Source organism: Jaculus jaculus, chromosome 2, assembly GCF_020740685.1.
Source record: "Jaculus jaculus isolate mJacJac1 chromosome 2, mJacJac1.mat.Y.cur, whole genome shotgun sequence".
Taxonomy (NCBI): Eukaryota; Metazoa; Chordata; class Mammalia; order Rodentia; family Dipodidae; genus Jaculus; species Jaculus jaculus.
The window spans coordinates 163,502,018-163,574,106 of record NC_059103.1 but is presented as its reverse complement, the minus strand read 5'-3'; the positions used below and the strand labels follow the sequence as shown (position 1 = coordinate 163,574,106).

General features: G+C 38.5%; 2 pseudogenes; both read right to left on the bottom strand.

The window, feature by feature from the left end:
* Nucleotides 1-18,653: 18,653 nt before the first annotated feature.
* Nucleotides 18,654-44,967, bottom strand: LOC101609168 (annotated as a pseudogene).
* Nucleotides 44,968-70,687: 25,720 nt separating this feature from the next.
* LOC123458701 lies at nt 70,688-70,965 on the bottom strand (annotated as a pseudogene).
* Between the last annotated feature and the right edge of the window lie 1,124 nt (nt 70,966-72,089).

The following is a 72,089-nucleotide window of genomic DNA, read 5'->3' as shown; positions in this document are numbered from 1 at the left end:
TCCTTCTCCAGGGCCCTTTTAACAAGATGGTGCCCCCATACTTTATTGAGGGTTCTATCTTTTAGTCTGTTACCCAAGAGGATGCGTTCTATGGTACCAATTCATTTTTGATTTAGTTTTGTGTGCAGCTCTCTCACCCTCCCATTTCCCTCCCCACAAACACTTCCATCCTTATTATCTGTCCCTCAAGTTGCCTGTCAGGAATGCCTGCAACTCAAGCTGTTCCATGTTCCAGAGGGAGAACATGTGGCATTTGTCCTGTGCTTGTGTGACTTTGTTTAGTATGATCTGCTATAAGTCTGTCCAATTCTTATTTATTTTTTAAGTCTGTCTCAAGAATGGTAACTGTTACAAGTCATTACTAGACTCTGAAAATAGATAAAAGCATTTATGGATCTGCATGTAGGGAATGCTTCGAACATAAGTGCCAGGCTCATTCATGGTCAATATACTGGCAATGCCTTGTAAACCTCATAGTGTCTAGATGCACTGTGAGAAATGGTCAACAGAGGTACCATGGTAATTATTCAAGGAGTCTATAGAAGTTTCTTTTTGACTCCTATTTGGGTTTCTAAGCTCCTCACAAACACAAAAGCCATAAATTGTTAAGTTAAAGAGGCTTTCTGGACCTCACATCTGCTTATGAATAACCCCAAACCCTAAGCTAAGCAAATCTATTTAACAAAATGTAATTATAAATATGAGCTTTTATTATTCAAATGACTTTTTCATATGCAGGGAAAACCACCTTGCAAAGCGTATTAAGAATTATGAAACAAAAATCTTTGTTCACAGCAACGACAGATGTCTTAAAGAAAAACAGAGCAAAACAATAATAAAATACCCAGCTTCACGCAAAGGCAGCTTTGTATACTAGACGAAGAATAGACATTTGACCTCTTAGCCATTGTGACATTTGGAAGGGAGTAAATGACTGAAAGCTTGCTGCTTTTGATTAATTTTGATTAATAAACTCCTCCCTTGAGTTGATCTGGGAGGCCCCTTCTGACGTGCTTCCACTGAGACCCTGTGGCGGCTACTCTGCCAGTCAGTCTTCTTCCCCTCCTGCCGCCCACCATCACCATATAAAAGTAATTCTAACTTCCAAGTTCTTTCATACTACTTTGATCTTAAGGGCATTCTTAGTAATGCTGAATTCTCTTCTGTAGCTTCTAATTAGTTTAGTTGCCTTCATTTAAATTTGTCTCTTCAGAGATGGGACTGAAAAAAGGAGATTAAAGAGTAAATCTGCATCAAAGTGTGCCTATACTCATAATAAATTTAACCAAGAAGACTGGTGGCTTCTTTAGGAGCCATGTAACAGGCTGACAGTCAAGATGAGGGCTAGAAAGACAGGGTTTCTTGTTTTTGTCTTTATAGCAGTTTGTTAAGTGGAAAAAGACATGGACACTCAGTAAAGTTCATCTCCTTCTTGTAGTAGCTGGTGATCTTGGGGGTAAGGTCCTAGTCTCTTAACTGTGGACATTTCATGAGTCTTGTGACCAACTGGAATGGATGTATGGCAAAATATAATACCAGTAGCCTACCATTTCTGAATAAATTCCAATAGTGTAATACACAGGCATCTTGTACCCAGCACCCCAAGGCACTGTGGTCTAGGAATGAACTGACATTTCCCAAGATCAGCAACTTAGCAGCAGAGAAACAAGCCAAAGGACCAGCATCACCTCCCAAGAGACAAAGAGGCCTTGGCTGCGCGAGGACAGCATGAGAATATGAAGAAAGCGAAGGACAGCGGAGCCAAACAGCCTCTCCTGTGGCTGGGGGTCCTGAGAGTCCAAACCCACCAGGGGAAGACTGTGCGTGTGACTTAGCTTACACTATTGGAGACTGGTGTCACTTTTGATTAAGCATTCTGATTCTAGAAGAAAAATAGCCCTTTCTTTTTAAAATGATACAGGAGGCTGGGCATGGCGGGCCTTCAATTTGCTACTCAGAAGGCTGAGGAGGAGGACTGCCCTTGAGTTCTTGACCAGCCTGGGCTTGTCTCAAGCTCAATCAACTAACCTCCCATGCTCCCCTCCCAAATAACCAAAACCAAAGCAAATCAAGAAAAGAACACTAGCTTACTGATGGACAGGTGGTTTTGTTTGGTCTGTGTGCCAAGGCCTTGTCCTTGCCCAACATGGGATCTCTCACTAAGCCACAGTCTAGCCCAGAAAGTAGGGTTAATACTGAGATTGCACTGGATAAAGACAAAATAGTGCAATGAGCCCCAGAGGTAATGTACTAGATACAAATCTCTAAGTTATCAATCACCTCATCAAGAAAGTTGAGGCCCTCAGCCCTGAGACATCTGTACTCTAGAGCTTTCACGTCTAGAGCAGTGTCAGGTGAGATCAACAGCGATCTCTTCCAAGAACTGAGACTTTGAATTCACAGGAATTTTGAATAGAAATTAAATTCTATCCAGAAACAGAGAGGCGAAAAATGAGTCTTGTGTAAATCATGTGGAGCTATACCTGGCATTTTGTAAATGGTGGCTATGAAAGAAGCTGAACAGTGGATCTGTTCTTGTTATCTTCAGGATATCAATTGGTAAATTTCAGCAACTGGGATCAAAGACATAAATAATAAGACAAAGCTCTATGTGAAGTTTTATGTAAGGAAGTTAGAAAAACAGAGCTGAATTAGGAGGGGGAAAGGATAAGAAATTAGGAGGTATGAAACAGGCAGGATCAGGTCATGATGGGTCCTACATGTTCTACTAAGAAAATTAGATTTGATCCAAATATACTAAGATTCCAAAGAAGTTATACAATTTTATTTATATTTTACAAGGGTTACTTTTGCCAGGTGTGGTGGTGCATGCCTGTAATACCAGCACTTGGGAGGTAAAGGTACAAGGAACAGGAGTTCAAGATTATCTTCCACTACCTACTGAGTTCAAGGCTGGTCTGGACTACGCAAGACTCTGTCTCATAGAAACAAACAACCAAGCTCCTTTGGTGTGTGTATTATGGAGAGGCAGAAACAGCATGAGGAAAACCAGTGAGGTGGTTGCTATAATGGAAGGGGTATAGTATTGGAAGTCAGTGATGGGTCTTAGGTCTTAGGTAAGCTTTCTGTACTTTTCTTTTTAAGAAACATGAAAGATAATGACTCACTGCAAGGTTGTTATAAGGATGAACTAAGTGGATGGAAATGTTCAGTGAACTATAAGATAAACACATCCATGTTCTTATCACGAGTCTAAATCTGTTCATCACCACAAGGTGATGCTACCTGCTTCACATTTTTCTGATGCCCAAGCACAGAAGTTTTGGTTTGATATTCCAAATTGCCTGACAATTTTCCTAGTGTAATTACCAATGTCAGTAAGGTATTGCAGTATTGTGGTGAAAAGTGTATAAAATGGGAGTGGACTGCTTATTTCCATTTTTGGCACTGCTTGCTTAATGTGCTTTTCTCTTCTCATCCTGCTGGTTTCCTTGTGTAAAATGGGAAGGATATTTGGAGTACTTCTACTATAACAGTTTTGAAGAAGCTAATAAATTAGTACATATGGCAGAGTTAGAATAGAATTTAACTCAGGGTAAGCACTGAGTGGATAAAGATCATTGTCAATAGGAAGGGTCTGACTGGATGCAGATGTTAGCACTGAGCTCAACCACTCAAGACTGGGCCCATGGCATGCAGAGACACAGTCTGTGTTTGGTGCTTACAGTCTCACAGAGGTGAGAGGTACAGAAATAGTCTGATACATTTCAGTGTAGTAATTGACACAATAAACATGAAAAGACAGAACCATGGATAATAGAAACCTCATGCTACTAACTTTTGGTTGTATGTTCTATTTCCTACCAATCTCCTTTTATGTTCATGCCCAATTTAATACTCTTGTATCTTTAGTTTGTTAAAACTAGCTAATTTGTCTGGTAGTTAAGATACTACTTAAATATGTGGTTCTGAGAAATGAGCCTTGGAGTAGAAAAAGGACTGCTCAACCCATTTTATTTCTTGCACATACTTCCCTCTAGTTTGTGGTCCAGTAAACATTTATAGTTACAGCACGCTGAATAAGCTTGCTTCAGCTTTAAGGAATCCAGTGCACTCTAGCATTTGATATGAAAGCACTAGTGACGCTGTATGGAGTAATAAGCACAGTGTCAACTTGATCCCTGGGAAACAATCTTTAAGAACTTTGTTCTGGCCATGGACTTTTAAATTTTGTATTCAACTTTTAATATACTCTATGAAATAATTTAAGCGTGTATTGTGGAAGAAGAAATGTTCTTGCCTTGAAAATGTTGTCCTATTTTACAGAAGGCAAAGAATAAATAGAAATGTAGAGTGAGACCATGGGCCATGGTGAGGAAAGGGCTGAGAGTGCTGAAGACATTTAGAGAAAGTTCTGAGTGTGCACCTTGGAGGGTGTTTAAGAAAGTTAAATATGCAGTAATATGCTTTTGTATAGAAAGTATTATTACTTGAAAACCATGAGTGTTGGCTGGTAATTCTGGGGTCCAGCACTGGAATCTAACCCACAGTGAGCTGTTGGTCAGGGAGACATGAGGTCCCCAAAATATGCAGGCCATTCCAAAATACTTGGTTACCTGCAAAAGCTCAAAGGTTAGCTCCTTTTTGAAGACACCACAGACTGCAGCCACAGGACATCTAGTGATCATACTGGAACTGAGAGAGAATCCAGTTCTCTCTTGGCTAGCCTTCATAGTGCTAGGAAGTGCTATGAGAGTGGCTAGAGAATAACAATTGTCAACTGATTAAGCAGAAGATCCTGCCAGATACAAAATCAACTAGCTGAGCAAGAAGTACACACTTGTGCAATAGTGGCACACAGCTGATATAGGTAACCACCTGATCATGGGTTGGACATAAGACCTGCTCAGTGGGGAAGAACTTGTTTCTGGCTCTGAAAATCAAGCCATATCCCCTAGGACAAGAAACCACCAGGCTCCAGAGAGGTCTTCCACTGCTCTTTAACTAAGGAGAGTAGACATACATATCAATAAGTCTCTAATGACTATGCTTTACCTTCTTTAATTCAAACTACACTCACTTTTGGTTGGAGAATCTGTTCAGTTTTACAGATAGAGGATAAAATAGGGGAGAACAATGATACATCAGTATATCAAGAAGAGAGAGCTGAAGCAGGGCATGGCGGCACATGTCTTTAATATCAACACTCTAGAGGCAGAGGTAGGAGGATTGCCATGAGTTCAAGGCCATTGTGAGACTACATAATGAATTCCAGGTCAGCTTGAGCTAGAGTGAAACCCTACCTCAACCCTTCCCTCCCCACCAAAAAAATAAATATAACACATAATAATAATAATAATGATAATGATAATAATAATAATAAACATAACAAAATAGAGTTGCTTGTTAGCCAGGAGATAGATCAATTCCATATTATCTGCCCAGGCCAAGAAGTCATTACAGGGGAGGCAGTGACAAAAATACTGCTCTCAAGGCTAGCCTGAAAGCACATTCCACGGAAATGGGGACAGACATTGTGATCATTTAAACCTCATCCAATCAGAGATCCAGAGTCTACAGAGAAAGAAACACTAAATCAGATCTCTATCTTGCCTATCAAGTCTCAGGTCAGGGAGCATCACAAAAGAGGGATAGACAGATTTTAAGAGCTTTGTAGTGGGTGGGAATATACTAACCATGTTTATCCCAACCCTTCAGAAACTAACTGAGGCCTCTTAGACTCCAAAATGAATGCTAAAATTCCCATCGAAGATCATCAGCAAAATAGGGGTGGTGGAGAAGGGGTCCATGTGTGCAGTATTTTCATAAAAAAGAAAGTCAAATATTTTGATAAAGAGAAATTTTAATATCTTATATCTATATGATATCTAATCAAAAACATCACTGATCTTGATAAGTCTTAATATTGAGGTGAGATAGAAAGACAGGGAACATAATTGGGACATGGGGAAGGAAAGGAGGCTTCACTTTGGAGTTCAGTTGAAGCCTTTTGCCATTTGAGAACCAAAGATTCCAATTCAATTGGCATTTGTTGTGAAAGTTGCCACCACAGAGACATTCTGTTTATACAGAAATATTTTCAAGTAAGAGTTATTAAATATCAGCAATCCAGACTTAAAGCATATATATATATACTCTAGTATAGCCTCATTCCTTTCAGGAATATTTTATAGGAGACTCTCACAAACAAAATTATTTACTTTTTTGGGCTGGAGAGATGGCTTAGTGGTTAAGCACTTGCCTGTGAAGCCTAAGGACCCCAGTTCGAGGCTCGGTTCCCCAGGTCCCATGTTAGCCAGATGCATAAGGGGGCACACACGCCTGGAGTTCGTTTGCAGAGGCTGGAAGCCCTGGCGTGCCCATTCTCTCTCTCTCCCTCTATCTGTCTTTCTCTCTGTGTCTGTTGCTCTCAAATAAATAAATAAATAAATAAATAAAAATTAAAAAACAATTATTTACTTTTTTTAAGTGAACATTTTTTTTTTCTTTTTTCTTTCTGGTTTTTCGAGGTAGGGTCTCACTCTGGCTCAGGCTGACCTGGAATTCACTATGTAGTCTCAGGGTGGCCTTGAACTCACGGTGATCCTCCTACCTCTGCCTCCTGAGTGCTGGGATTAAAGGCATGCGCCACCACGCCTGGCTTTTAAGTGAACATTTTTAAGTAAAGATCATTTCTGTGATCTAGAGTTTTACCTTATTAAATGTAATCCTGTCCTATGTACCTCAGGGGCTATCCTGCGATCTCATTTAAATTTCTTAGCATCCTTTTGAAGATAAGGGCTTCCAAGCTCACTAAAATCCCATATACGGTTGTCATGAAGACAATAGAATGTGACTCCTTACAGAACTCTGTATACATATGTGGGTATTTCCTTTTTGTTTCCTGAGTATTACTCCTATCATTGTTCTTAAAATGTTTAAAAACATGTTTAAAATGTCTATTAATCATCTTGAATCTGTTAAATACAAACAAACTTTTAATAAAAAAAACATCTATCTCATCCTAGTTCAATTTGTGAAGGGGAGTCAGGTAGCTTTGTTAGGCGGTTAGGGTGACTGGGCCCCTGAAAATATCCTTGAAGTCTCCACTTTGCTAGAGATCAAAGTAAAATCTAGCTTCTTATCTCTCCTTTAGATCTGTCTTTCCACAAATAACCTGGGCCCCTCCTGAGAGGGTGGTCTTCTTTCCTAGGAATTAATTAAATGTTGTGGTTGGTCAAACTCAGCCATCAGAACTTGGTGTAATGCCTGGCTTTTTCCTGAGATAGCCCCTAGCCCAGAATAATCAGCTGTTTTACTGGCTCACCAGAGTGTGAAAGTAGGGCATTACTTTACCAGGGCAGAGCAACCTTTCTTGGTGCCCTGTTCATCACTTGTGAACCTCTAGGTTCTGGTGAGTGTCCCTCTTGTCTCAACCCAGGTGGGCTGACATGAGGGGAGAACTACTCGATTCCTATTGCCACATGGCCCCTCCACCCTCTCCTACCCTCCACATGGCAGGAGCTTTTTGTAATTTTTTTTTCCCCTCTATAATTCACTTCTTTATGGCTTTTTCAGGCCTACCATGTGGGCTTTCAGACCATGTGTGTGTATTTTTCATCCATTGGTCCTGTACTTCCGTCAATAAATATAATAATTTAATAATTATCCTTCTCAGTCTAGGGCTTGGAGCTCAAGGACTCTATTCTTGAACTCCCAAAACCCATTTCACCTGAAATTACTGTCTTCATCAAAAACAAGAATTCATCTTTATCTGAGTGGAGGACCTTAAAGAGTTGGGAAACTCTCAGCAATGTGGGATAGCATCTGGGACCCAACTGAGATGAATGAATAATCTTTAAAAAAATTTTTTTACACAACAAATATATGCAATTGTTATTTGTCAATTTTAAATGAATGAATAATAAAATGCAAAAAATAAAATATACAAGTATAAAAAATAATAGCTGGGTGTGGTGGCACATGCCTTTACTCTCAGCACTTCGGAGGCAGAGGTAGAATAATCTTGACACTATAACCCATGTCTTTTCCATGCAGCTACTTGTCTTCTCCTTGTAGAGGGGCAATTTCCATTGGTACGAAGACTCTGAGCTCTAGTACTTTGGTGCTTGGAATCTTAAATATGAGCTATCCTGAATCTATGTCATCTAGTGCAAATTAGATAAGCCTCCTTAATCATTTCTCTGGTTTTCAAATTCAAAATGAGGAAAGTATTATTTTTGACCTCATGGATTTCCTGAAAAGCATGTGATATTAATGCATACTGTGATCATTTGAAGATAAAATGCCTCCCAAAATAGGCTCTTGTGTTTGAATACTTAATATCCAGCTCAGTGCTGTTCTGAAAGGTTATGGAATGAGGAATCACATCACTGCCAGGTGGGCCTCACGTCCTCTTGATCTCTGCTTCCTGTGTGTTTGTGTGTGAGGTGACTTGACAGATGTGACACTGGTTTCCTGCTCTGACAATGCTTTTATTCTGCCATGGTGGACTCTACCCTCAGGAACTGTAAGCTGAATGAAAACAATTTCTTTCCATAAGGTGTTTTTGGCTGAGTATTTTGTTTCAGCAATACGAAAGTAACTGATAACCATATAAAGAATTTAGCACTCAAAAATGGTGCTTCTTTTAGTCTTCTTTTAATATGAAAAGTATTAAGATAGATTTCTCTTTTCTTGTAAATTTTTTGTTCATTTTTATTTATTTATTTGAGAGCAAAAGACAGAGAGAGAAAGAGAGAGAGAGAGAGGGAGAGAATGGGCACACCAGGGCCTCCAGCCACTGCAAACGAACTCCAGACACGTGCGCCACCTTGTGCTAAGGTGGGTCCTGGGGAATTGAGCCTTAATCCGGGATCCTTAGGCTTCACAGGCAAGTGCTTAAACACTAAGCCATTGCTCCAGCCCAGGTTTCTCCTTAATAAACAACTTATGCAGCATTTAATCCTTATGGTACAACCTTCTTCCTTATAAATAAACTGTGTCATTGAAATCAATTATACCTGGAACATTTTTTATAGATTACAATGCAAATATAGAGAAATTCTCCAACTGTTACTTCCTCTGATTTTCAAGGATTCAGTATTTCAGGTCTTTTGTACACACTCAACAAAAGCCTAGTGTTTCTTGATGAGTGTGTTGCTGGCATATTTAGCACAGGATTAGGTAAGAGTTGTGGTCAGATCAATCCAAATGTTTTTTATATTTAAGGTCTCCACTCAATGGAAATAGATGGCAATTTTCCTAAATACCACCAAGGTACAACTGTCAGAGAAGTTAGTGTATTCCAAGATTTATGCACTGAGCATTTAGTCAAGCCAGAGATTCAGTGATGAAGATTTGCCATCCTATTGCACCATACTTTCCTTCTAAATGTGGTCCCTGAATGTCTTTTTCCCTTCATAAATTCCCGTGAAAACAAAGCCTGGGGGTAAAGGGGTGGTGGAGAGTTGGGAGTATGGGAGAAAGGCAGGTTAGATTCCTTATGGATCTTAGGCACTCTGATCTAATATGTAATTATACTTTTTCCAGGAAAATTTTTATCTCATCCATTACTATGCTTAGGTTTCTTTGCTGAGCTAACCAAGGACCTCACACTTTGACTACTCAACCCCATGTACTTATTAAACTGAAAAGGTGTAAAGCTTCTTTTTGTCTGTATTTGAATTAGCTACTGTTATCTGCTGTCATCATTTCCTCGTCGTTGGGGTCTCCAACTATTCTTTTTCTGACTTTGTCTTTTATGGGTTTCATGGCTATTTGTTCAATTTAATCTTTAGTTCATGGTCTATGCTAAGATTTGATTCATGAGTACACTTTTCTTTTTCCCCTCTGATTTCATTCTATGATATTTCTGCCTCCGGATGTTATTACTTTGATATTTCCTACCTCATTTATTCCAATGGTTCCAATAAGACATATGGTACCTCCTCTGTTCCCTGTAATCATTTTAGTTAGATACTATGCTTAAATATTTAGTATTCATTGATTTTTCACTTGTACAATCACCGTTTAGTTAAGACCATAATGTCAAGTATCTTGTATAACATTCCCATTCTTCTTTTTCCCCATCATGCTTCTTTGCTCATGCATGGAGTTTTGCTAGAAATTTCCCTAGAGTGACTTTACAATATGGCCTTATTTCTATTTCCTTTTTCTAAAGATCTTTGTTTCAGTGCTTGTTGCAGATAGCTTTATGTTTTTGAAATTTTATCAGGGGAATTGGGGCTCTGGGGTGCTCTCTGGAACCACAAGGTCTGAGTTTGTATCTGCAGACTAACCAAAGAATTGGCAATTCCAGATTCAAGAGAATGATTTTTAAAATATCACATTTTATTCAGATTTTACAGAGGAGTGGAGAAAGGGGAAGGCTGGGAAGTAAGGGGTGATAAAGTGGAGAGAAGAGAAATATACCACACATCCTGTGGACCATAAAAGCCCATGTGGGTCAGGTGTAGCTGGGGAGCCCATGTGATCAGATATGGAGCTTAGAAAAAATATGTGCATTGGAGAAGGATCAAAAGTGAAAATAGTAATAAAAGAAGAAAAATGTGCCAGGGTGGTAAAGCACTCTTACCCATCTGAAAATTGGAAAATGTTGTTGCCAGCTCAGGAGAGAGGAAAAATGGGCCCCTCTCTCCATAGATCCAGAGTGATACAGGATATGTGTCATCCCACATAGGCACACCTACACCAGATGTCCCAGCGGATCAGTCTAGGCTTAGAGGAGAAATCTATCCATACTTGGGCAGGATGCTGCCCACTTGAGAGATATGTAATTGAGTGTAATGGATAAACACTAAATCCCAGGATTAGCGATAGTAGGGCAAGTGAGATAGGTATGGCATCCTAAGGCCCATCCCTTTAAGGGCTGCCTTTGTCCTGCCTAATTAATCTAACTGCCTATTTTGGCACTCCACCCTCCCGGCCCACAAGATGAACCTCCAAACCAGACACAGTTTATAGGAGGAATGAAATTTATTTTAGGCTTACAGATCTGGGGAAATTCCAAAGACTTGGCAAACAAGTGTCTTGTAACCACTGAGCCATCTCTCCAGTCCTAATTTTGAATCTTGTATCTCTCAGTTTCATATCTTTAGCCAAGTACATTGGTCCACTACAAATTTAACCTTGAACAAACTTTGGGCATGGGCAGTAAACACAGTCCACCCTTGTGCATGCAGCCCAGTTTCAACAAAGTTTTCTGAAGTCTTCCCCTTGGAATGTTCATAAGCAAAGCCTCCACATACAATTCTTTCTGTAGTTATCATTTTCAAACTCTCACAAAAATAACCTATAAATCCTAGGCCACCACTCTGAAAGGTATTTCCAGTTGTAAGTATCAAGTCCATGCCCATTCCTCTGTAACAAAAGTTCCAAAAAGACCAAAATCAGATTCATCCTGCATCAACACCCCGCTCTCAGTAGCAATTTCTGTCATAATCAGCTTCACATTGTTGGGACACAGTTTATAGGAGGAATGGAATTTATTTTAGGCTTACAGATCCAGGGGAAGTTCCATAATGGCAAAAGAAGTTGTCCCCCTTTATCAAATCCATGCAGAGGCCACCACCAGCACCACCAAAATCAAGCACATACCAGGAACTCCAGGCAGAGTTCAAGCACTCTGCATACCTCACGCTGGAATTTAGATCCTTCCCCCAACACACCTTACAGTTGAAGGCTAGGATCTGCCCACAGTGACACCTCCTCCAGCCAGAGGGCTAGAAATCAAAGTTATAAGCATAAAAACTCCTGAATCTATCGGGGATCATCCATTTAAACTACCACAGTGCTTAATACTTTTTTCCCCTTTCCCCCTGCTTATCTTAACGACTGCTTTTATCATTTTCTTTCCTTTATTTATTTATTTATTTGTTTGACAGAGAAAGAGGGAGAGAGCGAGCCAGAGCCTCCAGCCACTGCAAACAAACTCCAGACTCACGCACCCCCTTGTGTATCTGGCTAACATGGGTCCTGGGGAATTGAACCTGGGTCCTTTGGCTTTGTAGGCAAATGCTTTAACCACTAAACCATCCCTCTAGCCCTTTCCTTTGTTTTCTTTTTTTAAAAACCCCTAATGAACACAGTTCTGATTCTTTCTTCAATCTTCTGATTAAGAAGATATACTTGCAAGGAGAGAGACAGAAAGGTAATGGGCATGCCAGGGCCTCCAGCCACTGTAAGCAAACTCCAGATGCAGGCACCAGTCTGTGAATCTGGCTTTATGTGGGCACTCATGAATCAAACTCAAGTCATTAGGCTTTACAGGCAAGTGCCTTACCTAAAAAGCAATCTCTCCAGCCCAATCTTCTTTTTCATAAAATAAATAGTGGACAGAGTATCAGGTAGGTAGTCAAACAACTGACTTGAGGTCACTAAGGATGGACCCCCACTTCTATATCAGCTTGGATCCTACCTTCTATTTCCTTGCAATACCCTAATTTGTAATAAAGGGAAAAATATCACAATCATTCATCCTTCTAATTTGAAATAGCATGTAGAAGCAGGGAGGAAGTCTCAATTGCTCCTCTCTAAAACTTAAAATAGAGTGAGAAAGAGAGTAGGGTGTAGGTAGCCGAGCTTTGTTGAACCCATTAAGGGAACATTATTTCCTTCATAGCTACTTTATAGATTTTTTAAAATTCTTTCTTTTAAATCTTTTAACCTACTCAGTCATATGACTTTTGTGCAAAGGAATATGACCTGTGTGGAACTCTGAGCATTCTAAACTGCCCAAAATATAATATCACAAAAACACTGATGCCCTCCTCTCTTAATTGTTAATCCAAATGGGCCTGTCAATCACCTGGACAGGATGCCATCCCTTCAGAAAGCCATCCCAGAAACATAGAATACCTGAAGGTATGTCAAGAAGATGTGGTGGGGAATAAGTGTCCTCTTCACGAGCTATGTACTCACAGACTCCAGAAGCCCTTCTTCAATGCAGTTGCTGGTGGATGCTCACTGCTGAGGCTGCCTTTGTGCACGCTCTCACTCAGAAAATGTAGTTCCGTCTCTCTTTCTAGCTCCCTATCAGATTATCAGCCCAAATACTAACCCTACTTTTCCTGAAACTGGGCATTTTTACTCTTTCTCTGAAGACACTTTCACCCCCATGCAGCTGCTTACAAACTTACCCTGCTGAGCAAGCCTGCCTTTCCAACCTCTATCTCAGAAACGTTGACTTTCTCTCTTTTTAACCATTTCTTCCTGGCATCTACCAAGATTTCCAGCTTGCCTACTCTGACTTTTTTGTTTGTTTTTCTCTTGTATGTCAAAATTTTTCTTATGCTTATTCTTAATTTTGTTTTAAAATAATTATTTTCCTTTAATGTGATATATGCATACTTCTGTCTATGAATCATGTAAGGGTGAATGCATGTGTCTTGAATTCAGGAAGTTCATATAGGAATGAGTTTTGATATTCAAAGTTTGTTCTGTGGGCCAGCAGCATGGAGATCACCGGGTCCTTGTTACAAATGCAACCAACTAAGGCCCACACAGCCAGATCTGCTTTTACTTAATTACTTGATTAATTATATGCTCTCATATGAACTCAAGGCCTTGTAGACACTGGGCAAGCATCCCTACTCAATTTTTAAAAATTATATTTATTTAGTTTATATGTGTGTTTTGTGTTTAAATGTGTTTGCACATTCATACATGTGTGTATGCATATGTGTACACATATATGTAGAGGCAAGGCGATAACCTCAGGACTTGTTCCTCAGAAACTGTCTATCTCTTTTATTGAGATATGGTTTCTCATTGGTCTGAAGCTCAGTGATTAGGTGAGACTCGCTGGCTAATGTGCTTCAGGTTTCTGCCTGTCTCTACCTCCCCATAGCTGGGATTATAGGAGTACACTGCTGTGTCTGACTTTTTTGTTTGTTTGTTTTAGAGATACGGTTTCACTCTAGCTCAGGCTGACCTGGAATTCACTATGTAATCTCAAAGTGTCCTTGAACTCGTGGCAATTCTCCTAACTCTGCCTCCTTTGCTGGAATTAAAGGCATGTGCCACCATACCTGGCTTGTGTTTGACATCTTAATGTGGGTTCTGGAGATTAAACACAGGTTCTTATGCTTGTGAGACAAGCGCTACTGCCTGAGCTATCTTGCCAGCCCAGAATCTGCATTTTTATGACATGCATGCACATTTAAATTAGAAACTACTGGTTAGAGGACAGTATCTTTAAAATTCAGATCAAGCTCACTTGTAGCACTATTTTGACTTCTTTTTAAAATTTTTTTTGTTTATTTTTATTTATTTATTTAAGAGCTAGAGAGAGAGAGAGAGAGAGAGAATGAATGGGCATGCCAGGTTTTCCAGCCACTGCAAACAAACTCCAGACACATGCACCCTCTTGTGCATCTGGCTAACGTGGAACTTGGAGAATCGAGCCTTGAACCAGGGTCCTTAGGCTTCACAGTCAAGTACTTAACTACTAAACCATCTGTCCAGACAGACTGACTTCTTAAAAAGTTTTGTATGTATGTGTTATTTTTACTTATTTATTTTACAGAGAATATGAGCATACCAGGGTTTGTTGCCACTGGAAATAAACTACAGATGCATGTCCTACTTTGTGCATTTGGTTTTACATGGGTTTTTGGGAATTGAACCCAGGCAGGCAGACTTTTATAAGCAAGCATCTTTAAACAATGAGCAATCTCCCCAGCCCCTAGAGAGTCTTTTGCTAGATTATTTTACTTCTTTGAATTTCTATTTGCTTACTTATCACATGTGAGCAATAATCCCTAGCCTTTAAAGTTATTGAAGATTTGAAGATGACGGGAATCAATTGAGCACTTGAGTCTGTGGTGGTCAACAGACAGTAATAATTCTTGTGGATTTTAAAGGAGCAGAAATGGAATAATATTTCATTTTTCTGTGCATTATAAATTGTTCATCAGAAGGAGAATATACCTGGATCAAATATTACCTTTCTTTCTTCCCTCCCTTCCCCTCCCTCCTCCCTCCTTCCCTTCCTCCTACTTCCCTCCTATCCTTCCTTCCTTTCTTCCAAACAACAAAATGCAAATGTTAGAACTGTGTAATCAAGGCTGGAGAGATGGCTCAGCAAGGCACTTGCCTGTGAAGCCTATGGACCCATGTTCTACTTTCCAGATCCCACATTAACCAGATGCAGAAAGGTAAGGCAAGTGCAAGGTCACACATGCCCACTACATGGCACAAGCATCTGGAGTTCCATTTCAGTGGATGAGGACCTGGTGTGCCATTCTCCCCCCCTCTCTGAAATTTAAAAAAAAAATTAATTAAAAAAACAAAGAACTGTGCAATCAGACCCAAAAGATGGATTACTTGCTAAAGTTTTGGTAACACTGTAGGAGGTTCTCTTTAGTAACAAGAAAGGGATTGAAATTTGGTTTGAGAACCCAAATGACAAGCTTGAGCAAGTCACAAAATTTTCTAGGTTCTTAATTTTCTCATCTTCAAAATGTGGGAAATAATATTTTACTCATAAGGTTGTCTTGAGAATGAAATAAAAAATAATGTGATTATTTATGCATTCTTCCTAAGCTGGGCTAGACAGGCAGAGTGGGGGTGTGGGAAGAGACAACTGCATCATGGCTGGAGGCTGGTGCAATCACAAAGTTGCCTTACAGCAAGACTTGAGGCAACCACTGTGACAAGAAAAATCAGGCCATTCACACCCAGGCAGGGTCAACATGGCCTACTGATATGACAGCTAACTGTCCTCTGCTTCCTTACCATGGCATCACAGCCATGCAAAACCATCTGCTGCTCTCATATGCCTAACATATTACCAATCTTAAAGACCCTTGTAACAACAATAAAGAAAGTACTTAGAGATTTCTAATCCACTGGGAACTTTCTGCCTTTCCTCTCCTTTCATTTCATTGAAGTTTGCTTATAAAACTAGTTATTCATAATCCCAGGTGTGTAAGTCTCTGGAGGAAACTTCACTCAACCTTTGACTATGTACCTGAGCTCTGTAATATAATTCTCCCAAGCCCCTACTTGGTTGAGCTGTATATTTCTCAGATGGTAACAAGAACTTGGAAACACTGGGTAGTAGGCCTCAATCCGGTCAGTCTGAGGTTGTGCCTTCCTTCCCTTTGCTAGTAACACTTTCATCTATGCACTCATTTCAGAATCATTAACCATGGATGGGACCTTTGAAAGAAGACATAATCCTACCAAGTATCTCACTCTCTTAGAAAATGATGTGTAGGCTTTATCTCCTGATAATTGTAGAGCATATCAAAATGTCAAACATGGTGCTAAAAACACTGTCTTTTGGCTGAGGTAACTTGTCCAGGATATTCACTTAGGAAGTGGCAGATACACAATATAATAAACCCTATCAGCATAAGTTGTAGAACAATCCTTATGCAAACATTAGCTCTTATAACCAAGACAGAAGTGCACACCAAGATCTTGATCGGTCTCTTAGAGACCCCTCTTTCTCCCCTTACTCTAGTTTTACTTTGCATCTTTTTCTAAGAAATTAATTCCTTCTGATGTGTTCTGTTTCTCTTGTACATATGCCTCCCAGCTGGATCTGGGACTGAAAAGTTACCTGTAGAAGGCTGCAATTCACTCTCCTTCCATTTCTGTAAGCAAACAAAAAGCTGACATGAAATCTCATACACCTTTTAACTCTCCAGCAGGCATGTGGTCTCTGCTGTCTCTCTGCTGTGGTTGAATTGATTTTCTGTGCCATTTCCCCCTTAAATTTTAAGGAGCATGTATCTTCATGAAAAGAACAAAAGGAGAAAAAACAAGTTGTAAATTATCACAGGAGAAACCCCTGCTAAAAGCAATAAGTTTGCTGACAGATGGCAGAAGCATTTGAGAAGTGAGTACCATATTTACAAAGTCTAACCCATTTAGGAAGCCAAAAAAGTGTTATCTAATTCTATCCCCTGTGTATGTGTGTGTTCTGGAATAAACAGATGCCTAATGAGGAATGTGTCTCGTGTGGCTTTGGGGGAACCTGGATAAATGTAGGTTCTGACTCAGGGTTTGATTTTGACAAATATCAGTATGCAGGGTTGAATCTACGGTAAATAGAGTCATCAGAGCAAACACAACGATAAAATGCTGTCAAAGCAACAACATTAATTTTTAAAACAACACACTCTGGATTATTATATCACATAAATTTGCCTTTTAATGTTTTTCTATTATTAATGCAGTTTTACAACTTGCAAACTACTAAAAAGGACACGTGCCCCATCACTGTTAGGAAATCTGGATTTGTGCCTGGCTGGTACAGCTAATTAGGATGTTATCAAGCTTTTGAAACTGTGAGGAAACAGTTCATGAAGATGCCCTGTTGTTTATAGTCTGTAAAACATGCCCTTTGCCCTGGTTTCCTTCCTCCAAACGTCCCAGTTTTCTAAGATAAAGAAATATTGAGACTGTCAGATGAAGACATATCACGATACAGTCTCGGCCACAAAGTATAAACAAAGCCGGGGGTACCATCTATATGATAGGAACTTGGAGTAGACTCAGATTCCAAGTGAGTGCATATCCCAGGATTTCTAGAAAGTAGACTTACTGGCTGTTATTTAATGCCACTGAAGTTCCTTCACATGAAACACTGAGAGATTGATGACTAGCCTTGGGTCACCATGGTCATCATTTACTCACTAAGTGGTAAAAATCCAAGGACTTCTTAGCCTCCCCTTTTTCATTTTTCTTGTTTAAAAGCATGAAAGCATATTTGCTAACTAACTAATTTTAGACAAAATTAAACTTCAAAATAAGAATTTGTGCTGAAGATAAACACATCATAATGATGAAAGGTTCATTTTCTAAGAACAAGTTAATCAGTCCTAAGAGTGCACATATCTCTGGCTAGTGACTGACTGGTATGTGATGCAACATGCCAGCTAGGCTGTGCCCTCTGCCAGGGCAGGACAAGCTCAATAGTAGTGTTCCAGAAATTGTAAAGGATAAAGCTGAAGCTATCCAGACAGAAAGAAAGGAGGTACAGAGGACAGGGCAGGATGGGAAATTATATGCCAAAGGAGGGAAGAATTAAGTTGTTTCTCTGTCCCATGTCTGCTGAAGAGGACAGTGAGAGAGTGCCATTGCCAGGTCTTTCAGCTCACACAAGAGGTATAAACTGCAAAAAGTGACAAAAGAAAATCTGTGGGATGCTTTCTAGTAAACAATGCTCAGTGCCCTAGCAGGTCAGATAAGTGCTGATTTTACTGATGTAGAGTCTGAATGCCATTTTAAAGCCGAAGTTACAACCTGGGTTGGGTTGGCTTCCTCAAGTAGGCAGAGCTAATCGAGGGAAACTAGTTAGGGATTCACTTGTCCAGGTGGGAGCCAGAGCATTTTCTTTTTCTCTAAAATTCAAAAGATTCTAGTTTATGTGAAGGTCCCAGAGATGATTCTTGAGACTTTTGGGTGGGACCAACCACAATTTAAGATTTACTAGAACTTTGTTTTTTCCCCCAGCACTTTGCTGATCTATGCTGCACTAATTGGCAAGCTACTACTTAACCATTCTGTACTTGATATTTTTTCTTCCACTTTCTTCAGATTTCTTGCTCCACTAAAATGACAAATATGAGCAAGACAAAAGAGCGAAAATTGGAGATGTGACTGCATTTAAGGTGGAAATTCTCAAAGTCCACTGCTGATTATGTCTGAGGGGGTGATCAAATGGTTTTGGCTTTGCCCAAGGGCTCTGTCTCAGGTTCGTTTTTCATTTTTACATACGCTGTTTTCTCTGCTGCTGTCCTTTCAAGGGTGTTTTGTCTTTGTGTTTTGCATTCAGGGCCTAGTCCTTGTCACTAGCGGACTTGTCCTCCTGGTCTTCATCACTGCTGGCGCCCAATTTATCCATATCCTCAGAATCACTTAGCTCACTTTCATCTACCTCATCATGTCCCACAAATTCTCTTTTTCCCACATTCCCTTCATCTTCTTCCTTGTCTTTTTCATCCTCCTCTGAAGAGTCACTCTCTGCCTCCAGTTGCTCCAGAACCTTGTCATAGGCCTGGATGGGGATGTTGTAGATATCACCATACGTATCCTGTTTCAGTCTCTCCAGCAACTCCTTCTCAATAGCGATGTCCAGCTGAGCAGCTATCAGTGCTTTTTCAAAACTCTCCTTTTTCTCCCTTCTTTCTACCTTCTGTCACTTTAGTGTAAGCTTTCTCATTCGAATTAGGTACTGTATGATTGTGGTAAATCTCTGTTTGCACTTGTGTCTATTGAAGTGGAGTCAGTAAATTAAATTTTCATCTATTTGTTCCAGTGCTTTATCATAGTTTTTACTAAATTGTCCCCATTCCCAGAGATGCCTAGTTATTCATCAAAGAGACCTGTAAGTTCTCCCAAAACAAACAAGAGAGACTTCTGTCAAAGCACTATATTACCCACTAGAAATTAATGGTAAGACCCTACTGCTGAAGACACCATAAATTGTTGGTATGGACCATGGAAAGAGACCAGGTTGGAATCTGGAAGAGAGACAGTCCCCAGACTGGTAGCTCATATAGTGCTGGAGAGTGCTATATGAGTTACTGGGGGAAAGTGGCCAACATCTGTCTGAGCAACTCAAAGTCTAAGCTACTCAGAAGCAGACAACCTGACATGGATTCATTGGATGAATGGATAAGCAAGATGTGGTATATCTGCAAAATAGAATTCTACTCAGCAGTAAGAAAAAAAAATGACAATAAAATTTGGAAAAAAAAATGGTTGAATTTGGGACAGATCATTTTAAGTGAACTCACATAATCACAGAAAGACAACCATCACATGATCTCACTCATCTGAAGTTCCTAATCTGGAACAGCCTGAGATGTTGACATACCTGGTTGGAATCTGGAAGAAAGCAGGGCAAGATTAGCCCATCTAGTGCTGGAAGGTGCTATTATGATCTATGGAGTGAAAGTGACCAACATATGTCTGAGAAACTCAAAGCCTAAGGAACTCAGAAGCAAACAACTTGAGGTGATGCTCACATAAATACAATAGTGGCACACCAACTGCTCTTGGATTGGCTAACAGGTCTGCTCAGTGGAAAGGAAACACTATCTGGGAATGGAAAACAAGTCAAAATCAAATCCATATAATGATTCTGCTTGCCATTGACAAACTCCTACTAATCTTGACATATAAGAGGGTCTACACCCTTTAATTTCTCTCTAAATTAATAATGGCTATACTATTTAATCAGTGCTAACTTCACTCTCCTTGGAGAATCTGCTTCTGTTTATCAGATGGGAATGGAACCTGAGGAGATAAACAATTCTATGCACTCCACCCAGGCCCCTACTAAAACCACAGAGGAATTGGGGAAATGAGCAAGAGTGCTGCTTTTTTTAAAATTTATTTATTTATTTATTTGTTTGAGAGTGACAGACACAGAGAGAAAGACAGATAGAGGGAGAGAGAGAGAATGGACACGCCAGGGCTTCCAGCCTCTGCTAACGAACTCCAGACGCGTGCGCCCCCTTGTGCATCTGGCTAACGTGGGACTTGGGGAACCCAGCCTCGAACTGGAGTCCTTAGGCTTCACAGGCAAGCGCTTAACCGCTAAGCCATCTCTCCAGCCCAAGAGTGCTGCTTTTTAGTGAATCTGATATCAGCACAAGGGTGAAGGAGATAGACATTGAGAGCACACAACACCTTCCAAACCAGAGATCCAGAGAGGAACCTAAGAGCCCATCATTGGAATAGACTTAAAATGCACTCAACATGGCTCAGGGAATTTTGTGGAAGAGGGGTAGAAAGATTGTTAGAGCCACAAGTTTGGACATTATTCATGGAGACATTGCCTCTCGTCAATAATTGACTTCTGGCCCCACAATGCATAACTCACAATCCCCATGGGGTTGACCTGCATCTCCAACAAGGAGGGCCTCTTTGGAAATGTGGCAGGGATGAGGGAAAGGATGGTACCAACATGTGTTGTTTACATACTAAGTGTGTTCATATCTAATAAATTAAAAAGGAAAAAAATATTATTCAACATATATTTTCTTAGGTTAAGGATATTTTATCATATAAACACAAAAACATTTTCATAGCAAATTGACATTGATAGAAAAGTCTTATCTAATATATATATTATATATATCTAATATTGGATATCTAATATACAATATCTTTTAGCTCACTCTCCTCTTTCTCCTAGGCCCAAATTATAATAGCCTGAAGGATCACCTTGCTGTTTATTTTCCAGGTAGCTTCATCTTACTTTCATCCTCTTCATGTTTTCATGTTGATTGTGCTTTTGAATAAACTACACTACCTATTGGATGGCTTCAAATCTGGGTTAGTCTAGGAAAATCAGTATGATATTTTGAAATATGATCACTGAAATATAGCAATGAAAAACATCTCACTTCTATGTTTTATACTGAATTATTAACTCCTTATGGTCATGATGATCATCATGGTGGATTTTATCTAGTTTTAGTTTCTTATAAAGTTAGAGGTATAGTAGAGGCATGTGCTCAGTGTGATACTGTGTCCTGAGCAATAACATCAGTCAAATGTTTCAGAGAGGTGGTGATGGCAAGGAATTGGAAGAGCCTAGATCTTGGGGGCTGAATACATTATTAATTTGCCAGGTGAATTCATGAGGACTGCCTTTTGTTATTGCCTAAACACTCTCCAAAATACCACTGAGGTTGGGACAAGGTTTATTTAGCTCATCAGTGGCATTGACAAAAGCAGAAGCAAATTTCGTTTCCAAAGTCCCATGATGAGCTTCTGTTATAACCTGAGGACTGCAGAGGAAAGCTCAATATATCACTGAGATTTCACTTTCTACTTTCTTGGAAAGATGGAAAAATAAAGACAGTAGATATTCCTTTGCCTTTATGTTGTAAAATAAAATTCATTTCCATTCCCAAATCATACATGTGTGTGCATGATCATATATACATGCATTTACCATCCTCGATATATATAGTGTCCTAAATACTTATGGAATGGTAGAGTATTTTTATTATGATACTATTTGCCAAAATACACTGGAAATATTGCATTTTTGAATACTTCCTATGCATTTATCCCTTTGAAAGTATAGGCTTGTTTGTGATAAGGTTCCTTTGGAGTAAATATTAAGACATGCAGAGAAATTACCCAGACCTTTTAAAAGCAAAATTTGATACTGCTTCTGTCATTCTAAGAAAGTTTTAGCTTGAAAGTTTTCATTTATCTTTTTCCTTACAGAAAATAATTGCATAATACTCTTTGTATTTTTTCAACATTGACAGATGGTTAGTGAACAGCCTGGGAGGAGGAGAGGTGACCTGACTCCCTTCTGCAGTGTTAGAAAAGATATCAAAGCAAGAGGCAGACACTCTCTGTGCCAGAGACTTTGTTTTTTTTTTTTTTTTCTCACTTATCTCTTTCAAACTGGTCACAAATTGCTTTATTGAATTATACTGTGTCATTTTACAATATAATAAAGTCATTCCTTTTTATATTCTCATTGAAAAAGTGCCTTAGCATGTGAAAAAGAAAGATTTTCTCAGTTCACCTGAGGTTGGGAGTAATTGGTAAAGAAAATTGTTCAGAAATCTGTCATGTCATAATAACAATATATGGAAACAGTGTATATCAATTTGCTACTCTAAATGAAAAGCAAAAGGAAACCATCCAATGAATAATTTTTTTTTTCTGTGTACTGCAGGGAAATTTTTGATTACTCCACTCTGCATCCGAAGTACACTAGAATTATAGTGCTTTGCATGATGTCACACAAGCTATTTGTTGATTAAATAATATATTAAGAACATTCTGTATTGTTAATGGGAATTCTTCATCCACCTTTCCTTCTTGTTTAGCATATTATGGAACCAGTTAGACCAGCAGCTTCTAAGGTAAAAGTTCTAAGTCATCATATTTTCACATACTTCATAAAAATAGAAAAGTCATCTAACATTAAAATTTTCTTCTGTATAATAGAGGTGACAGAATATGAAGCTACACAATTCAGGCACTTGTGTTCTCAAATATCTCACATATCAAAAAGAGAAGGGAGGGCTGGAGAGATTACTCAGTGGCTAAGGAACTGGCCTGCAAAGCTTAACAACCAGGGTTGGATTCCCCACTACCCAGGTAAAGTCAGATGCACAGATTGGCGCATGTGTTTGTAGTTCATTTTCAGTGGCTGAAGGCCTTGGATAGCTTTGATCTCAGCACTCAAGAGGTTGAAGTGGGAAGATTGCTGTGAGTTCAAGGCCAGCCTAGGACTACATATTGAATTCCAGGTTAGCATGGGCTAGAGTGAAACCCTACCTTGAAAAACCAGTAAAAAAGATGGGAAAAATGGACAATAGCAATAAATGACAACTGGAACTAGACAGAGTATAGAAATTAAAATGAGAGATTTGGTTCTCATTTGATTTCTAACTGTGGGCCAGTAATTTTTACCATCATTATTTAGTAAAAAGTACATGTAGTATATTGGACTAAACTGTCAAAATCCTAGTAATTGGGCTGGAGAGATGGCTTAGCGGTTAAGTGCTTGCCTGTGAAGCCTAAGGACCCCAGTTCGAGGCTCGGTTCCCCAGGTCCCACGTTAGCCAGATGCACAAGGGGGCACACGCGTCTGGAGTTTGTTAGCAGAGGCTGGAAGCCCTGGCGCGGCCATTCTCTCTCTCTCCCTCTGTCTTTCTCTCTATGTCTGTCTCTCTCAAACAAATAAATAAAAAATTAAAAAAAAATCCTAGTAATTATTATTCTGATTTATTGGCACCAAGCTTTACACAAAATAAGTATATGTTTAAATCAAGGTAATATTATGTGGCATTCCATTGGTGATGTGTTCTGGCATCCAGAATGTATTTACTTCCATAGTGTATGGACAAAAAACATTAATTTTCATATACATTAATTTTCTCAAAATTTATTATAACACACACACACATGACTACAATCAACAATCAAAATCACATCAATGCTGGGTTACTTTAAACTCTGGTGGCTTCAAGGCCCTTCAGGCCCTCATCCCTGACCAGGAAACACACTTAACTGCTGAGCCATATCTCCAGCCTTCTTTTCTTTTCAGAGAAAATTCCTTGGGCTGGAGAGTTGGCTTAGTGTTTAAGCATTTGCCTGTGAAACCCAAGGACCCCCATTCAAGGCTCAATTCCCCGGTACCCATGTAAGCCAGATGCACAAGTTGGTGCATGCATCTGGAGTTTGTGTGCAGTGGCTGGAGGCCCTGATGTGCCCATTTTCTCTCTTTCTCTGCTTCTTTCTCTGTCTGTCACTCTCAAATAAACAAATAAAAATTAAAAGCCCCCCCCCAAAAAATCCTCATGACACTCTTATTCTCCCTACTAAGAAGACTGATGTAGAAAGCCTCAAGTCTCTGAAGAAGAACTTTATCTATCAAATCAGCTTTCTTCCAGTAAATCTTTCTTTCATTCTTCCCACTAGGTTAGGAGAGATGATCTATGTGCTGTATTAGTTACTTTCATGTGGCTGTGATCATATGTATAAAAGAAATAAGGGGAGAGATGTTTTATGTTGACTCTTGGCTTCAGTACATCATGGTGGGTAAGGTCTGGCCAAGCAGCTCAGTCCATGGAGGCACATGCAGACACTGTTCATATCAAAGTAGACCTGGAGGCAGACAGAGTGGCAGGAACTCTTGGCTAGATATAATGTGCCAAAATATGCCCTTTGGACCCTGTTTCTGCCATCCAGATCCAATTTCTTGAATGCTCTAAACATGCCCAAAATAGTGCTGTCGGCTCAAAGCATCAGTTTGGGAGGAATTTTAGCCCCAAACCAAATAGACACCATGGGCATTGTATTATCTTTCTCAATTTAATTGTGTTGATCAAAGCTATTTCTATTACATCTTGAAGCGAAGGAAGCAGAAACTGTTCTTGGGAACAAACCCAACTCTTCCAGTTTTACCCTCCAGTTTTCTTTGTGGTCAATGTCCTTGGTGAGAGGAAGGAGATAGGTGTTCACTTAGTTCATTCTTGCCACAAGTGAAATGACTGCCTCTACTAGTTAACAAACTGCACAATGTATCCTGAGCTCTATAAGACAATAAGAGATTTATGCCAATGTGTATATAGAAATTCCATTTGGGACCAAGACTGCCATATTCTAAGAAAAAGGTGTGCCATAGCTATTCACCAACATCTCAAATAGCACCTTAGCGATCCCATGAAAATCTCCAACTTTGTTAGAGATTGGTAATTCTTATGTTAATTCTAGGTATTCCAGCCTTTCTTTTCTTAACCATTTTTTTTTTTTTTTTGGTTTACTAGTTACGTGCATACTCAGTGTGCAAGCAGCACATGTTGGTACCATCCTTACTCTCATCCCTGTCCTTCTTCCTCTGAAGGGACTCTCCTCACTGGAGATGCCAGTTACCCCCATGGGGATTGTGGGTTGTGCATCATGGGGGTAGCCATCAGTTATGGGGAAAAGGCAATGTCTTTGTGCATAATGTCCCAACTTGTGGTTCTTACAATCTTTCTACCTCCTCTTCTGAGAATTTCCCTGAGCCATGTTTCTTGTCACCTCCTACTTACTCTTGACCCCTTCCTCCTCCTCCTCTTATGTGAGGTCCAGTAATGACATAAACTTCCATGACCCCTTGCATGTGAAATGAACCTGCTTTGGTATAAATTACTCCGTATATTTTATCAAACCTGATTCTTTAAGTTGTGCTCTGCTGTAACTTGCCAGAATGCAGATTAAAGAAGTCACTTCAAGCCAGCTGTGGAGGCACACACTTTAATCCCAACATTCAGGAGGCAGAGGTAGGATGATTGTCATGAGTTTGAGGCTACCTTGATATTTCACAGTGAATTCCAGGTCAGCATTAAAAAAAAAAAAAAAGAAAAGAAAAGAAAAAAAAATCACTTTGGTCTGAACTCACATGTAAAACTAGTTTCTCTTGTGGAAATGTGCACTTATGAGCTCCACATAAGACACACACCCACACAGAATTATAAACTCTTCTAGAAATGTGACAATTCCCTGTAGGGACTTTTGTGGCTTTGAGCCTCCGAATAATTATTATGATGGAACCTGAGAATCTTCACCTCACCTCCATAGGTCCTGGCTAAATACAAATCCAAATCTCTTCTCCCATTCCTGACACAACGTTCCTCAACAGTGTCTTTGGTTTGGGGAGCACGCAGTGTCAGACAGCCTGACTGCTTGCCTGGGGCAGAGGGGCACGGTTAGCCTGGTGCTCACAGGAAGCTTCACACTCCTTCAGTGCAGCTGTAGTATCACTTTGTCCCCATTCCTACCATTCTTTCCCTGCCTCTTGCATCAGCTATTTAACAGGTGTCCCTGAACCCACCACCGTCCCCACTCCGATGTTTTCACACCTCATAGCATGAATGAATTTTTCAGATGCAAAGTTTATCATTATCTTGTCCAAACATTTTAAATGTTTTCCATTATTTTTTAGGAAAAAGACCAAAATCTATAATGTGGCCTTTAAAGAGTGCTCATGCAATTTCCTCAGAGGACTGGGATGTATTTAAGGGTGAAACGGTGGGTAGGTGTGCTGTTTCTAATAACCTGGGATAGCCATACAACTATGGCTGTGTTAGACATATGTGGGTAAAAGCCATGATATTTGAAGCCTATGCATCTGCTGGTCTTTACCCCTGGCTCTGGCCTCATGTCTCAGCTGACCCACGCATTCTTCCTGCCATCATTCACAATAGTCTTTCTCACATTTTCAGATCTGCCAGAAGCAGATTTCCCTCTGTCTGAATTGTTCTTACATCTATTCTAGACTCCTTTTTCTCCATTCATAAATAATTATTTTTAAGTGCAATGTCATTGTAATGTTATGTCTCAGCTCACGGTCATGTTCTCAATGAACTTCACCCCTTCTGATTTAGCCAGTTCTCCTGTTCTGCATGTCCCCCAACCCCACCAGGGTGGTGACTTATGACAATGTACTTTTAATCTATGAAGTTTAAATTATTTTCTGATCATTTCACCTGATTGGTTTTGCCCTACTAGACCAGCAACAGAAGGCACAGTACGGTTTTATGTCTTCACCTAAAAAGTACCTGACATGTGGTAGTACCTGCCAGTCAACAGCTGCTGACTATATTGATTTATGCTACTGTTATTCTCATGAAGACATAAAGCATATACACGGTGACAATGATCAACATAGCTGTGTGTGTGTGTGTGTGTGTGTGTGTGTGTGTGTGATTTTTAAAGTATGTTTTATATTCAGCTTTTAAAAATACTCAATTCAAAATGCCTTAAATGCTTAACTTATTTTTCATGCAACCATTTAAACTTTTTCTTTTGGAAGATAAATGGATGAAAATAAATATTTTGATCTTTATACGATGAGGTGACCAGCATGAGGATTAAAACTCATGGTTCAATGACAGAACTCCACATTCATGAAATGAATAGTCTATAGCGTATCCAATATTTTAATTCCAAACACATTCACAATCAATAATGATCATTACAGTCTAGTCAATTGTTCAGTGATCCATGTTGATCACGATGACAGCTGAAATTCATTGACTGGGTATGTCTTACATAGACAAACTTGTCACTGGGAGAAGCAATTTTAGGGAAGTAAGCCAAGGTTTGGGACAACTTATGAAATAACAGTCATATTTTACATCAGTCCTTAGATGGTTTTACACCTTCAGGCATTCCTTTAATTCAAATGCCATTCTTATGACATAGAATTTTTCCAGTGACTTTTGAAGCCTGGGCCAGAAAGTAAGATCCATCTCAAAAACAAACAAACAAACAAAAAAAAACAACTTATTTATTTCAATTTTGTAGCTTGATATAAGTTAAATCATTATATAGACATACTCGTTTTTTTTTGAAAAATACTATGTTGTAAGATTCACTTTATGCAATTATTCATAGTTTTCATCTGTACATGCTCTTTTACTATAAGAATACTTCAAATTTATTTTAACATCATGAATGAAAAATTGAGCTGGTTCTTAATTTTTGGCCGTGAATGAATATTGCTTTGATCAAAAATTTTAAACATTTCATGTCCATGTTTTGAACATGTTGTGATGTATTTGCAATAGTTGTTCTAGAAGTTTGTTTTACCTGAAGGGATGTGCATTATAACATTTACTGAATAATGCCCAATGCTGCAATGTCATTTCCTCTATATGCACATCCTCTAAGTTATATTTCTTGAACCATTAGTCTGCATTGTTGATAACATATACTGTTGTCTGTGTTACTAATACTGCCAGTCTGCTTGCTGGGGAATGAAATCTCATCGTGGTGGTGGGTAGCTTGAATATATGTCCCTCATCGAACCAGGTGTTTTATAAAAGCTTGTAAATGGGCCTTCAGCTGCCTGGTGGAGGAGGTGTCATTGGAGACAGATCCTGAGGTCCAGCCCCAAGGTGTGTTTGGGGGAGGAACTGATTTCCAGACCAAAATTATGTAGAGCAGTCTGAGCTCTGGGGTGGGGGGCATCCTACTCACTGCTGTTTCCTCTTGTTGCTTTTGGTTTTTATGGGGTGTTTGGCTGTTTCTCTGTGCTTGGATGTATGGAAGTAGCTTCTTCCTCCATTGAGGGAACTTAATCCCAGATCTCTAAGCTTGAGATAAACCGTGTCCTCCTATGAACTGTGTCTGGGTTGGATGTTCATTCCAGCAATGTGAAGCCATCTACAAAGTGGATATAACTTATATTCTCATGATAAGGTGGGGAGTCTATTAAAACATAAATGCCCAGTCTGATTTTCCTTTCTTACAACATAATTTTTTAATGGAAATTTGTTGAAATGAAAATCTGAATTAAAAAGTGTTAAGAATACTTATTTTCTTGGGGAGCTTTGAAAAACAATATTAATTTAGAATAATTATTTATAATATCTAGCTGCTAGTCTTTTTCAGGGTAAAAACATCAGAATAACTTCTGTTCACTTGTAGCAGGTATTTTCATTCTTGTTATGGTTAACAAAAGTTTATTTGTTTATTTATTTATTGTTGTCATACTTGAATGCTTTTATTGAAAAGTTCCATAATTGTAACCAATATCCCATGGCAACTCCCTCCCACCCCTTACTTTCCCTTTGAAACTTCACTCTCCATCATATCCCCTCCCCTTCTCAATTAGTCTCTCTTTTATTTTGGTGTCATGATCTTTTCCTCCTATTATGATGGTCTTGTGTAGGTAGTGTCAGGCACTGTGAGGTCATGGATATTCAGGCCATTTTTTGTATGGAGGAGCATATTGTAAGGAGTCCTACCCTTTCTTTAGCTCTAACATATTTTGGCCACCTCTTCAACAATGGACCCTGAGCCTTGGAAGGTGTGATAGAGATATTTCAGTGCTGTGTACTCCTCTGTCTCTTTTTGTCAGCACTATGGTGGCTTCTGAGTCATCCCAAGGTCACTGCCATCTGAAAAGTGAAGATTCTCTAACCAAAAGTGAGAGTAACATTAATATATGGGTATGAACATTAAGAGAAATGCTTACTGTGCAGTTTGGTGAGCATAGTACATACATTTAGTCAGACATCAGCAGATGTTACACCCCTATGGCTCATGACTACCCCTGTTGTAGGTTTTCAGTATCAGGCATGTGTTCCCTCCCATGCAGAGGGCCTCCACTCAAATTAGAGGGCAGTTGGTTTGCCCTATAACAAATGTGCCACTACTGCACCCATTGACTCATTTGGCTTGGCTGGCCAAATATAAGATTGCAGTGTCTACTGTTAAGTATCATCATTGGTGAATCCTCTCCCATTGAATTGCATGTATGGCTTTTTCCAGCTTTCTGTCAGCTGGTCTGCATGGAGGAGGTTTTCAGGTCAGCTCCAGCAGGATTCCTCAGTGACCTTACAGCCCAAGCCTACTGGGAAACCAAGGGCCTTGGCAATGGCCTGTAATGTTTTGGGGCATCAGCGACCTTCCTGGCCAACAACTCACTGGAAGGTATCCCATCCCTGGCAAGAAGTTTATTTTTTTACAATCTACTTTATATTTTATAACAAATTAATTACTGAATTCCTATGATCATAAAACATTTTTCTCTATATCTCATTGAATGGCCATCTCTAAAGTACAACTGATCTTAACTTTGTTATTATCCTAGTTATAAATTCAACTTTGTATTTTTTTATTGACTTTTGAGTCATCTTTTCCTTGATTTGCCTCTTAGGGTCTATGTGTAACATTTTCTCTGGGTACAGTGGCTTATACCGGTAATCTCAGCACCAGAGAGGCTGAGGCACAAAGGACTGATACATTTCTGAGGCAAGCATGGGGTACAGAATGCATTTCAGGCTATCTTTGGCTATATAATCATACCGTGTTTCAAAACAATATTAAAAATAATATTTTTTCATATTTAAGAATTATTCCTGTGCTTATTTTATTTATGTGCAATATTTGGTAATCTTAACAAATACCATGCTATACTAATTCCTGTTGTTTTATAACAATTATTAAGGCTAGAGACATAGTTCTGTTTGTAGAGTGCTTCCTTAGAAGGCATAAAACCTGGACTTAATTTTCAGGGCTACATAAAACATTGTGCTACATACCTGTAATCCCTGAAATCATGAAATGAGGGCAGGAGGTTCAGAAGTTCAAGATCATCCTTGTAGTTACATAATGATTTTAAGGCCAGCCTGGGAAACATGTGGTTCTATATCAAAAATAGCTAATATTGAGGCTGGAGAGATGGCTTAGTGACTAAGGCACTTGCCTGAAAAGCCAAAGGACTCAGGTGTGGTTCCCCAGAGCCCATGTAAGCCAGATGCATAAGGGGTTGCATGAGTCTGGAGACCCTGGCATGCCCATTCTCCCCTGCCCCTGCCGTGTCCTTCTCTCTCTCTCTCTCAAATAAACAGAAAATAAAAATAAATAGCTAATATTAAGCTATGCTGTTTTTAAAATTTTTAACTACAAACTTTGGAATTATTTTGACACTTGTGGTTTTATTGCAATGCTTTAAGTCTATATATCAATTTCATTCTCTGCCCATTAGTATGACATGCTCTTAATTCAGTTAGTTTTAAAAATGTCTTTCAATATAATTTGTATAATTTCCTATACAGTGGGCTTTTATAAATTGGTAGGCATTATTTTTCAAATATCTGCCTGACATAAAATATAATACAAAAAAGTATTTTCTTTCTTGAGCTGGACAGATTGCTCAGCAGTTAAGGTGCTTGTCCATAAAGCTCAATGATCCAAGTTCAATTCCCCTGAACCCACATAGACCCAGATGCACAGAGTGGAACATGTGTCTGGAGTTTTTGCACCTGTTAGAGGCCCTGGTGTGTGTCTTCTCTCTCTCCCTCTCTCTTTCTGCCAGGTGTGGTGGTGCAAGCCTTTAATCTTAGTGCTCGGAAGGCCGAGGGCAGAGGATCTCTGTGAGTGTGAGGATAACCCAAGACTCCATAGTAAATTCCAGGTCAGCATGGGCCAGAGCAAGACCCTAGCTCAAATCCCACCCCCCAAATGACATGTAGTTTCTTTTTTTAGTTTAAAAGTTAAGCATTAATACTGATTATTCATTGACTAAATATACATATTTTATCATTAGTATACTTAAATTAACATAAAATATTTTTTATGCTTTATACAATGTATTGATTTTATAATTCTCTCTCTCTCTCTCTCTCTCTCTGTGCATGTGTGTGTGTGTATGTGTGAAATGTGGTATGGTATGGTGGTGGTGGTGGTGTGTGTGTGTGGTGTATGGCCATGCACTGATGTGACTGCAGGTCCATGAGGGCAGTGAACATCGGCTGTCTTTCCTCTTGCTAATTCAGGTATTTCTTTGGGACAGAGCTTCTTTCCGAATGCGCAGCTGCAGTTTTCAGGATCTTCAGTAATTCTCCAGTCTGATCCCCACAGGGCTTGGTCTATAGGCATGTATGGCCATACTTGAATGTTTATGTGTGTCCTGGGGAATAAAACTCAGATTGTGTCAGGCCCTCTTGCTTGAGGTAAGCACTCTTACTTGCTGAGCCATTTCCTCAGCCCAATTTTATGATTTTTTAATTTGAACATCCATTCTCTATTGTTCTAGTTTCTGTCATCATATTTTCTTTATGTTAATTGCATTTATTTGAAAGTATTATAAATAATGCACCCAGCCAGTGCTTATTTAGATTTACTCAAATATTTCCACACACATTTTCATGTCATACTTGGTTGTATCTTGTCATTTGAGTTGACATCACGTCCTTAAGTGAGGCTTATCTTGAATACTGACTCTTGATCCCAATTTTGCCAGCAGCACTAGGAATACAGGCTCATCTTTTCGCTTTCTTGAAGTAGTACCAAACTCTTAATCTCTTTCTCCTTCCAAACACATGATGATTAAGTGTGCAAACATGAGAATCAGACATCCTGGCTTGGAACTCTGGCCTTGCCATCTATTTATTAGAAATTGTAGGCTAGATATTTTCTTTAAACCTTGGCTTTCTCATTGATCATTTGAAGATAGTAGGAGTACCCAGATGAAGGGATTATTGCCAGGAGTTAATTAGCTAATGTGCATCATGCACTTAGCATTGGGTCTGCAGTCTGCTTTAAAAGAGTGGATATTGTTATTATTATTGTCATCATTATTACCTTCCACTTATCTTGAGGTCAACTTACTTTCTCTTTCTTCCTAGTTTATATAGACCACAGCATCATGCATTTTGAGTCTTGTCTTTCCACTTTGCTTTCTTTCACTCTCTATTCCACCTGCTACAGTCCAAAGCAGATGATGGCAAAGTGCCCAGATACTTTTATGATCTCCAAGAGTGCTCTCAAAAACTTTCACACAAATTAAAGAATGGCAGTAACTTGATCCAAATGAGAGAGAAAGGCTTGTGTTTTCACATAGTAGAACTAAAGCCATAAACCTTCTATGTTACCTAGTGTTAAATAAAATGTATCTGATGAGACTAGTGAGAAAATCACATAGGGAATCGGCAACCACAGTAGTTACAATTGACTGTCCATGGTGCCTGAGAAGGTAGTTATGTGCAACTGCTGGTAGAGGTGTGTGTCAGCTATTTCCCGTGCTGCTTAATCTGCCGGTATCAGGCTGTGAAACTGCTTTTCGTTATGAAGTTTCACAGCTAAACAAAAAGAACTTGGGGGGTTGTAATCCTAATTTACATGTTGTTTCTCTTTGTAACAACACCATGGAATCTGATTATTGATATCTACTCATAGATACAGATTATATATACACACACACACAAAAGAGACCAACTGTCATCTAAAATGGATACAATAAAGATAAAGGAACACAGAACAAATTTATATAGTTTTGTCACAAAGGAAGTGCTCTAAAAGTAGTAGAGGACTGGAGAGATGGGTCAGTGGTTTAGGCCCTTGCTTGCAGAGCCTAAAGGTCCAGGTTTGATTCTTCAGTACTCACATAAAACCAAGTTTACGGAGTGGCACAGGAATCTAGAGTTCACTTGAAATGACAGAAGGCTCTGGAACTCACCTTCTTATTTTCTCTGCTTGCAAATAAATAAAAAAAAAAAAAAGAAAAGAGAGGTGAAACTTCTTTTTTAAATGGAGTAGATTCTTGTCAGGGATTATAGAGTATTGACCTGAAAGTAAAGTATGGACTGAGAATGGACAAGATATTACTTCATCGCTCCTTGGAATATTCCATCACCCATCTCTTTCAGAAGTGGGCAATGGCCTCAAGCCATTGAAAATATCCTAATATGTCTCTTTTAATATTTGTGCAAATATGTGTGTGTGTGTGTGTGTGGCGTGTGAGGTATGTGTGTGTGTGTTGTGTATGTGTTTGTGTGTATTTGTGTGTGTGGTGTGTGTGTACAGATGAGTGTGTGTGGTGTGTGTGTGTGTGTGTGTGTGTGTGTGTTGGGGGATTTGGGAGTGCATGTGTCATCACATGCATGTGGAGGTTGCAGGACAACCTTGGTATTAGTCTTCTTGTTTGAGGCTGTGTCTCTTATTAGCTGGCTAGCCCTTGAGTGACTAGGGATTAGCTAGGGATTCTCCTGTCTCTTACTCTTATTTCACCACAGTCACTGTCACAGCGAGATGACTTCTGGATTTATATGAATTCTGTGGGGATCTGAACTCAGGTTGTCATGCTTGCATACCAAGCACTTTTGGGCTATGTCCCCAGCCCTAATGTGGTTTTATGCCATGCTGAGGACTAGGTTTCCTACTGTATTCAAGAAACCATTTCCAAGTCACATGCTGTGGTAATTAAAGCTATGTTGGCGACACCTCTGTAAGTGATTACAGATTGCTGCTGTGGTTTGTACAAAGCTTATTGGATAAGTGTCTGTAGGAACGGGAAAGGCGTTAGTCTTTTAGTGATCAATAGGATAATAAATTGTGCTTTGTTCTTAACTTGGATCAATGTTTACGTTTAGAATAAATGCTAGCCAACTTCATGCTCCTCCAACTTGGGACTTGCAGTGACATAACATGCTTACTGTCTTCATTGACTACAAACGCCCTGCTTTCTCTGCTAAAAAGTGTCACATGGTTGGCAGCTCATGAGACTCAAATGTCAAGAAGAAAGGCAGAAGATTTGGGGACAAACATACAACTGGAGGAAATTTTTCAGTAGTCATCAAGTAGTATGTGAACCCCGAATAGAGTTAGATCTCCAAATGAAAATATCCTCTTCAATCTGTGACAACATTCTGTTTGTTTTTGTTTCAAGATGCTGAGGGTAATAGAATTTTTTTTTTTTTTTTTTTTTTAGGAATTGCCTTTTTATCACATGTTCACTAACTTATGAAATGCTAGGTCTAACAGCCTATTACTTAAGAGTCAGTACAGATGTTTTAATTTCACCAACTTAGCTGTTTTCTATTCAGCTCTTTTATGCACCAAACATGAATTAGATTCTAAAACAGCTGATGTGGGGCCATCCATCATTAGCAAGGAATGCAAAGGAAGGGAAGAAAGTCAGAGTTTTCTTTTCTTTAAAAAAAAAAAAAAAACAGAGTTGGTTCTTTTGAGAGAGACAGCTTGTGAAAGATAAAGATTCAGCCACAGGAATGAGAATACCAAAAAGGAAAGGCTATTGTAAGGCCTTTTAGCTTTTCCTCACCACTGAGCCCTTCTGGAAATACAAGGGCACTATTTTACACTCTTCATCCACATCCAAGCGAGCGGCTTGTAAGCAGAACTCATCTCCATTTTCTCCTTTCCCGCATTGAGTACATTCTGTCCAAAGTCAGTTGCATGTGGAGGTCATAGTCAGTAAATCCTTTGAAATTATGAGTGTTAAAAACCAGCCCCTCCCAGTGTGACTAGACAGGAGAGTGCCATGGAGGTCCACAAAGCATCTCACAAGTACGTGGATGGTTCCTACTGTTTTCCAATGCTCTGCTGGCATCTTGAATCTGAATGAGTGTTTCCAAGTCAGAGAGGAAGTCATGTAATTTCCTCACAAATGCTGTAAGTAATATGTCTTTTTCGGTAACCTCCCATACTACTGGGTGTGTTGATGTGTGGATGTAGATAAATTGTGCACAGGGTACTCTGGGTTGCATTTACATGCCTTGTTATTCCTACATAAATATGCCCAGCCTGGCTCTTGTTAATTGATATTTAGAGTGATGGTGATTAAAGTAAATACAGGAGTATAAATAGGAATGCTTTAAAAATAATAGTGTAATCATTACTAATTCATTCATATTTATTGTGGTCTTAATTCTAATGAAACTTCTTGATATTAATGTGAGTGTTAAAGTCCTCAGATTGCATTTTCACTGAGTCAGTATTAATTAACTGAATGGTTATTATTACCTGTATAATGGGCCTGGAAGAGATATTATTTTGATGCTTATAAAAATCAATAGCAATGCTTTAGTAGTGAAAGCTTGTTCTTATCCTTTAATGTTGATTATTGGTGCCTCATAATTAATGTGTCCTTATTGTGCAATAATAGAGTTTATTGATTACAAGCTCATGACCTGTAAGATATTCTTGCACAACCTCATTACTCAACAAGTAAATGCCGAATCCTGTTAAAGTAGGCATCATTTAGATAAAAATGCTTATTTTTCTCATTCTTTGACATAGGCAACCTATATATAGTTTATATAAAATGTCCTCAATCAGATTATTAGAATAATGATCATAATTTCTATGAAGTAATATGTATGTTTGAAATGTACAAATTGCCTATTGTATATTGTAAATAAGGTAAGATATAATCAGTATAATAATAAGGCATAAATCATTGATACAATATTTGTTAATATTCAAATACTTTTCATAGACATTTCCCTGTGCTACTTATTGTTAGTTTCAACATCACTTTTAGTAAAAAGGAATTTATTTATTTGATCTCAGTGAAGAAAATACTTTAGAAGCTGGGTATGGTATCACATGTCCAGGCTGAGGTAGAAGGATGGCAAGTTTGAGGCAAGCCTGACCTATATAATGGGACATTGCTACAAACAAACAAACAAACAAACATAAAACCAAAAGATATAAAATAATTTAGAAATCTTTTTTTGGAGGTTGAATTCCAACTCTGCCATTCTTACCAGTGTAACTTCAGTCTATTTTGAACCAAAGTTATTTACAAAAGAATAATGAACACATCTACCTTACAGGTTCATGAAAAACAAGGTACTCACAACCAGGCATGTCCAAAGCTCCATTTGTGTCAAGTACTACAATTATTATAAATATCCAGGTGATGGTAAATGAAGCTGGAATACGATCTATTCAAAATTAAAAGGCATTTAGGGAAATAGAAGGGACATGACTGCAGGATACTACAGAAGGAGCTTAGTACCAGAAAGGCTGACAGTGGGAATAGCCACATGCAAGCAGCTCACATGTGCACAGTACAAAACCAGCTGCAGAGAAAAGATGGTACTGTGTATGAAGGAGTTTAAACAATGGTAAGGAAGGAAAGACACCTTGAAACGAAGGAAGATTTCAGACACAAGTCTGGAATACCAAGAAACTTGACATCACAAATGACATTGTGAAGAATTGGAGCCAAACTTTCTAAACAGTAGTGCCAAACTGGGAAATAATACAACCCAACATCTGATTTTACTGACAAATTGACTTATTTCATGAATTCACATGAAACATTGATGTCAAAAGGTAATAATTCTTTGAATGATATCTTTAGATTTGTGTTTTGCTTAAAATAAGATTAAGATGACTTGTAAAATGTGTAGAATACATAATTTTAATGACTATTGTAGAATAAAAAATTATAATATATTTGTTTTATACCCATGTGGACTCTACATTACCAAAAGAAGTATTTTTTTTTAAATACTAGAGATTAGATTTTACTTAAATAGAAATAACAAATGAGATTTACAACCCAGAATGTGATTTATTTTTGCTAAAACAGAAAAAAATTAGGTTTTTGATAATGACTTAATAACTACAAAATGCATTTACTCTCATTAGTTGTAATACTATTGCTTTTCATTAGAACATGAATTAAAATTTATGATATTTTAATGAATTTAACCTTAATGCATTAGAACTGGTAAATACCTTCAGAAATTATACTCATGATATGCATAGTGGCCAAACAATGAAATTTCTATCATAGGGTAAATTGAAATACTATTAATAATCAAATACAAAGAATTAAATGTAGAATTGGGAAACTTCAAATGCAGAGTAAAGTGGTGAAAATACAGATCATGTTTTCTTCAGCTACAACATTGATCAATCAGAGATGGATGGAGATATCCCAGATGAAGCATTGCCAACATCTATTATATGTCTTTGAAATATGGTATAAGATACAGATAATCTGCTGAGCTCTCATGTAAAAGCAAAAGTTCTCATTGCTTTTGTCTTCCCTTTTCTGTCTTTCATTGCCTTTCTCCCTCATTCCCTTTTTCCTCTTGCTCCCATTTTCATCTTTTGTTCTTGGTTGGGAGAAAGCAAACTCTTATTCATTAGTCATTTTCTCTCTGTGTCTCTCTCTGTCTCTCTGTTCACCCCCACATACACATGCATACACACACACACACACACACACACACACACACACACACACACACACACACATTCTAATGGATTTGAATATCCTATGTAATGGTCTGTTAGAGTGTCAATGAAAAAAGTAAGTCTCTCAACTGATGAGTGGATAATGAAAATGTGGCACATTTACACAATGGAGTTCTACTCAGTGGTAAAGAAAAATGAAGTTATGAAATTTGCAGGAAAATGGATGGATCTGGAAAGGATTATATTAAGTGAGTTAACCCAGGCCCAGAAAGCCATATGTTGCAAGTTATTTCTCATATGTGGATCCTAGCTACAAATGATTGGACTTCTGTGTGCGTAGGAAGAAAGCTCAGTAGCAGAGGCCAGTAAGCTAAAAAGGAAATATAAAAGAAATAGAAAGGAAGGGAGGAGGGTACTTAATAGGATGATAATGTATATATGTAAGTAGAAGAACAGATTAATGGGGGTTAAAAGGCTTAAGGGAGGTCAAGGGAATAGACTGAGTAAAGGAAAGGTGGAGTGAGGGCTAATCAAAATCTAAGAGGATATAAATAAGACATATGGAAACCCGCATTTTTGGACAATGGAATACACAGGAATCATAGATTATTACTAGAAAATTTTCAGTACCAGGGATGGGATACCATCCAGTGAGTTGTGGGCCAGGGAGGTCCCTGATGCCACTAAAACATTACAGGCCATTGCTGAGGCCCTTGGTTTCCCACCAGGAATAGATGGTTAGACCCTATTGCTGAAGGCTCCACATACTTGGGATGCAAGGTCACTGAGAAATACTGCTGGAGCTGAGCTGAAAACCTCCTCCCTGTAGACCAGCTGACAGAAAGCTGGAAAAAGCCATTCTACATGCAGTTAATGAGAGAGAGAGAAATCACCAAAGAATCTGCTCAAAAGTGGACACTGAAATAGTGGCACATGTGATATGGGGGAAACCAACCACCCTATAATTTGACTGGAGGCCCACTCCATGGGAGGGAATACATCCCTGATACTGAAAACCTGCAACAGGGGTACTATGAGTCCTAGAGGTGTAACATCTGCTAGTGTCTGGCTAAATGTGTATACTAAGCTCGCCAAACTGCCCAGCAAGCATTTCTCTTAATGTGCATACCCATATATTAATGCTACTCTCACTTTTGGTTACGGAACCTTCTCTTTTCAGATGGAAGTGACCTCAGGATGACTCAGAAGGCACCGTGGTGCTAAGAAGTGACAGAAGAGTGTTCAGCACTGAAATATCTCTACCAAGCCTTCCATGGCTCAGGCTCTAATACAGAAGTGGTGGCAGAAATAACGTAAGAGCCAAAGGAAGGGTAGAACTCCTTAGAACATGCTTCTCCAGACACTAAATGGACTGGATATCCATGACCTCACAGTGCCTGACATTACCTACACAAGCCCATCATAATAGGAATAAAAGATCATGACATTAAAAAAAAAGAGAGACTGATTGAGAGGGGGAAGGGATATGATGGAGAGTGGAGTTTCAAAGGGGAAAGGGGGGGAGAGAGGGAATTACCATGGGCTATTGTTTACAGTCATGGGAGTTGTCAATAAAAAATTAAATTAAATTAAATTTAAAAAAGAATGGTTACATAAGCAAAAAAAGGTAAAGAAAAGTAAGTCATGAACTACTAATAGGAAGCAGAAAGTAGGAAAGGAGGAGGAAAATTTGAAAAGAAACATGTGAAAGAGGTATAATTAAGCTGGAGAGAAAATAATCCAGATAAAGAACAGCAGTAAGTAATATGGAATATTGTGGTAACTTCCAAAGTTGTTTGATGAAATTAAAAACCTATTTCAGAGTTTTCTGATAAAAATTAGATAAGTTCTATAACTTGTATTGTTTTCTCAACCATTCTTTATGATGTTTTCCTATTCAGAATAGTCCAGGAAGTCATTCCTGATGCTAACAGCACCCAGAACACTATTCAACTCATTTTTTTTTGGGGGGGGGGGTTCAAGGTAGGGTCTCACTCTAGCCCATGCTGACCTGGAATTCACTATGGAGTCTCAGGGTGGCCTTAAACTCACTGTGATTCTCCTACCGCTGGGTCCTGAGTGCTAGGATTAAAGGCATGTTCCACCACACCCTGCTTCAACTCATTATTTACATGGGGAAAAACCCTTGAGCATCATGAAGTTTCTAACCAGCATAGCCCCTTGCAGTGTGTCTATACATCTTAGCTAGTAATAGTACTAAAAACAGCTTCCCGAGGCAGAGGACAAAAGAACACAAAAATAGATCCTTACAATTATTAAAAGCAAGTGGTGACATCTTTACATTGTCCAGTAAATCCAAGTGGCTAAAATAATTCTGGTTTCACTCTATATCCTGAATTGTTAATCATCCTTTCATTGTTATGAAATCAGTTCTACTTTTTTCTTTTGAGCTTAACACTGATCTTTTGAGTTCAGGCAAGTCCAAGTTGAGACCCTAAATGTACATGTAATCAAAAATCTATTGTTATTTAAAAATAATTTTCACAGGGATATCTGATTCAGTAATTATCTGCATTAAATTTTGGATCAGATATCTGCTTCTTGGGTTGGGTGGGTATTTGATGTGTTAGGAGCATGGATATTGATATTGATAAATAAAATATGGTCTGGTGAAGTTACATAGGACAACATTCAGGCATTTATGTGAGCAACACTCTTCACTCTCAGCAACAATGACCATGGACTTTGTGACATTCCTTGTGCTTTACCTGTCCAAGCTCATGGTTAGATGACAGTCTACCCTAAAAGTGTAAAAATTTTGTGAATTAAATTGTCATAATAATTCTTAAAGCCATGTTTGTTTTCAGTTACCTTGGTTCTCAGGTTTTACTAAGTTTTCTTTTTTATTTTCCAATGTACTTGCCAAACATGTCAAACATTCAATATCTTTTTCTTCCTACTTATTATCTATCTATCTATCTATCTATCTATCTATCTATCTATCTATCTATATTCTATCTATCTATCATCAACCATCTATCTACTATTATTCAATCATTTCAGAGTAATTTATTATATACTCTCAGCCTTAATTTATTTTGTTTTACTCTGCATAAAATAAGTTTAATTTTATTCCTTTGCATTTTGTAGTGGGGTGGGGTGAGTGTTCCTTTTTTAATTAATTTTTTTTTATTAGTTTTCTATTCAGCAAATACAGGCAGTTTGGTACCCTTATTAGGCTCATCCATGACCTACCCCCTCCCCCTTAGCCCCTCCTTGTTGAGGTATATGGGTCATGCCTTGTGGAGTTAGCCCACAGTTATTGGTATGATAAATGTCTCTGCATATACTGACCCAACATGTGGCTCTGACATTCTTTCCACCCCCTCTTCCGCAAAATTTCCCTGAGCCATGTTGGGTTCATTTTTGGTCTGCTTCAGTGATGAGGTGTTGGGGGCCTCTGGGGCTCTGGCTCTCTGATTTGGTAGGAGTTGATTTTTCTCTGTGTTGGTCTCCTTCCTCCTTGTGCTGGTATCCGGTTCATCAGGAAAACAGCACCCTTGCTTGTTTTGCTAATTTTCCTTAGCCATGAGTGTGGTAGTTTGATTATGATAAGGTAAATGTATGGCCCCACAGGCTCACAGGCTCAGCCCCTCACAGGCAGATTCCTTCTGTGGAGGAGTGTGTCACTGGGGACAGTTCTTAGTTCCAGCACAAAGGTACAGTGAGAGGTCTGAGCTCCCAGGTCAAGGTTGCTGCTTGTTGGCTTCTGCATGTTGCCATTGTTCCTCTGAATGTATGGAAGTAAGTAACCTCTTCCACCGCCTATAGTTTCCCCTGGATTTTGTAAGTTGAAATAAACTCCTTCCTCCCATAAACTGTGTTTGGTTGGATGGTCATCCTAGCAATGAGAAGCTGACTAAAACATATGAGTCATTATGCATATTCTGTTGTCCAACACCCACCCACCACATGACAAGCAGATAGTCACAGTGTTAGAATGCCTTCTCAATTTGCATTACAATTGCACATTTTTGGTGGGTGTGTGCATACACTCACGTGCATGTGCACATGAATGCATGGTATGTACATATGGGTGTGCAGCTATGTGTTCTCTGTGTACATGCATGGAGAGGCCAGAGGAAGATGGCATTGTCTTCCTTTATCATCATTCCATCTTGTTTCCCTGAGAAGTCTTTCACAGAACCCACAGCTAGACTAGTGAGCCCCATCTATAGTATTTTCTTTTCCTTCTTCAGTTCTGTAGCTATATCCATGAACCTCCATGCCTAGCTTCTTTATGTAAGTGCTGAGGACTGAACTCAGACTCGGAAGCTTGTATAGCAAGAACTCCTACCTGATGAGCCATCCCCAAAGCTCCACAAGGGAGCTTTTATAATATGCTATAGGTAGAAAAGAGATAGTATCACTGTTTTTATATTTTATTAACCAGGTATAGCAATTATCTACATTGGAAACAGAATATCTGAGTAGATTGACAGTTTGTAACTTGCTCATATTACTGCTCATAAAGATCTGACATGTGGATCTAGTTCACTGTTTCCACCATGATTACCCAGCTATTGCTGTCACCTGGCCCTGTTTTTTTATTTCTGGAAGCACACCATGAATGAACGTTAACTGTAGTTGCTTAGACTTCATAAACAAACTACTTACTGGTGAATTTTTTGTGTAAATGGATGGGTTTCTGTTTGGAAGAGTTGGAGTTACTGTAACCAACAAAATCTGCAATATATATTTACCTGTAACACATCACTTCTTGCTTTGTGAATTGTTATTTGTCTCTTCTTACCAAATAACCAGCACGTTAGAAAGAGCATGTATGCAATAGAAGTCAATTGATTACTCCATAGGCATATCAATTGGCTCTTAATTTATTTCTTTATATTTATATAATATTTATTATTATTATTTTTTAGTTGTCATGAGGAGATTTAGCTATTTTTCATTCTGGCATTTAAATTTTTTTTTTAATTTAATTTTTATTTATTTATTTGAGAGCGACAGACACAGAGAGAAAGACAGATAGAGGGAGAGAGAGGGAATGGGCGTGCCAGGGCTTCCAGCCTCTGCAAATGAACTCCAGACGCGTGCGCCCCCTTGTGCATCTGGCTAACGTGGGACCTGGGGAACCGAGCCTCGAACCGGGGTCCTTAGGCTTCACAGGCAAGTGCTTAACTGCTAAGCTATCTCTCCAGCCCCATTCTGGCATTTTTAAACACAGTTTGTTGATTCCCATTCTCCCCTCCCATTTCCAACATCCATCTCCTCTCCACTACCTTCCATACTATCTTCTCCTCTTCTGTTTATATGTTGCATGAGTCCTTTGCCAGTCTATCACCCTTCATCTAGTTCAACTGTCTATATTTGCTTTTGGATATGGTTCTAGTTTTACAGGCTTTATCCACATCTGTACCCTATATATACGTAGATATTATAGGCTATTGTTTTATATATTATGTAAATACAGGATGGTGGAGATATAGAATTGCAAGTAAGGAAGCACCAGAAGCCTGAGTAACTCTAACTGCTAACCCAGTGGTTTACTTACCTGCCGCCCAACTCAAGGTGAGTGGTCCTACTGCCAGGTGCCTGCTGGTCCAAAAGCAAGCAACACTGCAATGGCTCCCACATCCAATCAGTCACCAAGAGCTGATTAATTCTTTGTTGGACCATATGCAACCATCAGGGATAAAGTGGTATCAGGCTACTAAATCTTTTATATAAGTATTCCATAGTGCTCGATTCAAAGACCGAGGAAGGCACAACAATGACACAACTTCCTAATGCTTGACATAGAAGCCTGTAGCCAAAAATCCATTGGAGTCTGAGAGGAAATACTTGTAGTTACAGAATTAGTTTCTCTTTCACTTTAAAAAATTTCATTTATTTATTTGAGGGGAGAGAAAGAGAAAGGAAGAGAGAGGGAAGGAGGGAGGGAGAGAGAGAGAGAGAGAGAGAGAGAATGAGCTCACCAGGGTCTCTAGCTACTGCAAACAACCTCCAGATGCATGTGCCACCTTGTGCATCTGGCTTTATATGGGTACTCCGGAAACAAACCTAGGTCATTAGGCTCTGTAGGCAAGCAGCTTAACCATGGAGACATCTCTCCAGCCCTCTCCTTCTCTTTTTCAAGGCACACTTCAACCTATTTGTTAAACATAACCAGTGTCCAATGGCACTTTATTCCTTGAAATAGAAACACGTAATTGCATAGTATCATAAAAGGTGCTGTTGGTATCTGGTGTGGAGACACAGAGTGTACACAATTATAAAACACTATATATGCTCACAGGTGCCTAGTCATGGAATTTCTTTTTCTCTGGCTATTCAGAGGTTATAACATTGAACACAAAGTGTATTTAAAGTGGTGAAGAGAGAAATAGAGGGAAAAAAAGAGACAGAAAGAGAGGGGAGAGAGAATGAATCAGGAGGAAACAAAGACTATACAACAATCTCTGTGCTTCTGTGTGTGCTATCGTTTAGCTTGAAGCACTCCTCTCTGACACCTTAAGTTGTTGCTTAGGAAAAAGTCATTCATTTCTCTTTCTCTTCCTGACCACACTTTCTCTTCCTTCTCTTAGATCTTCCTTTCAATCAGGTCTTGCTCCAGGTGAGATCATGTCTCAAACCTAGTCACCCACGGCATTCCATTCTTTGTTGTCAATAATTTATTTGGAGAAAAGCATGGGATTTCCTTTTAGGTAAAAGGGGTTTACTTCTGGAACTTATGTTGAAATCATTGGAAATTAAATATTCTTATTAAAGTATTAAATATGATAAGAAGTTGATTTGTTAAGAATGCCAAAGATTCTTTAAGAGCAATAACATAAATCACCATTAGGAGTTGGAGTAACATATATGTGGATCCAGCCATGGCCAAAACCTCACTTTGCTTGTACCTGTGAAATCATTAAATTATGTTAATTCCTTGAATTAAGTGACCCAATTTAAATTCATGTTTTATAAACCCACTGGCAAACAAAATCATTCTCATGTGTATCATATTTCTTACCTCAGCTCAAGCTTCATTTCTTCAATGAAACCCATTCTGACAAAACCTTCAGCATAAACAATAATTTTCCTTGCCTTTATCTCAGCTGGACTGGTTCGTAGCTATGAAGTGGTATCCATCCATCTTACTATAAGATTTTGCATTCACAGATGTCATGATTGTGTTAACATTTGTGTTTTCTCTAACAATGATGATGTTGGTGAGGATAATAAGACCTAAAGAGGTGTCAAATATTGGTTTGATTGTTGCTACCCAGCTTTTCCTATACTTGGAAATGAACAAGCAGAAGTGTAGCTACCTCTGCTTACATGAGCAGAGGGAGCAGATCACTGTTGATGGACATTTGAATCTGAATGGGTAGGGCAGGGGAGGGGCATCGGAAAAGCCGACCATTGCTTCATCCACAAGGTGATGTCTGAGAATGGCATTGGGACTCTACAAGCACTGAAGAGGACATTAGGATCAGGGTCAAAGGCAAATAAGAGAAACATGTGAATTTATAAGTGTAAATTTCCTGTAAGTTAAGGATGAATTAACATAATAAAAATCCAATAACACGTGTTTTGGAGGAAAATGTTATCTTTGGTTGAAGTAAAATGGAGTTATAGGAGGATTCCTAAAAATAGAAGATTATACAGATAGGATCTCTGGGGAATCAATCAGGAATGGGTCAAACCAGCTATCTTATGACATGGGTGAAGGTGAAAAAGCACCTGTTTTTGTGTAATGGAAGAAAGGAAAATTTGGAAAACAAAGCAGAAGGAGAGAATCTAGATTCCATTCCAGAGGGCCTTGGCCAGGGAGTGGTTGTCTTCTCTGTGTGAGTGAGTACAGTTGCAGAGGGTTAGGACTACAACTTAAGACAAAGACAGAGCCTCAGGGGGAAAAAAAATACAGTGTACTTTCAGTAACATAACTTTAAGAGGAGGGGTGAGGGAGGAGGGAGAGACAGAAAAGCTGCATGTGACATCTATACTGGAAGAAGGGGCAGTGCCATGAAATTCCTCTCTTCTGAGCATTAAACCAGGAAAATGTGAAGAAGTCAGTTTATATTAAAAAAAATATTGAAGTGTACTGGAAAGATGGCTCAGTGGTTAAAGGTTCTTGATTATAAAACCTGATGGCTTTGGTTTGATTCTCCAGTATCCACATAAAGCCAGATACACAAAGTGGTACGTGTGCCTTGAGTTTGTTTGCAGTGGCAAGAAAGATGCAGCAGTGCCCATAATCACTTTTCTCTCTCTCTCTGTCTCTCTCTCTCTCTTTATTACAAAACTAAATAAAATATTTCTTTTACTTAAAAAAAAAAAACATGTTGTAGAATTGGTGGTTAAGTGCAGCAAGAGTCAACAGTCCTTCCCTATACAGTGTTTTCTGAGAAACAAATGCCAGTGTTGTGGATCTATACTCTGAGAACTGGCCTATTCATAAGAGTCCTTCTGGATACAGTGAAGAACTTCAAGTCAGTACCATGCAGTGTTCCACAAAGTGGAAACCTGGTCTAAGCCATAAACTGAATTGGATCACATAGGTAAAGGCCTAGTAGCTATACTCATGCAAGGGACTAAACTGAGGCAGGCCCAGCTCCCATGCCACACAGGAACTGCAAACAGACTCTGACCTTCCTTGTTATCATTCCTTCATTTTTATGTTCATCTAACACCTAATCTCAATTGAGTGGCCCAGCATTGTCCTGTCCTGTTCTTCTTCTCTGTCCCCCTTTTTGAAACAAACAGCACAGATTACAGTTGGAAGTCTCCATGCCTCAGCCTCTGGAGCATTGAGATTGTTTTGGGTTATTTGAGTTCTTACCTCTTTTTCTTTAATTCTGCCTTTAACTGGAGCTGTCATATATCTCCCTTATTGTATTATCCTTTCTTCTATTTACTTTTCCCTCTTCCATTTTCCTGTTTTTAAATTTTTTTTCCTGTTGCTCTGATGCTAATGTGAGTTTTGCTTTATGTACTTCTTTTTGTTGCTACACTTAATGGCTAACATCTTAGCACATACCACATTGTCCTTTTCCTCTTACTCTGCCTGAGTTATCAGAGCCAAAGAGGTTGTTGTTGTTAATTGGCTAGTACCGTACTTTCAAGTTGGGCATACTCATTCCTTGTGGCTGTGTCTGTAGGTCGTGTTCTACACTAGGATTACAGCTCAGCTGATTATTGATCTGGGTACTCTGAACTCGTGGACTAAAGGTTTAGCTACTGAGTTAACCACCCCTCCAGTACTGTAGGGTGCAATTATATTTCAACTTGCAAACAATTTCCTCTAAAATAAGAATAGGTAATTTAAGAAATAAGACAAAATCAAAGCAACCACTTAAATCCTGACACATAAATCTCAGTGAAGAAACACATGAAATAAGAAAGATCCAGGTAACATGACTCCTTCAAAAACTGCTACATCCATAGTAATGGACTCAGTGAAAGAGAGTTAGAAGAAATCCCAGACTTAAGACAAAAAAAAAAAAAGTGATTTTAAGAGTATTCAATGAAATCAGAGGATCTGAACAAACTCTTGAAGGAATTCAAAGAGAATACATAGCTGCATGAATAAGGAGGTCTGTGTCAGAGAAAGGAATTCAACAAAGATAATAAGAATTCTGAGAAAACATCAAATTGAAATTTTGGAAAGAAAAAGCTCAGTAAGTCAAATAAAGACTTGGTTGAAAGCCTCACAACAGAATGGACCACGGGGATGTCAAACTTTCTCAAAGACAAGAATAGATGAGTTACAGCATTCAGATGATGACAAAGGTAAAACAATGAAAAAATATAGCCAGAACTATGGTGGTTTGAATATAAAATGTTCCCTAGAGCCTCAGATGTTAGTCCACCTACTTCTATAAATATTTTGATTTCCTTCTTGATTTCCTCATTGACCCATTCATCATTTAGTAGTGTATTGTTTAGTTTCCATGATTTTGTGTATGCTCTATAGCCTTTCTTGCTACTGATTTGTAGTTTAACTCCATTGTGGTCAGACAGAATGCAAGGAGTTATTATAATTTTCCTTTATTTGTTAAGATTTGCTTTGTGTCCAATATATGGTCTACATTAGAGAATGTTCCATGTGCTGCTGAAAAGAATGTATATGCTGCGGCATTTGGATGGAATGTCCTGTAGGTATCTGTTAGGTCCAGTCCTTCTATGATCTCATTTAGTCCAGATGCCTCTCTGTTTATTTTTTCCTGGGATGACCTATAAATTGATGAGAGTGGGGTGTTAAAGTCAACCACCACCACTGTGTTTGGTGTTATCTGTGACCATAGTTCTAATAGTGTTTGTTTGATGAAATTGGGAGCCCCCATGTTAGGTACATATATGTTTAGGATTGTAATGTCCTCCTGTTGGAGTGTGCCCTTAATCAATATAAAGTGACCTCCTTTATCTTTCTTGACCAATGTTGGACTGAAGTCTACCTTGTCAGATATTAGGATAGCACCCCCTGCTAGTTTTCTAGGCCCATTTGATTGAAACACCATTTTCCAACCTTTCACCCTAAGATAATGTCCATCCTTTGTAGAAAGGTGAGTTTCTTGGACACAACAAATTGTAGGATCCTTCTTTTTAACCTAGTCTACAAACCTATATCTTTTGGTTGGGGCATTGAGGCCTTTGATATTAAGAGATATTATTGAAAGGTGTGTATTTATGTTTGCCATTTATTTATTTATTTTTTTTTGGTTCCAGTTCTACCTTTGCTCTCTTGTGTTAACTAGTATTTGAGTATTGCTTGTTTTTTCTAGGTTCTGGATCTCTTCTATTTCTCCACTGCTGTTTCGATTTCCTATACACCTCACTTTTTAGTAAAAGTGTGTATTTTGCTGAGTTTTTTCGGTCTCCCCTCCCCCGCAGGCTGCTTTGGTGTGGTCCCTAAGCCGCCATCTTACCCAGAAGTCTAGTCCACCCACTTCATCCCTAGTTGTTGGAGCCTTTAGATGGTGAAGCCTTGATGGAGTAGGTGTGTCACTGGGGGTGGGGGGGGCAGACCTTAAGGGTTATCCCTCACTACTGCTGAAGTAATTAAAATGTGGGCAAACTGCCTTTGGTACCATGTTTTCCCCACCATGGTGAAGTTTCCTGTCAAAAGTGTAAGCTGAAATTATTCTTTTCCTCCCCTAGGCTTCTTCTGGCTGGGTGTTTTGCTCTGGCAACAAGAACGTAATTGCTACAAGAACCAATCTGATTTCTGAGACACACCACAAACAGACCAAGTTGGCGAACTGTCTGCACAGAAATGAAGAAAGCAAGATAAAAGCAAAGAAAATATTTTTAAAAATTCACAGCATAAAACTCCCCAAGTATAGGAGGAAAGATGGTTAGTCAGGTCAAGAAAACAGAGTAACAACAAACCAGAGCAGAAAACAACTGCCCCACATCATATGGTCATCGTGACACCAAGCACACAGAACAATAAATACTGGAAGTTCCAAGAGAGAAGAGCCAACAAACACATAATGACAAACTCATCAGATAAAGAGTAGATATCATAACAGAAACCCACAAAGAGGTGAGGTTATGGAGCAATAGATTTCAAGCCCTGAGAGGCAATGACTGCCAACCCAGGTCACTATTTTCAAGAAAGTTATGTTTCATGATTGTAAAAGAAGGAAAAATCCTTTCCTCGATAAACACAAACTATAGGAATTCATGACCATAAATCTGTATTATACTAATTATACTTGATAGAACATTATGTACCAACAAGAAAGGTGAACACATTCATGAGTTTCCAGGAAAGAATAAATTGCACTAAAACATTAAATAAACAAATGGAGATTAGGAAAGTAGCAACTATTATAAAAACAATAGAAAGACAAGAATTATTATTTGCCTTTCAATAGTAATTTTTAAAGAGAATTGTCTCAGTTCTCCAATCAAAAGACACAGACTAGCAGGTTATTTTAAAATACAGCAACCATGCTTTATGGCTTAGAAGAAATGAACCTCAATGGCAAAAGCAAACTTAGCCTTCTGATGAAAGGGAAAGAAGCAAAATTCTCAGCAAAGGTGCCATAAAATCAAGCGTGTGTGGTATCTGACAAAATAGACTTCAAACCAAAACTTGTTTGAAAAGATATAGTAGTCACTTCATATGGATTAAGGAAAAATCCATAAGCAGTATATTACAATTCTGAATAAATATTCATGAATATTAGCACACTTAATTTTATATATAACAAAACATTACTAGAGGTAAAGCACAAATTGGCTTCAATGCAATAATAATGATTTCAATACTCTACTCTTCACAATAGTCAGGACATCCACCTAAAAGATCAATAAGGAAACATAAGACATTATAGATCAAAGGGATAGCAGTCATCTACAGAATATTCCACTTAAACAATTCAACGCACACACACATGCACACATATACATATTAACATAGGTTGCTGGAAAAAAATATATATATTATATATGTATATATTATATATATATTATTATAAATATATATATATTCCAGCAACCTATGTTATTTTTGTTAAAATAGAGCACATTTTAGGACACAGAACAAGTATTAGCAACTACATGAAGATAGGTATTATTCCTTGTATTCTATCAGATAACAATAAAGTAAACCTAGAAATCAACAGCAAGAGAAACTACAGAACACAAAGCAACAGATGGAGATTGAAAAACACACTATTAAGTAGTGAATGGTCACTGAAAAAAATCTGGAGGGAAATTAAAAATAATTGCTAGAATTGAGTGAAAATGAAACACAACATACCAGAATCTGTGGGCTGCAAGGGAAATGATTCTAAGGAGAAAGTCAATAGATACAAATGTTTACCTTAAAAAATTCAGATAAATCTTTATACAAATGACAATGATACATGTCAAAGTGTGTGAAAAATAAGAACAGGTCAAACTCAAATCTATAGAATCAGAGAAATAATAAACAAAAAGGAGGGTTACAGTCATCATGGTCTTAACCAATGTGATTGACTCATTGGTACAAGAGCAGAGACTTTCTCTTGTTGTCTTGCTTTAGCCAGTGTCAGGCCTTTTGAAATCCCCAAGTGGAAATCAAGCACCAGTGTAATTTGTGTTGCATATAACTCATCATCGCTTATGGTGGAGGTACTTTCTAGTCTCCCTCAGGCAAGTGCTTCTAGTCTCAAAGCAGTTCTCTTAGCTCTGGGTTGGCTGGGGTAAAGGACTTTGCTATAAAAATCATCATGTTCACAACTGGTGGCTCTTTGCCCTTGGCTTTGACTGGAGGTGCATGATGAGGGTGATGGCTAGTGATTATTTGATGTGGCTTCTGCCAGTGTCCAGTAAATCCAACATGAGGCTACTGAGTACTTCTGTTTGGAATATAGAAGTACTTTTCCTAGGTACATCAACTTTCTTGCCTAAGCTACACTTGCAACATCAGAAGGAAAAAAAAAAAATCTACTATTGTGTATCCTACATGCCATCACTGTGAGAAGAGTCACAACAACGTGGAGATATTATATGGGAAGCCTCCAAGCCACTTGAATTTTAAGCAAGCAGTATCTGCTTTTATCTATTCCCCAGGAACCGTAAAATTTGTGGGTCTTTTCATTTAAAAGTCCCAGTGCATTTTCTTCTAAAGTGAAGAATGAAATACCAAATTATTCACCTCTCCACTATCACATTAGAATGCACGACACAATTCTTTAATTACCATCTCCATCTAATTCTCTAAGAAGTTTGTCCTAATTGCATTGTTGATATGCACGGATGCAAAATAAGATGCCTGCTGTTTCCTTCTTAGCAAATGCCTGTTTCTAACATGTACCTAACTACTCTCTTGCTAGAGAGGATGGGGTGGTCCACCACACCTCTGAAGTGGCCTCTCACAGATGATTCTGGTTAAACTTAAACCCAAGGAGCACCTCACTCCCCACTCCTAACTCCCCTCAACACATGCCCACATAACAGAAAAGAAATGCCTTACAAATAAGGAAATGAACAGCAGCAAATTCCCGGTAGACAGGCAAAGGGAACTGCGAATTGGACATTTGTGGAGAAGCATCGCCAGAAGGTATGTGAAACAAACAACCCCCAGCTGCTGTGCTTTGCTTTTGTAAAAAGATCTTAAGGTTGTTTCATAAACACAGGTGTGAGAAAGAAGAGAGGGAAGGGGAGAAGGAAAAAAGGGGGGAGGGAGGATGATATATAGAAACTACAAAATAGCATGGTTAATTTTTTTAAGGATGCAAAATAGCTGCTTGGGTATTTTATAGGGCATCTGCCTCAATCTTGATAGCTGTGCTAGTGAAATGTTTGAAGGGCACACTCTAGCTTTGATAGGTATAGATGTATGTTGAAGACTTAGTGGAGTTTGAAGATTGATTACAATGCATTTTTTCTTTTTTTTTTTTCCATTTATTTTGTGTGGGAGGTAGGAATAAGCCAAATGGACGATTTATAATTTGTAAAATTACCTCTCCTTAAAAATCACACTTGTATTCCCATAAGAAATAAGTAAGAGTAAATATTTTTCCATAGGAGTTATACAACTACACACATATACTTATTTACTTTATGTTTTATTTCACTTGGTACATTTTGTCCCTCTGCAAAATAATTCTGTTATTGAACACTGGGTACAAATGTGTTATGTAGTCACAACACTTGAAAATCTTCTCTTTTCCAATTGTTACATGGACTTGGAACTTAATTTCACAACCTGGATAAGGTGAGTAGAAGAATGGAGGTTTTGTTTTGTAAATCAGAAGTCAGATGTAAATTGAAGAGATTATCATAATTAGAGTTTCCTCTGCCTTTTGGTGGTGACACCCACACTTCTGCTTTATACTGCCCCGTTATTTATTTCATCATGTGAACAGTTCTCCTCAAATGCTTTAAATATTGGGATTGGAAATTGACATGTTGTCTATGTGAAATTTGCTCATCCTGAAGAATATTTTTATTGCCTTTGGAGGTAGAGCTTCACAATGACAAAGTAACATATAGTTGGCCCTCAATATCCATGCTGGTAAAGTAACACATAGTCAGCCCTTGCTATCCATGCTGGTTATTTATCACAGATTCAATAATTTTTGGATTGAATATACTATTTTTAAAATTGCTGGGATTGGTGAAATGGCTCAGCAAGTAACAGCACTTGCCTCATATACATGAGGGCCTGAGAGGATGTGAGAGAGTCTGAGTTTGATCCCAGGAACCCACATGAATAGCTGGGCACAGCCACGTGTATCTGTAACCTCAGTCTTGTGGTGAATGAATCAGAAGACCTACAAGGATCACTGGTGGGTAGCCCCAGAGTCAGTGAGTCCCACTTCAAGGAAATAAGTTGAAGAGCAAAAGAGGCAGTCACTCCACATCAACTCTGGCCTGGACACTTCCATATGGGGCACATTACATCTGCACACACATGTGTATACCTCCCACACACCACACCACATGTCATACCATACCACACATTCTATGCATGCACAAAAAATGCATCTCTGCCTAATGTACAGACTTCATTCACATCATTAACTTTTAAACAGTATAGAAATAGAACTTCTTACATTGTATGTGATATTACAAATAATACCAGATAATTCACAGCATATTGGAGGATATATGGGTTTATATGAATACTATGACATTTTATGTAAGGGACATGAGCATCCGGTATCTATGAGGGCTCTGGAACGAGTATTGATAGGTTATTGAGGACAACTCTCCTGGCTCCATCTTTTTTTTTTGATTAATTAGTTTTGTATTCAGCAAATACAGAAAGTTTGGTACCATTATCAGGCTCATCCGTGACCTGCCCCCTCCCCATGGACCCTCCTTCTTGAGGTATTGGGTCATGCATTGTGGAGTTAGCCCACAGTTACGGGTAAGATAAATGTGTCTGCATATCATGACCCAACATGTGGCTCTGACATTCTTTCCGCCCCCTCTCCCACAAAATTTCCCTGTCCTGGCTCCATCTTTAACCTGCTTCTGGCAGACATTTGCATTTCCATATTTTAGTTTATTCAACACCTATCCCACCATCTATAACAGCATCCTGGTTTTTCTTTTATGGAAGCACTTACTTTAGAATTGGGAGATAAAATTCAGGACTCCTACCAAATTTGGATTTCAGAGAAACAGCAAATGACATGTTAATGTAACTCTGTCTCAAGTATTGCAAAGGTCATCCTTATACTAACACATCATTGTTCATCTGACTCAAATTTAACTGAGCAACTTATATTTTTAGGTATTGAGCCCATCATTACTTTGATGGGAGGCTGGAGCACTTTGTAGCCTAGTCATCACTAACTCATTATTCTCTTGCTTCTGCTTCCTTAGTTCTACAGTAGAACTGTGATCTATCAAGTTCAGTCACGAATCTGGCAATTTTGTGATTAATGCCCGGTTGACCTTACATATACATAGAACTCAGATAGTCCAATTAGGTTAAAAATTTCTCACACCCTCCAATGTTCTAGAAATAAAGCCTCCATCTCCACTTCTATTTAACTTTTAAAGGTTTTTTTTTTTTTAATACTACGGTCTTCCCACTGTCTGTAATGATGAAAGAGTTCCCAGACATGACTAAGCTCTGTCCCATAAGGTCCCTGACAAGCAGCAGTGACCATGTTTCTTCCCACTATGTCCCCATCCAGCCTTCTCCCCTCGGATGGCTTTCTCTCCTGTATCATTTTCTAAATCTTAAATGTTACACATTCTTTAGCTCTATACCTGTTCTTGGTTACTAAAACACTTATTAATGTCTTGTTCATTTATGCTACTTTGTAACTGCTTAATGGTCATATACTATATGCACAAGCCACAATGAAAGTCTCTCTTGAAAGTCAAGATGTTTGAAAGCTGGTAGATCTGAAAAGATGAATATTCAATGTGGCTGACTTCTGATATCAGTAATGGGGGGCTAGGGAATTCATTCTAATGCTTTAGGTAAGAATCACTTGGAAGCTGAACAAAATCTTTTAAATCTAGTTTTAACTACCAGACAACTTGCTACTTATGCAATCATGGGATATCTGAAACTCATAGAGAACTTAAAGTAAAAGTAAATTGAGAATTGAAAATTCTATATACAAAATCACAGTTTTGGAACTGGGGACCACTCCATGGCAGAGTGCTTACCTAGAGGGAATGAAGATCTGAGTTCCATTAAAAATCTTTACAAAAACAATATCTTATAAGCATTAAAAATTACCTAAATTAGAAACTCAATGGATGGCTCAAACAACATATTTGACATCACAGACAAATAATTCCTCCCTGAAAATAGGATTGCAAATAGTCAGTATTATTTTTTTCACGATATTCAATCTGACAATGGTCAGATAAATCAGAAATACAGTATGAAGCAGAGAGAGAGAGAGGGTGAGAGAGAGAGAGAGAGAGGGGGGGGGGGGATTGGCACTCCAGGACCTCAGCCATTGCAATCAAACTCCAGACGTTTGCACCACCTAGTGGGCATGTGCAACCTTGCATTTGCCTCAACATGCATCTGGCTTAGTGGGATCTGGAAAGTCAAACATGGATCCTTATGCTTTGCAGGCAAATGCCTTAACTGCTAAGCCATGTCTCCAATCCAATATTTATTTTTATGTCCACTGATCAGTTCTGCTCTCAATGAAGCCTTTTGGTTTTCTTTTGGCAATGGTAATTCGTGAATGGGTGGCACTAAAGGCAACACACATCATCCCCTTCAGGGCTCAGGGAACATTACAAAAATAATGTAAGAGCTTCCAGATGGAGAGGAGTGATGTGGAACTCTGCCATTAGACATAACAAGGCCATTGCACTCATGAACTTGCACCAGATGTAGTTACCTGTGCAAGACATGCACATGAATGGGCCAGTCAGCATCCTGCAATAGATAGGGGAGGGGCTTGGGAGGCCACTCTCTCAACAGTGAGCTAATGACAATTAAAGGTTGTCAGGGAAGATAAATTATTTTTCTGTGGCATAGATACTAGTAAGCTACAAGAAGTAGAAGAATGAGACTAAGGAAGATAAAAGAAGATAAGGTGGGTTTCTTATATTCAAGGTAATATATATGTATGTCAAAAACACAGTTTGAAAGGAATATAGTTTTTATGGGCTGGAGAGATTGCTTAGTGGTTAAGGCGCTTGCCTGCAAAGCCAAAGGACTCAGGTTCTATTCCCCAGGACATGCATCTAGAGTTGGCTTGCAGCAGCTGGAGGCCCTGGAATGCCAATTCTCTCTCTCTATCTCTCACTCTCTCTCCCTTCCTATCAATCCTTCAAATAAATAAATAATTAAATAATTTTTTAAAAAGGATATAGTTTTGGACCATGGAAATGGTATTATAGAGTTTTAAATGTGTATCTTGAGATAGATATTTATAGAAAGTAAAACAAAATTTCTAGATGGATTTCAGATATAAATATAAAAAATAAAAGTCTTAGGAGAGATTTTAGAAAAATGTTTTGATAATGATGAGCAGAGAAGTTTTTATTTAGTAATGCATATAAATTTGTCATAAAGAAAATGATTAATGAAACTAAGAATTTTTATTTAATATCACTAGAAAAATGTTATTGAATACTATAGTTATCACATGCAATGCAATAAGGATGGAAAGGAGGAGAGAGAGGCGAGAGAGTGAATGAGAGAGAGAGAGAGAGAGAAAGAGAGAGAGAGAGAGAGAGAGATAGAGAAAGAGACCAGTGTTAGGCAATAGATTTCAATAAGCTCATGAAAGCAGGTGATCTGTGATGTAATTAGTAACTTTATATAGAAGCGGAAGAAGAAAGATCTCATGATAGGGTTAAACCTCTGCTCCATAGTACCCTGCTTAGCTCAGAAATTAGCTTCTCCTTTCCTCCCTTCTTTCCTGTCAATGAAGGCAAGAGTTCTCACTGAATCATCATCACCTTGATATTGTACTTCCTGAACTATGGATAAATCCTTATTTAACTGAAAAATATCATACTAAATATAGATGCATATTCAAAGGGTTATGAAATATTAATCCCCTGACATATCATAAACTGGAAATACTGTAAATCAAATTGTCTTTACTATCTCCAACTTACTCAACATACAAGCTGAGAATCATAGGACATGAAAGAATTCTGGTTCTTTCCCCACATCATTATGAGATTAACTCATCCCAACAACTTAAAAATACTAGGTGCCCACCATTGGAGACAATAAAAATGCCAATATCCATGGTGAACCTAATAATCAGCACACGGTGAAGGAGACAGATGCTGAGAATACTGAACACTTACAAAGCAGTGATCCAGAGGCTCCTAAGAGCTCATTACTGAAGTAGATTTAGAACCTACTCAACATGGCTTAGGGAATTTTGTCTAAGAGGGAGCAGAAATATTTTAAGACCCACAGGGTGAAACATCATGCCCAGAGGTATTTCTTACTCACAAAAGAAAAAAAAAAGCTGACTAGCTCACAAAAGAAAAAACAAAACAAAACAAAACAAAACAAAAAAAACAAACAAACGGACTGCTGCTCCTGCAACACATATCCCACAACCTCAGTAGGAATACCTGTAACCCCATCCTCCAGTGAGGATGGTCTGCAGCAGAACAGGGGTGGGGATGAGGGAAAAAAGGGAACCAACACATGATATACCCATATAAAACAGTTTAATAAAATATAAAAGAGTGACAAATATGTTTTTCGTATTTATTGGGTCTAGAATTTGTGTGTGTGTGTGTGTTTGTGTGTCTATGAAATCATTTACCTACAAGTGCATGGAGGTGAAATCATTTATCTACAAGTGCATGGAGGTGAATATAGTCAAAGCACATTATATACTTGAAAGAATTATGAAACTCTGCACTGTGGACAATGAATCTAGGCCAATAAAATATGTAAAACTGAAAAGAAGACAAAACTTTCATTAAAATTTTTGTGAAACATGGAAAAACTAAAATTAATTCTTTTTATTTAGAATATACTTTATTAGCTTCTGTAATCAAACTCGCATAGATAAGACCTTATATATTTACTACAGTACGTTACCCCTGTACAAATGGAAAAAAAAAAATAAGTTTAACATTTCTAGACCAATATGGCTGTTAATTTCTGCACAATGCCAACTCAATATGGTAAACAGGGATATTTTTTTCCCAAAGTTGATAGCACAGCTAAAGTTTCCAAAAATTCAAATTAAATATATATTTATATTTGTATTAAAATGACCAATAATAGCAGTATGTTATGTGTCAATAGCAGCAACAGCTTTTCCATGTTCTGCAGTTGTCTGAACAAAATTTTAGAATCATCCAGCATGCTTATTAAAAAAATGTAAAAATCAAAAGCCCAGCAAAGCTTCATGCAGAACTTGGATATAATGTGTATCTGGATTGTCTAGATGGACACCACACTTCCTGTGAAGCCTCCGAGCTCCTGCCTCCAGTTTTCTGCTTCCTTGTTTACATTATGTTTCTTTGATATCAAACTCCAGTGTTCTATCTATGCTGACAAGACTGCATTCCTCAGTCAGCGCCACCCATCCAACCACCAGGATATATGTCCGTGCACATCTGAACATCCAGTGTTAACATCTGAATACCTTAAGGACTATTTGGTTAGATAACAGTTGCTTTCCACTTGAACACTGCATTTTTCAGAGTGCTCTTTCCTTCCTCCCATGGCAGCTGCCACACACACAATTTGCTAAATCTCTCAAAGTCCTCTCCCATCTGGACTGAACTCATGTATCTTTAAAATGCCTATAAGAATTCCCACACTTATATATCCTTATTAACTGAAACATAACCTAAATGGAATATCTTTGAAACTAGCACATATGGGAAAGTAAAAGAGAAAGTGTGTTTCCAAAGAAGTTTTAAAAGTATTTTAAATAACCCCATCACTACAGAAAACTTTGGTTTTGAGTAAAAATATCAAATATACATTGAATATCCATTAATGTTTCTTCTGAATCTTCTGGAAGCACATCTTGATAGCCAGCCAAATATCTCTGCCTTTCAAACACTGCCTCATAGTCTCCTTCAGTACAGAAATACAATCAAGAATTCTGCTGTCTTATTGACAACCTATCATCTCATGGTCTTTATAAGTAGCTCTCTATCCTTTCTAGAATGAATCAATTAGATTGAGATTCTGGATTCTCTTCACTCATTGCCTCATTTCTACATAATTAAAAGCCTTAGGAATGAATCAGGCTGACACTGAGGTCTGATTACAGTTTAAGGAAGGAAAAAGGTGTTGTGACTAATTACATATTAATATTGTTTTCTTCCTTACATATACCAATATTCCTACCTAAACAAGCTTGCTTATTTCATGTATCGAATGACCCTTAGCCACTGACTGTTCATGATTATCTAAACAAAAATGTCAGGTTCTAGGTGGCTTCTCAATACTTTATACATGAGCTTAGAAAAAATTTTGAAGAAAAATTATTACGTGCTCTTCTGATACAGTACTTAAAAACTTAACAACATTATAATGATAAACAATATTCTTTTTTTAATTTATTTATTTGAGAGCGACAGACACAGAGAGAAAGACAGATAGAGGGAGAGAGAATGGGCACGCCAGGGCTTCCAGCCTCTGCAAACGAACTCCAGACAAAATCCAGAGATGTGTGCCCCTTTTGTGCATCTGACTAACGTGGGACCTGGGGAACCGAGCCTCGAACCGGGGTCCTTAGGCTTCACAGGCAAGCGCTTAACCGCTAAACCATCTCTCCAGCCCGATAAACAATATTCTTAATAACCATTCATTGAAAAATTCATAAATCATCTCCATAATCAGTCTTGGACAAGAGTATGCTCACTTCAGAGTTTTTAATGCATTACTTAAGTAATTGCCTTGTATTCAGTATTTGTAGTGATCATTTGAGTTACCAGTAAAGAAAGAGACAGCAGAGGCTTTGGAAGAAAGCTGGCAATTAAAAAAAAAATGTTTTTGCAATGGGTACCATATCAGTCACTGTCTCGCTGCCAGGGCAAAATACCCAACCAGAAACAGCTTGAGGAAGGAAAGGGTTTATTTTCAGTTTACAGTTTCAAGGGAATGCTAGTCCTGGTGAGGAAAACATAGCAGGGGCAGGTAGTTGGATCACCTTGTCAGAGCAGCTAGGAAGCAGAGCCTAGTGGTGGATGTTGCCTGCTCAGATAGCTTTCTCCCTTTTTTATAGTACAGGAACCCTTTCATGGGATGATGCCACCCACAGGTAGAGTAGATCTTCTCACCTCAACTAAGATAGTCTAGGTATGACCAAAAGGTTTGTTTCCCTTGTGATTCAAAATCCTGTCAAGTTGACAATCAAAGATTAAATATCACAGGCATATTTTAACAGAAAAGAGTATTCATTCTGGAAGGTCACAGAAAGCTACAAGTATAGCTTTATGAGTATACGATGGGGAAAGTGATGGCTGGCATAGCCAATTATCAGAAGCATTTCAAGGAATTAACAGAGATAGTTTGAAATCCAGTTAGATTGGTGAATTAAGGCAATTTGGTTGATAAGTTTGGGAAGTTTGCACTATTTTTGGTGAGCTATACATGAATATTTTTGTGTCTATTATCTTATATCTTGAGCTTCTTTTAAGGGAAAATAGCAATCACACTAAAACAGATTACACATACAAAACCAGTGAGAGAGAAAGTCTACTTATCATGTCAATGCAAATTATAAATGCATTAGTGGAATGGGCACAAAATAATTAGTACTGCCCTTTGTTAACAATAATTCAATATAGCTCCCTTTTTTGAATACCTATGTTACTTCTTCACTATTCACACACAGATTTTAAGCAATGTCCTTTGGAAACAAACTTTGTAGTTTTTTTAAATTTTTATTTATTTAGTTAGTTATCTGCATGTGTGTGTGGGGGGTATGTGTGTGCATATGCACACATGCATACACGCCTCACTCCAGGGCATCTTGCCATTGCAAACATTAGACACTTATCCCTCGTTTTGTTTCCAGCTTCCTTTTGTAGATGGCTTGTGAATTGAATCCTGGCTTTGTCAGTGCCTTCAACTGCTGAGCCACCTTCCTTGTCTCAATGATTTCTTTTCTGATCTGCAAAATTCAGCATCCTTTCTTTAAACTTCTCAGAGATATTAAAAAAAAATAATAACTTGTAATTTTAAGAAAACGAACCCATATCAGAACTTGCTGGCAAAGCCTGCCTACCTGGGTTTGATTCCCCAGTAACCATATAAAGCCCGATGCACAAAGTGGCACACGTGTCTGTAGCCCATTTATAGGGGCAGGAAGCCCTGACATGCCTATATTCTCTCTTCTTCCTCTCTTCTTCTTTCTCTCTGTCTTGGTATCAAATAGATAAATAAAAATATTTTTTTTTAGAACTAAATGTATTCCTCAGGCACCAGTATGCACAAGCTCTACAAAAAGCAGTGAGGGGCTGGAGAGATGGCTTAGCTGTTAAGCATTTGCCTGTGAAGCCTAAGGACCCTGGTTTGAGGCTTGATTCTCCAGGTCCCAGGTTAGCCAGATGCACAAGGGGCACACATCTCTGGATTTTGTTTGCAGTGGTTGGAGGCAATGGCATGCCCATTCTCTATCTATCTATCTATCTGTCTGTCTGTCTGTCTGTCTGTCTGTCTGTCTGTCTGTCTATCTGCCTCTTTCTCTCTCTATCACTCTCAAATAAATAGATAAATAAATGAAAAAAAAAAAAAGCAGTGAGGATGGGAGCAAATGTGTAAGGGTGTGGCATTGGTGAGGAGTAGTGCCGGTGGAGAGCTACACAATGAGTCAGACCTTACAGCATGTCCTCTCAGAAAACCAGGGCCCTTCCCCAAATGAGAAGTATAAAAAATATTTGCAAGAGTGAGTACATATCTAAGGTGGGTAAGGCTAACCATTTCACTCACAAATACTTTAGTTTTTGTACAAAGCTCTAACTGATTCCTATCTTTTTTTTGTGTATCTGAATTGTACCTATTTTTTCCCCAAAATTTATTCCTACCCTATCTCTCCAAAGACTTTTATCTGGATGCTCAGTTTAAATATTTCCCATTCTACACTCAGAATTGCCATATGGACTATGATCTTACTGATGCTCCAGCTTCTTCAGCAGCGCTGGGTGGTCACTCCAAAGAGTCATCTTATGAGGGGTTTTCTCCGATTTCATAAATTCCAACTCAAGTGGTTCTTGCTAGGAGGATCAAAGCTTCAATCCTCCCCATTTCTTACAGTAACTGAGGCACTTCTCTCACACTCGTGTCCATAGTTTTCATACCCAATAAAATAATTTAGTATTTATATTGCATTTTTGATCAATGGAACATACTATGAAACCACCAATGAGAAACCAATGGTGCTTCATCTCTTGTGCAATGGTACAAGTTTTCTAGAGTTTAACCTTCTTGTTTTGGCTTTTTGTGATAGATTGCCCTTATACCATGTGTCACACTGTGTGATATGCAGGTTTGGGTTTAAGTCAAACAAGATCCTTACAAAAACACCTAAACCAAAACAACAATGAGAATAAAATATCACCAACAATGCATACCTTAGATTGCACAGGATGTTTTATTAGATCAAAATCATGGAGTACATGAGTATAATTCATGACTATGAGTTCTTTATTAAATTTTATTTTAATGAGGAAAGTAAAGATTTTGGGTCAGTAGAAAACAATGAATAGGGATCGAATTGTATATTCTGCTTCTGATATCAAAGGTGAAAGAAGACATGATAAAAATACTTTAAATAAATTCTCTTGACTTAAGAACTTACAAAATTCATCCTGAGAAATTGTGATGGTTTGGTTTGGTTGCTGATTTTATTGATTAAAATGTGTCAAGACTCAGGTGAAACCACAGAGGATGTGAGGAGACAAGCAAGAGTGCTGTTTTCATGGTGAGCCTGACAATCAGTGTCAGGGTGAAGGTAACAAACTCTGAGGATACTCTACACCTACCAAAGCAGAGATCCAGAGCTGCTAAGAGCTCATCACTGAAGTAGATTTAAAACACATCCACCAAGGCTTAAGGAATTTTGTGGAATGAGGGGCAGAATGATTGTAAGAGCTGGGTTGGGATATCATGCCCTGAGGCACTGATTCCCCCCAATAACTGACTGCTGCTCCCACAACGCATAACCCACAACCCTATGGGGAAAAGAAGCAACCCCACTGAGGAGGGAACCCTGAAGAATGTGGGCAGTGAAGATTGCAAAGATAGAACCAACACACGATGTATCCATTCAAAGTATGTTCTTAATTTTTTTTTTTTTAAAAGATGTCTAGGACTGGTGAAGTATCTATATGAGTGTTTCCAAAGAGAATGTACGTGTGTGACAGTGACTGCGCGTAGAGTGTTGGAATACTTGACCTTGATGTGGGCTGTATGGTGGATTATATTGATTATCAACTTGACAGGACCTAAAATCAACTGTGAGGGATTGTCTTGATTAGATTAACTGAGATGTGAAGACCCACCTTAACTGTGGGTGTTATCCTGAGCTGTATAAAAAGGGGATAGCTGGCTGAGCACCTACATTCCTCCATGTAGATTGAATCTGAGGGCTGCCTTGAACTCTTGACACCATGATGTCTATAACCAGGATGTACATGCTAAAATAACCTTTTCTCCCTTAAAATGACTTTTGTTAGGTGTTTGTCTCAACAACTAGAGTTAGCTGATACAGTCAATTGTCAGGAGTGGTGGGACACGGCTATAATCCTAGCACTTGGGAGGTAGAGGCAATAGGAACATGCCAAGATCAATGCTATCATTTTTTTTGTTGTTGTTGTTTCTTTTCTTTTTTTTTTTTCTTTCTTTTTTTTTTTCTTTTTTTTTTTTTTTTTTTGAGGTAGGGTCTCACTATAGCCCAGGCTGACCTGGAATTCACTATGGAGTCTCAGGGTAGCCTCGAACTCACGGTGACCCTGCTACCTCTGCCTCCTGAGTGCTGGGACTAAAGGCATGCACCACCACGCCCGGCAATGCTATCATTTTTTATATAGTAAATTCAAGACCATCTGGGGCCACATAGTAAGAGAGAGAAAGAAAGAGGTGGGCGGGGGGGGGGTCTTGCCCTCATCCTTGGGCATTAACTTCAGCTTCTCCAGCCTTTCAATGTGGTCTCAATACCCGTAACTTTCCAGAGAACTTCTAGATCCTCAGCATTGAATTGGAGCTACTGAGGTTTCCAGCTTGTTGCAGTGAGCAGCTGCGAGCCACTAGTGCACTATTCAGTCTCCCATAATTTGAGATAATCCAATAAATTCCCTTTTGATGTTTATACTTCCCAAATACTTTGGGTTGCGTTTCTCTACAAAAGTGTGACAACTAACAAAGTCACTCACAATCTCAAGATTCTAAAGCCAGTAAAGGCCATCAATGGATTTGTTAAATACAGTGGGACTGCATCATGGATGTATAACTGGCACCAAGAACTAAATGAAACTATGGAACCTGAGTCTAATGGGGGTCTTTTGCATTCCCAGGGAGGGTTCTGTGTCATTAAAATACTTAGAAAAGAGGTTGCTTCTCTACTTGTCCATCACTCACCACTCTGATTTTGGAGAATTACAGCAAATACTCTTGTTAGGATCTGTGGAAGCTATGCACTCCAAGGACAATGTTCCTCCTAAATAGTAAGTGAGAAAAAAAGATCATTTTGGGTTTTACCTTCAAGCTTTGCAAAATGTCTTATTATCTTTCATTTTGTGTTTATTTAAGGTTTATTTTTATTTATTCATTACAGATAAGAGAGAGAGAGAGAGAGAGAGAGAAGTGCACCAGGACCTGTAGCCACTGCAAATGAACTCCAGATGCATGTGCTGCCTTGTACATCTAGCTTATGTGGAACCTGGAGAATAGAACCTGGATCCTTAGGCTGCACAGCTAAGTGCCTTAACCACTCAGAAATCTCTTCAGCCCTCATCATGTTTCTGATCAATGGTATGTGAATGCATTTGACTACATTCACTCCTGTAATGTGTGAAACAGATCTTTCCATCTCATTACACTTTGTTTTTAAAAATAAGAATGGAATTTACACAGGGAAGAAAACTCACATACCAACATAAGTGCAGAAAAACAAACAGGTGTTAATAAATTTCTAAGAAACATTAATCTGCTTCTGCAAATACATTCTGCTGTTCATTTAAGTGGAAAGAAACTCTATAAATTTACCATGTCAGTCATTCTCTGAGCTATCAAAATGTAATATATAACGTCTCTGATGATCAAAGTGAAAGTCAGTTTAGAAATCCAATTTAGTTTTCTCACCATTTAAACTCTTTATTTAACTTTTGCATTGCAACCCTCATTTTAATCAAGCTTCAATTTTATTTAGTCACATTCCATGTTGTAATGCAATTATAGGTATGCTTCAAAAGTCTTGAATGTTGCAATTGCCAAAAAGAAAGTCCCATTTTAAATCAAATATATATATAAATAAGAAAAATGTTTTCTATCTTTGATACTTAAACATATAAAATAAGTGACAACTTTGCTATTTGGAATGGGTAACCATACTGGACATACAATTATTTCATTGATAGAAAAATGGGAGAGTAATAAAATGGCATGAGTAGGTGTCTCCTACACATCATAACATTTAATCAATAGATAAATGTGGGTCTGTAGTGATTGCTCAGTGGTTAAGGTACTTGCCTACAAAACCTAATGACCCAGGTTCAATTCCCCAGTACCCACACAAAGCCAAATATACCAAGTGGTGCAAGCATCTGGAGTTCATTTGTAGTAGCTAGAAGCCTTGGCATACCCATTCTCTCTCTATCTGTGTCTCTTCTCTCTCTCTGCTTGCAAGTAAATAAATTAATTAATAAAATATTTTTAGATAGAGAAATCTGGAAGTTGATAAGAATAGAAACTAATCATCTAAAGGGAAGAAACACCTAAGGAATAGAAATAAAACAAATTATGTGTCATTGCCTTGGGATGAGAGATGGGTCTGGAAGATTTGAGGTGTTAGCAATAGAGAGATGCTTACTCTTTGCTTTGAGGCCTTCTGCCATATTTGATTACTCACTATGTATTTACATTATTTAAAGAAGATAATATAGTAAAAATAATAAGTTGCTTCAAAAGTATGTGCTGTTCACTTCATTAACATCATCTTAACTCTCAAACTTTAATGAAGAGAGAAAGGATTGGGAGTTTCAACATCATCATCTGTCATCATGTCCCTTTGACTTCAGTGATTTTGTATGTGATTCGGTTCTTAAAGATGCCCAGACAGTCTCATTTAGTTCTTAAGGAGTCCTACTTAAGCAGAATGAGCTAAATTTTATTTTATTTATTTATTTTTGGTTTTTCAATGTAGGGTCTTGCTCTAGCTCAGGCTGACCTGGAATCCACTATGTAGTCTCAGGGAGGCCTTGAGCTCACTGAGATTCTCCTTCTTTTGACTCCTGAATGCTGGGATTTTATCTTACATGTAAAGTTTTCCAGATAAGGCTTGAAAATCTAAATGTTGTCTAATATTACATGACTGTTCAATGGTATGTAACTCTGCAATACTCCCCTCTTGAATCTTTCCTGGCATCTACAAGAAGCTATTCCAGCTGGTTCCCCTCAAATATCTCTGACAAGGCTTCCTAACTACTAGTGATTTCTTTTCCCATTAAAGCACAGACTTTTCCCTAACTTTCATTATCTCTTTCTTCCTCCCATTGCTTGAGGCATCCTCTCTATTACTTGTTTTTGCTTATTATTTTGGGCTATGCTGTTCTCAATAAAGTATTTATATATTAAAATACTGCTCCCCTAGTGTCTCAGTTGTAACACATTGGTAGAGTCTTTACAGATGTAACTAAATTAAGATATGACTGATGTCTGTTTAAGAAGGGAAAATTGATAAAAAGATAATGGAAGACACATGAAAGGAGGCATCTAGGAACTAAAGTGAAAAGCCCAGAGCTATTCCTAGAAAATGAAAACATGATCAAAGTATTCTGCTTCTTAGAAAACATCAATTCCAAATTTGAGAATAGTGATGAATGGATTTCTAAAATGTCTGTGGGGCTAAATCATCTTCATATGAACAATTCTGACATCTACCCTCACACCAATACTTCTTCCTCTAATTTGCTTCTGACAATATAATTTTCACATTGAATTTATCTCTTTATGCATACATTAACCTGTATCCTTTGAATGGTCAGCAGTTTTAAATAATAGGGCATAGAGTGCAAGAGAAGGAATGCCCCAATATGAAACTAGGGGAGAAAGAAGAGAAGAGAGACAGTTCATGGGGGCATATAGGCAAATCTGACTTTTATGCCATAGAAATATTTTATATATATATATAATATATAATATATATAATATATATATAATATATATTATATATATATATATAATATATATATAACATATAATATATAATGTTGGAACTGGAAATTCGAACCTGGGTCACAGACTTTGTAAACAAGTGCCTTTAACTGCTTGGCCATCTCTCTAGGCCTTCCTTGAACTTTTGGTTCTCTTGCCTTCACCTCCTGAGATCTGGAGTTACATGTATGAGCCACCACACCCTGTCAGTTTATACTGTGCTGGGGCTTGAATCTAGTACTTATGATTACTAAGACAGTATTCTACCAACTGAGCCTCATTGAGGAGCCATTCCTCCATGATGACAGAATGTCTGTGTAATTAGAACCCTAGTAGAGAAATGTGGACAGAACTTTTCCACTCAAATTGCTAATATTAACAGTTTCTCCTCTATGAAGAATTATACTCCAATGAGATGAATAATGGTCAGTTGACAAGTGATTGGTCTCAAGAGGATGACAAGATACTTTTAAAAAGACAGAACTTGGTTCATTTAATTTTCTGTAAATTCCAGAGTAAGTGCATGTGTTCATAAGAGCTGTAATGTCTGTCTTCAACTTGAGAATCCATTCAATTGTGTGACCAGAAGTACCACTGGTGACCCGCATGGCTTATATGGCTTACTTTTATCCTTCCCAAGCAAGTTGATGGATAACAATCTAGCAATTGTCCATTTTTGCCTAGTATATTGTATCTATTTTCTGCACCATCTGAATTACTTAATTTGCAAGTAAAACTCAAGAATTGAATCTTATGTGATAGAAATCAATGGAAGTTCTGATCTTGGAATTTGTTCAACACAATTCTGCATGTCAGTTGGCCCCAGACTGAATAATTTAAAACATCCTGAAATAGATGCAAGAACATGATCTAGGTTGTGTATGAGCAGAAAAGGGCACATAGACTGGTAATGTTTTTTTTTGTTTTGGTTTGGTAGGTGAATACTGAATAAGTCTAGATGCTTCTTATTTTGAATGAACAAATATTTCCCGCAGTGAGTAAAAATATTTCAAATTTACTCAGTAGTACACTTTATCTTCAAGGTCAATCTACTCTTTCCTCTGATCTTACAGTGTGGCTGGCTCCAACTATGGCTGCCATATACAATAGTTCTATGAACTGTATGACTGCACAGAGACCAATCACATGACGACACATGTGCACAGTGCCCTTTGGGGTTGTATATTAAACAGCTTGCAATGAAACACGCAATGGCCTTATAAACTTGCTTTGTTTCTCACTTGTGAATTCCTATTTCCCTTGAGCCCTTGTGAAGGTCATTAGAAAGAAAAAGAAAACATGGGAAATTAAGGATTTTATTAAACCACTTCAGACACTTAAAGAACCCAAGATTTCATCCTTCCCAATGACAATGCCCCATTGTCTGGAAGAAGACCTGTCCTTATTGTAAGGGGCTTAGCAAAAAAAAAAAAAAAAAAAAAAAAAAAAAAAAAAAAAAAAAAAAAAAAAAAAAAAAAGGGCCTATATGGTGTGAAAAATGCAACTGTCTACAGGATTCTGGGAAGAGAATGGAATTTGGAGCATGCCAAATTAGCAATGGCAATACAAAGTAGGTAATGGGTTCGACTGAGAGCATATCAGGCAGCCCTAATGGGGATTAGTTCCAAGAGATCCAGACCAAGGTTTAACCAAGAAGCAGCAAAGATTGTTATTCTAAACACTGTGAGGAGGAAACCAGTATTGAGATGGAGTTTCAGGTTACTAGAGCCTCGGGGGTCAAGAAGTCACTGAGGTAAGTCATTTCTTTCCTAGATATCACCTGTATTGTGTTATGTCGTAAAAACATTTTCAGCTGAGCAGCCTGCAGTTCTCCGCCTTCCCTGTCCAGTGTGGTGGTGCTGCCTCCTTCACTCTCTGCATGACTGGCCACTCTGCTTTATGATGTATGAAGACCTGACCCTAGCACCTCTGGGTGTCCCTGTCCCCAGACATTTTCATTTTCAGGAGTCTATTTGCAAAGGGAACTATTGTTCACCTGGGATAGAAAAGAGTGGCAATCTTGGGATGTTCAAATGTCTCAGTGGCTCGTAATCTAGTTCTAATACTTGGTGTTTGATGCAGTTTCCAAGGAGAGCTGTGACACAAGGGCATTAATCTATCTCATGACAGCATGGGGTTTTAATGCGTTTTCTGCATCCACAGAAAGAGCCTCCTATGGAGGTGGTGAAAGGAGTTATGGCAAAATCAATATCTTCATTTCGCTGGGGCACTGACAATTTGTAGCAATGATACAAGGGATCACTGCACAGGGAAAGCTTGCTGGACAGAATCTAATGCACAGGACGTACACTTTTGAAAATCCAAACAAAGACTTGCTTCTGGAGCAGAAAAGAAAAGAAGATGATTAGGCTACATGGCACCAGTGTATTTTTAGAGATATGTAGACAGCCTGCTGTATGCAAATCCTAGTTTTTGGTGCAATGAAAGATTCATCACAACCCTGTTTCTGGGATGAAAAGGTTAACTACATAAGGTATATAAAGGATTAAATGGAAAAGATCCTGGCTCATATTGAGATTTCCAACTCAAAAATATGACATCTAATGGGAAACTTAGAAAACCATATAGTAACATGCCAAGGACCAAGATTGTCCATTCTGCCTAGTCAATGAGATTGGTCGAGAAATGGAGGATGGAATTACCAGATGGAATTGAGTTAAATACCAGCTACACTAGACTTTTCAATACTTTCTTAACCATTAGTTGTAGATTTGGTACTAACTCTAGAGCTACTTGAAAATGAAATTTTATGCCCAATGATTATTATTATTATTTAAAATTATTTATTTATTTATTTATTTGAGAGCGACAGACACAGAGAGAAAGACAGATAGAGGGAGAGAGAGAGAGAATGGGCGCCCCAGGGCTTCCAGCCTCTGCAAACGAACTCCAGACACGTGCGCCCCCTTGTGCATCTGGCTAACGTGGGACCTGGGGAACCAGCCTCCAACCGGGGTCCTTAGGCTTCACAGGCAAGCGCTTAACCGGTAAGCCATCTCTCCAGCCCCCAATGATTATTTCTATTTATTCTCAGATACCAGTGTAGTACCAGTTTCACCTAATTTCTGTGCTATTTCACTGATTTCTGTTTACTGCTATAGATAGTAGTTATCCTCAAAAATCTATCCTTATCTATTTAAAATATTCCAAATCGATAGATAAGGAGGATGAGTACACAAATTTTATTTTCATGGGTGTGGGTTGGGGCGGGGGTGGGTGTATGTGCCCATGCAGGATGCCGCTCTCCCTGCCCTCGCACGTGGTGGGGTGCACTTGCCTGAGGGGCCAGACTTCTATAGAGTGTCAGGTGTTCAGCTCCAAAGTTCTTCCATCAATTTATTTTCCTTTGCTCAGAGAGTCAATGTTTTAATTAACAACAACATACAATGATACAAAAATGTGCTCTTATGACCTATCATTCCTTGAAATATATAATTTTCGAAAAGCTGTTGACTTCTAACCTAGGCTCTTCTTTAGAATTACCTTCGCTGCATCCACTACATGGTCCTTGTTGATGATGCTACATTTATTCTCACAAGCATTTGTCCTGGACTCTTCGCCCAGTCGGTGAATGAACGGCAAGCGGCTCAGTTGAACTAGCAAGTCGCTGCGCGCCTCCAGACGCAGGTGAGGCTTGTGTCCTTAAAGATGCGCCTGAGGAAGCCGCGGGGTGCCATCTGCTTTATCTTCTTCCTCCGGGAAGGGGACGGGGACGCGGTGGCGGGGCGCGCCATATCCCCACACACTGTGCGCTCGCGGATGCCCAGGTCGCCTGGACCACAAGGCCTCTGGCGCTTTTCCTTCCACCAATTCTTATGTGAACGAGTCTCTTAGTGATCCTGGAGCTTGCCTTATCAGCTATTCGTGGGTTTTTGCTCTCCTACAGAACTGGGGTTACAGGCATACATGGTCACGCCTAGCCATTTATGTGGGCAGTCTCTCAAGCTTCATCAGGTCCTCATACCTGCGCAGAAGTGTTCTTACCTGCTGAGCCATTCCTCCTGCCCAGGATATCTTTTGTAAAAGTGATTGTCTTTTATATCAGTATATTAATTGCTTCCAAAGATTTAAATGTAGTCACAGAAAATCTTTACTACATATATGTGTGTAAAGCCTTATGGCCCATATGAATTATCTTATTGTATAGAATAATCAAAATAAAATAGATTAAATAGGAGTGGTTAATTTTTTAATACTTTCTGTGAATTTGATTTTGGTTTTCTTTCTGTCTGACAATGTCAAAGAATAAAATATTAACAAGTTTTTAGATTTGGATGTTTATAAGGTTCTCTTTTCCAGAGTCATGGAAAAAAATCCTTTCACTAAACCTCTCAGAGATGGTGGCTATTTCTAAAGTAGGGTAGAGATAGGATGCATATGCAATGCATATATTCAAGAAAATACAGTCTGTTGCAAAATTCCCCAAACTTGTGTTCTGGGGAAACTAGTCTCAAAAGAATTCCATCATCAAATAAGTTTGGGAGATGCTGCATCTTGTCTTTCTTCTCCTAGATTTACAGAACACTTCAGAATATTTAAAACATTGGTGAAATACTGCAGAAAAGAAACTGATTTAACAAAACCCGGTATTTTTAAACTTATTTGGCAATAAAACCCATTCTTTAAAAATCATGAAAATTGTATTAACAACCATTTAATTATGGAAAAATTAGTCTTATATCTTTGCCACAACTATTGATTACTCATGGGCAGGATATCCTGCATACAAGCACTTAAACTTTAATATATATCGTCATTTTTTTTTGTGTGTGATGCAATTCCTGGCAGACTAGGGTAAGAGCAACAATTGGAACCCCTTTATCCCTTGCCTACTTTAATGGCTCCATCTATTTTCATT